This window comes from Anomaloglossus baeobatrachus, chromosome 4 (genome assembly GCF_048569485.1).
Source record: "Anomaloglossus baeobatrachus isolate aAnoBae1 chromosome 4, aAnoBae1.hap1, whole genome shotgun sequence".
NCBI lineage: Eukaryota > Metazoa > Chordata > Amphibia > Anura > Aromobatidae > Anomaloglossus > Anomaloglossus baeobatrachus.
Window position 1 is genome coordinate 145,894,418 of NC_134356.1, and position 72,089 is coordinate 145,966,506.

Sequence of the window (72,089 nt, forward strand, 5' to 3'; positions counted from 1 at the left end):
TTTAACATTAGAAAAAAAAAGGTAACATTAGAGTAAAGCATTTATTAACAGGTTCATCCAACACAGGGGAGGCACTTTTCTTAAACGTTACTAACTGGTAAGAGTTCATCGTCCAACGGTGGGACGCTACCGGTTTTACTGGTAACGGAGGCTTAACCTGCTCCGTTGCAGCCCCTTCCAGCGTCAGTCCAGACCCAATGTCCCGGACACAATAACCCGCCACCCAAACAACCTGACCCCCTGGAAACCTATCCACGGGTCCGTGACCAGGTTAAGGTCCCGGGTGTTGTCTTTAGATGACTCTAGCTGGCACAGGAGGTGCAACTATTTAAAATACAAAAGTTCGTGCAGGTCACGCCAGTCCTGTGACCATGGTCCATATTTACTTATATATACTTATAAAATATAATGTCCATGTACCGATTGTACACACTGAAAAAGAATTTGGTTGTTAATCAGGTAACTTCATCGTTCATTTTCAATTATTTACTCAAACTTTCATTTGCTGATATCTATATGGAAAACAACAAACTATGAAAAACAATAAACGAAAACACCGATACCTAACAGTTCTATGGCATCGTAAAACTACTGGCATTGTAACATTTTTCAACATTCTTGGTACCGCTCACTGGGAGGCAGGTAGTCGACCGCGGCAGCTGACACAACTTGCTCATTCACCATAGCGAGCAGTTTCACATCACGGGTGTACCAGCTCCGCTCGCTCCAGTATTTTTTTACCCTGTGACGACCTGATAGTCCAGGGCGTCACAAATATGTGGCTTGAAGGATAGAGCAGAGTCAAGGGTTACTTCAAGGCAACGAACTTGTGAGACTGGGGAAAGTGAGCAACCATAAAGTTTGATGGAAAGGATTGTTGGAGGAGTTGATTGAAGAGGAGGAAAGACAATTAATTTTGTTTTGTCCATGTTAAGCTTTAGGAATCGTGCAGAGAAGGATGAATAGCAGACAGACATTGTGTAATATTGGTTAGTAGAGAGGTAATGTCAAGTCCAGAGCAGTAGAATGTTATATTTTACATTTATAATTTTAGTTCACATGGGACTAAGGGGTACTTTGCACGCTGCAACATCGCTAGCCGATGCTTGCGATGCCGAGCGTGATAGCACCCGCCCCCGTCGCAGCAGCAATATCTTGTTATCGCTGCCGTAGCGAACATTATCGCTACGGCAGCTTCACATGCACTTACCTCCCCTGCGACGTCGCTCTGGCCGGTGACCCGCCTCCTTCCTAAGGGGGCGGGTCGTGCGATGTCACAGCGACGTCACACGGCAGGCGGCCAATAGAAGTGGAGGGGCGGAGATGAGCAGGACGTAAACATCCCGCCCACCTCCTTCCTTCCGCATAGCCGGCGTGAGCTGCGGTGACGCAGGTAGGAGCTGTTCCTCGCTCCTGTGGCTTCTCACACAGCGATGTGTGCTGCCGCAGAAACAAGGAACAACATCGTACCGTCGCAGCAGCTAAATTATAGAAATGTCGGACACTACACCGATGATACGATTACGACACTTTTGCGCTCGTTAATCGTATCATAAAGGATTTACACACTACGATATCGACAGTGACGCCGGATGTGCGTCACTTTCAATATGACCCCACCGACATCGCACCTGCGATATCATAGTGTGCAAAGTACCCCTAAGTCTGCAGCTGAAATTCAGTTGCATCAAAATCTGTTGCAAATATTCACTATTTTGTTATAGATTTTATGTTGCATTAGAAATGGTGAAATCCTCATTAACTATAAGCTGCACCAGTTAATTGTCTTTTGTAGACTGCACTTGTCTTATACGCATTGAGTTATGATTGTCTAGTGCTGGTTGTTGGCTATGTCATCATTCCACTGTTATCAAAGTTATAGAGTATTAGTGTGCACTCAGCTGAAGTAAGGTTTCAATAGAGGTGCTAGTGTGGCGTTGACGGCCAGATCCTGGGAAGGTGGCACACAGAAGGAAAATATACACCCCACCAAAACCTAAAAACTCTTGCTCCATATGAGAGAAGTCTGCAGGAGCCTCTATCAGATGGGGCTCATCTATATGTCCTCTTACAACTACCCAAACCTCTATGTGATCCACATGAATATATAAAGATAAAAGCTCGAAATCTATTTCATTGGAATACATGCACACTAATTCCTTCCAGCCAAATGAAATTTAACCTACTCTCAGACTTCACCTTCTGGAAACTCTTGTATTATAAATTATTCTTGGTGGTACTCCTTCCATCCTGCTCCATTATTTTCTTCAAATCTTCAGAAACAACCCTCTTGTGGAGCGACTGTACATGATAAAGGCCGTTGAGCCGAAACGTCCACCATCTTTTGTCGCCCTCAAATAAATAAAAAAAAATCACTTTTTTGCAAAGAAAAAACCTTTTGTCTTCATTTTAACAACAAGAGAGTGCAGTGTCCATTATATAAATCATTCCACTGTTGGTTTGCACTATCATATGGACCATGTTCATTTATTTATGTTTCCCCATAAAACCCTATAGAGAAAATAAACCACCAAAACTTTAGAGTTTAATAAACCAGTTAGAAACACTGTAGGCATAAATTTTCATGAAATCACATTCATTCCCATGGGCTATGCTTGGACAGGCAAATGCAGATGATTTTCGAAGCATACAAAATGGAGCATTTACACTATGCGTTAACATGCCTGATTGTCCAAGCTAAGTGGATGTGATTTCATGAAAATTCCAGCCTGTTCTTTGTCTAAATATGCCTATAATCTGTGTGCTTTTGATTACTTTTTTGCTGTTGGTTTCAAATGGGGAGCATGACAAAAATTGTTTTACATTTTTAAATGTAGAATCAAAGCTTTTCTGTAATAAAAAAGTATAAAAAAACACTGCTTCAAATCTAAACCATAATACATAAAATAAGGGGGAAATGCATAAAAAGGCAGCAAAAATGAAATAATAATGGAAGACTATTATTGCATATTGTGGTGTAAACACCTTCAGAAAACGTCAGTAAAAAGCTGAAGAAAAAATGCAGCCTTCACACTGTGTGAACACAGCCTCAGCATTACACTTTAATTATATTTCGGTGGCTTTATGGAGAAAAAAATAAAACACGCCATTATTTTACAGTTGTTTTACAGTTTTACTGCCACCTCAATAACATGAAAAATGTAATAGAAAATCTAAACACCATATCTACTACAAAATGATATCAATATAAACAATAGCTCTAGGAGAAAAGAAGACAAGGCCACACAAAGCACTATATCCCAAAAAATAAAAACATTATGACTGTCAGAAAATGTCTTCACAATCAAACAAAAATATAAATATGTTTCTATTTTTCATCATGTAAGTAAAACAAAAACTCTGCTAGGTTGTTATTGCTGTAATTGTGCTGACCTGCATAATCATATTGCCTGGTCATTGTTGCCATAAAATGAACAATTTCAATTTAAAAAAATTGTGCTTTTTTTTTTGCTATTTTGTAAAACTTGAAATTTCTTTCCCACTTTCCAGTATACCACATGATAAAATGGATGGTGTCATTCAAAAGTACAACTTATTGCACAAAAAGACAAGATCCAACATGCTATGTTGATGGAAAAATAAAAAAGTATGGCTATTGGAATAAGAGGAGAAAAAAAGAAAGGGCAAAAATGAAAAAAAAATTGCCCAATCCTTAAAGGTTTAAGGGCACTTTACACGCTGCTATCTCGCTAGCAAAATCGCTAGCGAGCGTACCCCCCGCCCGTCGGTTGTGCTCACAGGCAAATCGCTGATCGTGGCGCACAACATCGCTCGGACTCGCCACACTACTTACCTGCCTAGCAACGTCGCTGTGATCAGCGAACCGCCTCCTTTCACAGCGACGTCACTAAGCGGCCGCCCAACCGAAACGGAGGGGCGGAGATGAGCGGGATGAACATCCCGCCCACCTCCTTTCTTCCTCATTGCGGGTGGCTGCAGATAAGGTGAGGTTCCTCGTTCCTGCGGTGTCACACGTAGCGATGTGTGCTGATGCAGGAACGACGAATAACCTGTGTCCTGCAACAGCAACGATATTTGGGAAATGGACAGCGTGTCAACGATCAACGATAAGGTGAGCATTTTTGATCGTTAGCGGTCGCTCATTAGCGATGTCGTTGCGTGTAAAGCGGCCTTAAAACAGCATTCTGACTTTTGTAAGGGTCTGTAAAAATGTAATTACCTAATTTTACAGTTTATCCAGTGAATAATTTAAAACGTGAATCTTGCACTCAGATTTCTGTAGATTTCAGAGCTGAAATTTGTCAGACACCAACTCAATCTCTGTACAGATCTTTCTGTTCTGGTAATTTGTATAAAGTGAAATGAATGCTTTACAGAATGTCCACTCATCTGAAGAAGAAAAACAAACTTCTCTGCTGTATTTTAAGGGTATGCAGGGCTGTATTTTGCCTTCGTACTGCCCTAGGCACTTTAAGTGGTCGCGCCCCTTAGTGACAACGTAACACGACGAGTTTTCGAACACGACATCTTTTTAAGGCAGATCTACTTTGTAAAACACTTAAAAAAGTATCAATGAGAAACGAAGGGCACTAACCCCCCCCAATGGGGATCACCACAGGCACATAAAAACATAGCATGAGTATAAAATATTCCCACCACACCGTCCCCACTTATATACTGTGACTGTCACACTGCCCTTAATAAACTACACACTGCCCTCCCTTATAAATTATACCCACCACACCTTCTTCAATTATGAAATATGATCTGCACATTGACCTCACATCATGCTGCCCCCGCCTCACAATGTCCCATGCATGCTTCCCCCTCCTCACAATGTCCCATGCATGTTGCCCCCTCCTCACAATGTCCCATGCATGCTGCCCCCTCCTCACAATGTCCCATGCATGCTGCCCCCTCCTCACAATGTCCCATGAATACTGCCCCCTCCTCACAATGTCCCATGCATGCTGCCCCCTCCTCACAATGTCCCATGCATGCTTCCCCCTCCTCACAATGTCCCATGCATGCTGCCCCCTCCTCACAATGTCCCATGCATACTGCCCCCTCCTCACAATGTCCCATGCATACTGCCCCCTCCTTACAATGTCCCATGCATACTGCCCCCTCCTCACAATGTCCCATGCATGCTGCCCCCTCCTCCCAATGTCCTATGCATGCTGCCCCCTCCTCACAATGTCCCATGCATGCTGCCATCTCCATGAGCTCCTAATGCTGCCTTCCTCTTTTCCATAATGACACCTCCATGCTGCCCCATTCATCATACTAAGACCACCATACTAACTCTTATGCTGAGACACCCCCCCCACACACACACACTACCCCACTCTTGATATTGACTTCCCTACATTGCTCCACTCCATACTGAGCCCACACATGCTGCCCCTTCTCCATAATGAGCTCCCAATGCTGCCCCCCTCTCATTCTGAGTCCTTACACTCCCTCCATCGATTTTGTCATTGCACTTGTCCCTTGTCCTTTGTCTCTAGCATTGGCCCCTCTCTCCCATTCCCCCAGCAGCAGCCTCTCTCCCCCACCTTCAGCAGCAGCCTCTCCCCCAGCATCAGGCTCTCTTCCCCAGCCCCCCAGCATCAACCTCTCTCCCCCTTAGCGTCCCTAAGCATCAGCCTCTCTCCCCCAGCCTCCCCCAGTTTCAGCCTCTCTGCCCCAGCTTTCCCCAGCATGAGCCTCTCTCCCCCAGCTTCCCCCAGCATCAGCCTCTCTCCCCCAGCTTCCCCCAGCATCAGCCACTCTCCCCCAGCTTCCCCCAGCATCAGCCTCTCTCCACGAGCTTCCCCCAGCATCAGCCTCTCTCCCCCAGCTTCCTTCAGCATCAGCCTCTCTTCCCCAGCTTCCCCCAGCATCAGCCTCTCTCCCCTAGCTTCCCCCAGCATCAGCCTCTCTCCCCCAGCTTCCCCCCATCATCAGCCTCTCTCCCCCAGCTTCCCCCAGCATCAGCCTCTCTCCCCCAGCTTCCCCCAGCATCAGCCTCTCTCCCCCAGCTTCCCTCAGCATCAGCCTCTCTCCCCCAGCTTCCCCCAGCATCAGCCTCTCTCCCCCAGCTTCCCCCAGCATCAGCTTCTCTCCCCCAGCTTCCCCCAGCATCAGCCTCTCTCCACCAGCTTCCCCCAGCATCAGCCTCTCTCCCCCAGCTTCCCCCAGCATCAGCCTCTCTCCCCCAGCTTCCCCCAGCATCAGCCTCTCTCCCCCAGCTTCCCCCAGCATCAGACTCTCTCCCCCAGCTTCCCCCAGCATCAGCATCTCTCCCCCAGCTTCCCCCAGCATCAGCCTCTCTCCCCAGCTTCCCCCAGCATCAGCCTCTCTCCTCCAGCTTCCCCCCAGCATCAGCCTCTCTCCCCCAGCTTCCCCCAGCATCAGCCTCTCTCCCCCAGCTTCCCCCAGCATCAGCCTCTCTCCCCCAGCTTCCCCCAGCATCAGCCTCTCTCCCCCAGCTTCCCCCAGCATCAGCCTCTCTCCCCCAGCTTCCCCCAGCATCAGCCTCTCTCCCCCAGCTTCCCCCAGCATCAGCCTCTCTCCCCCAGCTTCCCCCAGCATCAACCTCTCTCCCCCAGCTTCCCCCAGCATCAGCCTCTCTCCCCCAGCTTCCCCCAGCATCAGCCTCTCTCCCCCAGCTTCCCCCAGCATCAGCCTCTCTGCCCCCAGCTTCCCCCAGCATCAGCCACTCTGCCTCCAGCTTCCCCCAGCATCAGCCTCTCTGCCTCCAGCATCATCCTCTCTGCACCCAGCATCAGCCTCTCTCCTCCCAGCCTCCCCCCTCCCAGCCTCCCTCAGCATCAGCCTCCCCCCTCCTAGCCTCCCCTAGCATCAGCCTCCCCCAGCATCAGCCTCTCTCCTCCCAGCCTCCCCCAGCATCAGCCTCTCTCCTCCCAGCCTCCCCCAGCATCAGCCTCAGCCTCCCTCCTCCCAGCCTCCCCCAGCATCAGCCTCAGCTTCCCTCCTCCCAGCCTCCCCCAGCATCAGCCTCCCCCCTCCTAGCCTCCCCCAGCATCAGCCTCCCCCCTCCTAGCCTACCCCAGCATCAGCCTCCCTCCTCGCAGCCTCCCCCAGCATCAGCCTTTCTCCTCCCAGCCTCCCCCAGCATCAGCCTCTCTCCTCCCAGCCTCCCCCAGCATCAGCCTCTCTCCTCCCAGCCTCCCCCAGCATCAGCCTCTCTCCTCCCAGCCTCTCTCCTCCCAGCCTCCCCAGCATCAGCCTCTCTCCTCCCAGCCTCCCCCAGCATCAGCCTCCCTTAGCATCAGCCTCCCTCCTCCCAGCCTCCCTCAGCATCAGCCTCTCTCCTCCCAGCCTCCCCCAGCATCAGCCTCTCTCCTCCCAGCCTCCCTCAGCATCAGCCTCTCTCCTCCCAGCCTCTCTCCTCCCAGCCTCCTCCAGCATCAGCCTCTCTCCTCCCAGCCTCCCCCAGCATCAGCCTCCCTCAGCATCAGCCTCCCCCAGCATCAGCCTCTCTCCTCCCAGCCTCCCCCAGCATCAGCCTCCGCCTCCCTCCTCCCAGCCTCCTCCAGCGTCAGCCTCCCCCAGCATCAGCCTCCCCCCTCCTAGCCTCCCCCAGCATCAGCCTCCCCCTCCCAGCCTCCCCCAGCATCAGCCTCCCCCTCCCAGCCTCCCCCAGCATCAGCCTCCCCCCTCCCAGCCTCCCCCAGCATCAGCCTCCCCCCTCCTAGCCTCCCCTAGCATCAGCCTCCCCCAGCATCAGCCTCTCTCCTCCCAGCCTCCCCCAGCATCAGCCTCTCTCCTTCCAGCCTCCCCCAGCATCAGCCTCAGCCTCCCTCCTCCCAGCCTCCCCCAGCATCAGCCTCCCTCCTCCCAGTCTCCCCCAGCATCAGCTCCCCCCCTCCTAGCCTCCCCTAGCATCAGCCTCCCCCCTCCTAGCCTCCCCCAGCATCAGCCTCCCCCAGCATCAGCCTCCCTCCTCGTAGCCTCCCCCAGCATCAGCCTCCCCCTCCCAGCCTCCCCCAGCATCAGCCTCCCCCCTCCTAGCCTCCCCCAGCATCAGCCTCCCCCAGCATCAGACTCTCTCCTCCCAGCCTCCCCCAGTATCAGCTTCTCTTCCCCCAAGTCTCCCCCAATATCAGCCTCTCTCCCCCCACCACATGCGCAGATCTCCAGTCTGCATTAGAGACACCCCCACGCTCCTTATGAATCTTCAGCTCTGCAAGCACTTACCTGCTCCAGGGCCCGCTGTCATCTTCCTGGCTCACGTGAGTATCCTCTTCTGACACCGGCTTCCATCGCGGCGTTCTCTGCGGCATCCTGCTGTGAGCTCTGCATGTGAAATCCACACAGCATTGGACGCAGCACCCGGAAGTGCAAGCGCCGGCAGTTCCGGGGTCAATCAGCTCTCTGTGCCCGGCCACCACAGTTTGTCTGCATTCACGTCTTAATTGCTGCGGATACAAATAAATGGAGGTGCGCCTCTCCCCCCTCCCCCCTCCGAAAATACAGCGGATTTAATGGATATGTGTAAAAAAAAATATTTTTTTTTTTTACTGCTAGAAGGTGCCGCCCCCCCCCGCATCCTGCCGCCCCAGGCACGGGTGCCTAATGGTAAATACGGCCCTGAGGGTATGTGCACAAGATCCGGTGACACTCCGTCCTAGACGCAGTGTCAGCTTTCCTGTGGGGCTGCGATTGTTCTCTACAGGAGACAGCAGCTGCCCGTGCCCATGATCAGGGTTTAGGCCACTGCGGACTTTCACTGTATTTTCCTCACAGAGTACACTTGTGTCTGTGCAGTATTAATTGACATGCTGCGGCTCAGGAAACCACCCCACATGTCAGTTTAGGCTGTGGGAAAACAAGCACAGTGTGTATGGGATGTCAAAAATCTCATCTACTGTACTTGTACTGTACAATGCAGCATTTTGGACACAGTTAAAACACATCACCTCCAAAATGCTGCAAACCCTGATTGTGTGCACATAGACTAAGGGGCACTTTGCACACTACGTCATCGCAAGCCGATGCTTGCGATGCCGAGCGCGATAGTCCCCGCCCCCGTCGCAGCTGATGCACTCACCTGCCCTGCGACGTCGCACGTAAACATCCCGCCCACCTCCGTCCTTCCGCATAGCCGGCGTGAGCCGCAGGACGCAGGTAGGGTGATGTTCCTCGCTCCTGCGGCTTCAGACACAGCAATGTGTGATGCCGCAGGAACGAGGAACAACATCGTAACATCGGTCCTTCCGAAATTAAGGAAATGACCGACGCTACACCGATGATACGATTTGGACGTTTTTGCGCTCCTTAATCGTACCAAAAAGGATTTACACACTACGATATCGAGAGCGATGCCGAATGTGCGTCACTTTCTATTTGACCCCACCGACATCGCAGCAGCGATGTCGTAGTGTGCAAAGTGCCCCTAAGAGGATTTGCTAAGCGGATAAAAATATCTCTTCTCACAAGGTTTTCGACTTTTACCAAAGATGACCAGCAGGATTGTAAATGCATTTTCTACGCTGTTTCAAAAGCTGTAGATCTGTACAGTGTGCAGTGTAATACAACAATACTTAGAAAGATACACAACTTTTTCAATAGATAAAACTTATATGTAACCAATAAAATGATGGATAGTCGCAGATCTATTAATCATTAAATGGGATCTGTCAGCAGGTGTTTATATCTAGGATTTTCTTACATCTGCATATATATATAAACATCGGTCATATTTTCATCCAGAAAAGTTGTACGAGTGAAATCCGTTTGGTATCTCATATGTCCTGCAAGTGCTAAGGGTTTTTTTCTTTCTTGCCTAGCATTTGTATGCTATCGTTATGCAATTAATTTTTTTACTCACCAACTATTACTCTACAATGATTTACAGAACCATTTACAGTGTTCTCTGCTACAAAATGGTGATATATCTGTAAAAATGGGCAGCACGAGGATGTCTGTGCAATGTATGTTTTTTTCCTCGCACCCATAGACCTGTATTAGCAGGTTTGATGTGATATATGCAACCATAAAATGCATGTCTCTATGTTTTCCAGTCTTTCAATACAGATGAGGAAAAACTCGCAGATCAACACTATCTCATTGCACTCAATGTATTTATATGCAGATGTCCCTGATTCCAGTGAAGTGTCACTCAGTAGATTGCTGTAGTTTCAATAGAATCAATGATTGATAACCAAGGGATAATCATTAGCGGACTAGGTGTCCTGTAGAAGACAAACCAGATAATCAGTGAAACTCCGTCCACACCACTGATTGGCAGCTTACTGATAATACACAATGTACAAAGCTGCCTATCAGTGTTGTGGGCAGTGGCAGATGTGCATTAAGAGTAACCAGTGCATTGGGCAATGTAAAAGGTGTGGGCCCCTCTCCCATCCCTCTAAATACCTTGTGACATATCACATGATTCCCTTGATAGATCATGTGATAGGTCACATGATTAACGCACAGGTACTCTACTGCACATAGTAGATGTAAAACAAGAGAGACAGTAATTTATTTCCCTTTTGTACAGCGCTATACATATTATAGTGCAATACATAACAAAACAGGAGTGGGCAATTAATTTTCTAAAGGGGCCACATGAGAGAACATAACTCTTGTTTCTGCAGAACCAATAGGCTGAAATTAATTCTACTCAATATTAAGAATAAAATTATTTTATACTAATAATATTAATCTTTATTTCTACAGTGCCAACATATTCCGCAGAACTTTACAATTCAAAGGTTTATATACAATCATAAGTAACAGTTATAGAATATACAATAATTAAAACAAAAACAATAACAACCGTGCTCGTAAGAGCTTACAATCTACAATGAGGTGGGGGTGACACTGTGACGCCCTGGGCAAGCCAGGGGTCACAGGTCATTACACCACCACACCCTACATCCCAGTTAGGCACATCAATGCTAACCAAAAATCCTTGTTGCCTTCCTCCAGAGGCTGATGTTCACACCAGGGGGTGGGCCAGGCGGTTGGCTCCGCCCACCGAGGAGGACACAGCTCTGGAGGCGGGAGGAAACCAGGCAGTCTAGTTAGGGGAGTGAAGGAGGAAACAACGGAGTTGAGCCCAGGCAGGGCTAGAGTGAAGTTCAGTTTAGGAGGAGGAAGTGGAAAGAGTAAACAAGAAGTTAAGCTAGAGAAGTGGAAGTGGTAAAGGAGAAGTTGAAGGAAGGTGAAAGGTGACAGAAAGAAAGCCTGAAGAAGTCCAGCTGTGTGCAGGACAGAGTCAGCAAGGTCAGCAACGGCGGTGACTGTCTGGAGGGGGACTGTTTGGAAGTCCTGGAAGGACCGCGGACGGGTAGTGGCCCGGCGGTCTGGAGCAGTGTACCAAAGGACAGTCAGCACCAGGGCAGGGGCCTCTCGGACCTCGGCAAGGCTAGGAGTCGCCATAATTTGCCAAATCCGTCAGTGAAGGGGACGTAGATCCCCCAACAACCAAGTCCCGATTGAAGGCAACAGTCCAACCATTTTAGGAGAAGCACCGCCACCGCCAGGGCACCAGTTTCTCAGGGCCAGCGCCTGCGGGCAAAGAGTAGAGCTCCTCCGGTCCAGCGTGAAGCCGGGGAGCGGGTTACCGGTGGGGACCCATCGCAACCAACATAGAAATAAAGGTGTAAGGAAAAGGGACATCACCTACTGGGAGAGCAAGTGCAGCCGTCCGTGGGAACCGTCTTTCCAGCCGTGTGGTTTACCGTAAAACTGTGTCAACGTCTCAGGCTGAGTGAGTACCACAGTGCCGCAAGGCACAGCGCTGCCCCCGCGTCCCTGCGCCCACCAGGCCCTGCAGCTCACATCTCATCACCGGGCCCCGGGATCACCAACCCCTACCCACGGAGGGGCAACACAACACCTGGCCGCTCCGCATCACCATCCCCGGGATCCCCATATTAAGCAGCGGTGGTGAAATCACCACAACCGTGGGTGGCGTCACGGACAATAAACAATTCCCACACCCAACAACCCCCTTTCACTCACGGGCGAGGAGTGCCGCTCGAGAAACCCCCGGGATCCGGCCCACAGCTCGAGCCACCACTGAGCAGCAACCGCCGGACCCGAGCAGAAGGGGTGAGCGTGGTGTGCTGACACCCTCCTCCCCGCCCGCGACAACTTGGCGTCACAAACAGGATCTTACCGCTCTGCCGTTTGGTAGAGGTGCGCCTTGTTACCGCCGGAGGTATCCGGCTGAAAAATTTCAGAAGTCGCCATCTTTGGCGCGAAAAGTTCCCGCTCGAGCGTCTTCTCGAGTAGCAGAGGCGCGAAGGCCAGAACCCCGCCCCGAGAGAGGAGGGGCCGGAAAGAGCTAAGGGGGACGCTATGGCGGCTGGCTGCAGGTAGCTGCAGCTATAAAAGCAGGGACGCCAGGACTCTGCGGACATACCGTTCCTGGAAGGAGAAGAAGAAGTCACCATGTGGATGCCGTCCCGCGACACCGTAGCCCCCGCGCCTGGAACCGCGGCGTGGGTGGAAATCCGGACCGCACAGCTCTACCAACAGCTGCAGGTGAAGATGCAACTCCTCATGGAGGAGTGGGAGGCCGACATGGCGGATGTTATAGCCACCGTGCGGAGACGCGAGGAGGAAGCGGAGAAAGGGAGGGTGAGTGACCCACGTCCCGATGCCCTGGAAGGGCCGGTCATCGCGGCTGTGGGACCCGGTCCAAGCCCTCTCCCCCCGTTGCCTCCCTCGGCACCCGTCTCGGGGGCCGTGACCCCGCCTTTAGGCCTGCTACCACCGCAACCGGTAGCAACACCCAGCGTCCCCGCCCAGGCGGGCCAACCTGTAGCCGGAGCCCGCAGTAAACTGGAGGTGTTACCGTGGAAGATTCCGAAGGTTGAACCGGAGGCATCCCCTAAAGAGTCCCCCGAGCCGGAGCCGATGACCCGCTCCGAGCCGAAGGCCCAGCAGCGGAAAGCCCCTATGCCCATCCCCCACACCTCGGCTGAGGTAGCGCCGGGTTGTTGCTGTAAGGCAGCGCCCAAGGCCAAGACACCGCGGGACATGCCGCCCAGATTCCTGACAGTGGGCAACGTCCAGAATGTCCCGCGGGGCCCGACCCGTGCGCCGGCGCTCGCAGCAGCGCCGAATTGGGATAGGGAGCCGGTACCGCTGGGCCTGGAGATCGCTGAGAGGGAACGGAAGAAGGCCGAGCTGGTGGCCCGAGCTATCCGAGAAAAAGAGAATCTCCGCCAGACCACGTTCCGTGTCCGGGGTCCGCTGTACGAGGGGCAGGTGAGGCGGTTTGATGTCCGCCGGGGCTACGGGTTTATCTATAAACCGGGCCTGGAGGCCGAAGTGTTTGTGGCCCGGCGGGATGGGAATGCCCACCTGCCTGAGGAGCATCCCGGCCGCAACCTAATGCCGGGAGACATCGTCCAGTATACCCGACACTGCAGAGAGAGGGGGTGGTTTGCCCTTGATGTGAAACTGCGGGGCAGCCAGGAGAGCAGAGTGAGCCCTGCACCCCGTCCCTCGGATGGAGCTGAAGGCCTGGAGTAGGGCAGCGAAGCACCGTTGTCCAGTCCCCGTTGGGACCAAAGTCTGTGTGAAGTGTTGTTTAAAAGTTTGAAAAAGGTTACAGCAAATGATAAGAAAATGATTACCGAGCACGTTACCTGATTGTCTGCTGTGATTTACAACCGGCCAGAGCCGGCACCGTTTAAAACGTTTTGCATGGGAACTATCCATGGACAAGCCCGTGAACTTGCAGGGCAACCACAAACGTTAAGTGTCTTGTAAATATGTTGTTTGCCGTTACCGTTTCCGCAATGCCGCCTCCGGAGAGGCAGGTTGGAGGGAGGGCCCTCAGCGGAGCAGGCTGGGGCCCAGCCACCAAAGGAACCGGTGGCTACCCTCTGGAGGGAAGGACAGATCCCGCTCGGGTACCGTGTGCTGGACTGTGGGTCAAGGGGTGCTGCCTGGGCTTTAGGGGCAGCATCAGGGCCAGGTTGCTTGGGTGGGAGAGAGCGGAAACCGTAACCGTAAACCGTTATGCAACGTTTAAGAAATGTGCCTCCCGTTATGGGAAGATTCATTAAAAATGTATATATGTTACCGTTACCATGTTATATCTTTTACAGAAAAATAAAACCGGTGTTGGACGGGCAGCCCGCGGACGGTCTGCATTTTGCTAAGGGGGAATGTGACGCCCTGGCAAGCCAGGGAACTTGTAGAGCTGTAGGGGGAAAAAGCGCAATAGGGTCTTACCCGGTATGAGGGTAGAGAGACAGAAAGAGGTACACTCACCTGGTAGGGTTGTGAAAGTCACAACTCCTTATGATCGCATGTGAGTGCCTTTTTGTGGTTTAGCAGCGGCCCCGGAATGCAGTATATAAAATATAGGTCAGGTAAAGAGAAAACCAGTTTAAATGCCGCGCTAAAAACCACTGATGTTGTAGATGAAAAAGATTTCCTTTATTTCATAATTCTACGCGTTTCAGAGACATCTCCGTCTCCTTCCTCAGGAAAATAAATCTTATAATAAATTTTTTTTTCCTGAGGAAGGAGACGGAGATGTCTCTGAAACGCGTAGAATTATGAAATAAAGGAAATCTTTTTCATCTACAACATCAGTGGTTTTTAGCGCGGCATTTAAACCGGTTTTCTCTTTACCTGGCAAGCCAGGGGTCACAGGTCATTACACCACCACACCCTACATCCCAGTTAGGCACATCAATGCTAACCAAAAATCCTTGTTGCCTTCCTCCAGAGGCTGATGTTCACACCAGGGGGTGGGCCAGGCGGTTGGCTCCGCCCACCGAGGAGGACACAGCTCTGGAGGCGGGAGGAAACCAGGCAGTCTAGTTAGGGGAGTGAAGGAGGAAACAACGGAGTTGAGCCCAGGCAGGGCTAGAGTGAAGTTCAGTTTAGGAGGAGGAAGTGGAAAGAGTAAACAAGAAGTTAAGCTAGAGAAGTGGAAGTGGTAAAGGAGAAGTTGAAGGAAGGTGAAAGGTGACAGAAAGAAAGCCTGAAGTAGTCCAGCTGTGTGCAGGACAGGGTCAGCAAGGTCAGCAACGGCGGTGACTGTCTGGAGGGGGACCGTTTGGAAGTTCCTGGAAGGACCGCGGACGGGTAGTGGCCCGGCGGTCTGGAGCAGTGTACCAAAGGACAGTCAGCACCAGGGCAGGGGCCTCTCGGACCCCAGCAAGGCTAGGAGTCGCCATAATTTGCCAAATCCGTCAGTGAAGGGGACGTAGATCCCCCAACAACCAAGTCCCGATTGAAGGCAACAGCCCAACCATTGTAGCAGAAACACCGCCACCGCCAAGGCACCAGTTTCTCAGGGCCAGCACCTGCGAGCAAAGAGTAGAGCTCCTCCGGTCCAGCTTGAAGCCGGGGAGCGGGTTACCGGTGGGAACCCATCGCTACCAACACAGAAACAAAGGTGCAAGGAAAAGGGACATCACCGTCACCTACTGGGAGAGCAAGTGCAGCCGTCCGTGGGAACCGTCTTTCCAGCCGTGTGGTTTACCGTAAAACTGTGTCAACGTCTCAGGCTGAGTGAGTACCACAGTGCCGCAAGGCACAGCGCTGCCCCCGCGTCCCTGCGCCCACCAGGCCCTGCATCTCCCATCTCATCACCGGGCCCCGGGATCACCAACCCCTACCCACGGAGGGGCAACACAACACCTGGCTGCTCCGCATCACCATCCCCGGGATCCCCATATTGAGCAGCGGTGGTGAAATCACCACAACCGTGGGTGGCGTCACGGACAATAAACAATCCCCACACCCAACAACCCCCTTTCACTCACGGGCGAGGAGTGCCGCTCGAGAAACCCCCGGGATCCGGCCCACAGCTCGAGCCACCACTGAGCAGCAACCGCCGGACCCGAGCAGAAGGGCTGAGCGTAGTGTGCTGACACCCTCCTCCCCGCCCGCGACAACACAAGTTACAGGTGCTTATTTACAACAATGGTCCAGTCATCTTGAAGAAATAGGAGATAGATGAAGGCTGTATGAGCCAGTCCGAAGACAATATTTGTAATACTTTTTGGTGCAGTGGAGTTTGATGGAGAATTATGTTCTGAGAAGTTTTAAAGGGGCTATATATAAACAGACATCAATTAGGGAAGGTGATAGGCCACCTAAAAATATGTGCTTTTACGGAGCGCCTGAAGGTGTGTAAGTTGTGGTTAGTCCTCATTTTTTTGGGTAGAACATTCTAGAAAATTGGTGCAGCTCACAAAAAGTCTTTATAGCCCGGAGTGGAAGATTTGGATTAGTGCAGATGTTAGTCAAAAGTGGTTTGCGTTGCGTTATGAACGAGTAAGGTGATAGACAGAAATGAGGGTGCAGATGTAGGGGGGGTGCCTCGCTGTGAAGAGCTTTGTGGGTGAGAACAAGCAATTTAAATTGGATACTATGATGTATGGGCAGCCAGTGTAATGACTGGTACACAGCGGAAGCGTCCAAGTAATGATTAGACAGATTGGTGACCGTGGCTGCTGCAATAAGAATGGACTAGAGGGGAGAAAGTCTAGTGAGGGGAAGGCCAATTAATAGAGAATTAGAATAATCAAGGTGGGAGTGGATTATAGCCACAGTGAGGGTTTTTCTGTTTCCAAATGTTCTTCAGGTGGAAGCGACAAGAGTGGGCTAAAGATTGTATATAGGAGGTAAAGGAAAGATCACTGTCAAACGTAACAACCAGGCAATGAGGCTGCTGCCTAGACATTATCGTTAGGCATGAATACCGTAATATTCGCTTCGATGGATATCAGACGATTAGGTCGCCGCTATTCGACTATTTGCGAATATTTGACGCCCAATGTAAGTCTATGAAAAACCAGAATAATTTCACGTTGGACCTAACGGTGACCTGTGATGACTGAGGAAAAGGCTGAAATGGATTGGAAAAGGCTGAAACAGTATGGGCACAGCCTATCAAAGGGGCCTAACAGCATTTTTGGTGTCTTGGAATAACGTGCTTAAAGCAGCACGCGGCGTTTACGTAATCGCCAGAACAGCTCTCAAACCAAAGTAAAAGAGGGGAAATTGTTAAGAAACAGTTTTTAGTGCATAATCACTGTAATAAAACATCAAATCAAGCCCCGACCTCCAAAAAACCACTTTAGCATATGTTCACAAGTTTCGTTTTTTTACATTTTTCCTTCTTTTTCGATTAGAAAGAGCAGTAACTTATACATTATATTGGTGTCTGTCTCACACCTCCTTTTTTGGGACATATTTGACAGCACATTAAGAGGTCAGCTACAATGTGCCCGTTGGGATGTTGGCCTTGCCATCATCCTCCTCCACCAACACCACCAGCTCCAGTGGCCCTCTATTCACATGTAGAAAGGTCCACTGGCTGTCCTCAAATCTCAGACTTCTTAGGGCCCTCAGGTGGGCCCTGTAACATACATTGTGGAGGGACAGCAGTTATTTATAGTTTTCTGCGTCCCCTATATCATTAGTGTGAAAGTTGGAATACATACTACATAACACTTTACAGTGCTATTGCCAATGTGGCCATTTGGGTGTTGTACTTGCCCTCCTCCTCCTCCACCAACACCACCGGCTCCAGTGGCCCTCTATTCAAATTCTATTAAAATTATTCAGTAAAGTATGTTTTATGGACAAATGAATGCCACGCTGGGACATCGAAACTGATGTTGTTGATGATGATTGCATGTGACCAAAAGCAGGTTGGGAGCAGGAGGCATCATCGCCTGCTTCCTAGACCGCAGTTTGTGAAGCATGCAGCATTGTAGAAGTGGCAGTTGTTTCACTCTGGAACTCAGACTTTATTCCACTAGCTAACACTGAGGATTTCAAAAAATTCAGTTTCCCCATGGGGGGAATGGTTCAAACACCATGTAGCACAGCATCAGAAGGTACTCCCAACAGCTCCCAACAGTTTTTTTTAAACATTGGTAGGATTTGAAACAGGGCATAACATGCCAAGGAGTTTAATAAATTCAATTTCCCCAGGGGATAATGGTTCAGACACCATAGAGCACAGCATCAGAACGTACTCCCAACAGCTCCCAACAGCTTTTTTTTCTTAAAAATTGGTAGGATAAACAACAGGGCATAACATGCCAAGGAGCTAAAAAAATTCTGATTCCGCAGGGGGCCATGTGTAACAAACCGTGGAGCACAGCATCATAAAAGAACACAAATAGAGACTGCCTGACCAATTATTCTAGACAGTGTAGCCTCGACAGTGGTTGTGCCAGTGCATAATGTACAAAGGCTTGAAAAATATTGCCCTGGGTGATTGGGCCAAACAATTACATCGCAGTAGCATAACAAGTTAGATTAGTCATGCGGTCTCATTAGATGATAGAAGACAAAATAATGAGAAACAATGGAACTTATTTGAACTTAAGAAATACAAATTTTGGGGCTACACTTATTATTGGGTCTTGCTAACAGGCGGCCTCAGATACTGTGGGGCAATCCATCTATGGTTCATTTTGATCATCGTCAAACTGTCTGCCCTTTCCGTGGATAGTCGTGTGCGAGTATCTGTTATTATTGACCCCGCTGAGCTGAATATACGCTCAGACAAGACACTTGCAGCAGGGCAAGCTAGCACTTCCAAAGTGTATAAGGCGAGGTCTGGCCAAGTGTTGAGCATGGAAACCCAATAGTTAAAGGGAATTGTAGATTGTGAAAGCAGACTCATATGCCCACCTACGTAGTCCCTCACCATCTTACTTAAGTGTTCCCTCCTTGTCATAGTTCCCCCAACCGGTATCTTATTCGAAGTTGACTGCACAAAATGGACCAGTTTTGGTACATTAGACCCCCGCCTGTGTTGCTCCTACTATGCATAGCCCTCTCTTGTAATACTGTTGCGTGAGATGACACGCTACCTCTGACGCCAGCATGATCTGAGTTAATCGTTTCATCAACTGCTTCACTACAGCCCTCTTGAATGTTTACATAGTACAATACTCATTTGCCTCGACAAGTAGCAAAGCGAATTTGTCTTTGTAGCGTGGGTCAAGGAAGGTACATAACCAATATTTGTTGTCTGCCAAAATATGGACTAGCCGACAGTCATGAGAAAGGCAGTGTGACATGAACTGTGCCATGTGTCCCAGACTCCAAACTGGAAACCTTTATGTGTCACTATTAAGAATACATTCTGTCTCCCTAAACCTCCTCTCCTCCTCAGTCTCTCTCCTCCTCCTGCTCCTCCTCAGGCCATCCATGCTGGACAGCCCTGAAGCTTGGGTTGTCAATCCCTTGGTTACCAACTTCAAAGCATTGCTGTTTTTCATCACCCTCCTCATCCTCATCCTCATGATGCTGAGCAAAGGTGGCCTGAGCCTGTTGGCAGAAGTTGTGCGGATTACTAGCAAACATTGTGAAGTCTGGATCCACAGACACCTTGGGTGCATTAACACTTTGGTCAGTCAGATCATCCAGAGAGCTTTTCAATAAACAAATCAGTGGAATGGTAATGCTGATAAGAGCATCATCACTGCTCACAATGCTGGTACAGTATTCAAAATTCTCTAGGACCTGACAAATGTCTGCAATCCACACCCACCCTGCACTACTTATGTCTGGCAGCTGCGTCTGATGGGCATGTTTAAGCTGGAATTGGAATACTGCCCTCTGCTGCTCGGAGTGGCTAGATAAACATCTCCAATTTTTGGCTAAAGCCTCTCCAAGTTTTGTTCAGGACAGCAAACATGTGCTTAATGGGTTAAATGGCATGGAGTGACAGGAGGGCAATTGTTGGTTAACGTGTGATGTATGCACATTATACACCTCCATCCCGCACTACCTGGCTATAATAGCATTAAAAACTCAAATGGAAAAATATTCTGATTTTTCACAGGAATTGCAGCAATACATATTGGACGTCACACTTTTTTTGTTAAAAATTAATTATTTCACTTTTTTGGGGGATTTTTAGTTACAGACACAGGGTTGTTCAATGGGTTCACGTTTTTCACCATCTCTGGCGAATATTTATATGTTTTGGTGGGAGGAGGAATTTATTTTTAATTTAAAAAATCCATTCAGCCCAGACATATTAATATTCCTCAGATTTCTTGATGATATTTTGATTATTTGGAAAAATAGAGCAAATAACATGGAAAATTTTATTTAATTTATTGATAACAATCCATATAATCTGGGATTCACATATCAGAGTGATTCACTGCAAATCCAATTTTTGGACATGGTACTGATGGGAAACATGGAGAAGGGTATTATTGATTGTAAATTATATCGCAAGCCCTCAGCAGGAAATTCAATCCTACATGCGACTAGTTGCCATCCAAGGTTTGTAGTGGAAAATATCCCTACTGGGGAATATGTAAGGGCTAAACGCTGCTGTACAAAGATGTCTGATTTGGAGCAAGAGTATAGGGAAATAGACATGGTTTGTTGCTAGGGGTTACTCCCAAAAAAATCTGGAAAGAACTAAAACAAAAGTGTGCTCCAAATCTAGAGAGCAGTACATTGAACAGAACAAAAAGGGAAATTCTCACAATCACAATGTGCAACCAGTTTTTTCAACTAAATTCAGTAAGAATTACTATGACATAGTGCACATTGTGAGAAAATTCTTACCGGTTTTGTCGGCTGATGAAACTTTAAACCGCATACTGGAGGGAGGTGTTAAATTTATTTAAAAAAAGAACGCTACATTGGGCGCATTATTGTCCCCCAGTGATCATATGAACGAATCCAAAAAAACAGATAAATTGAATTGATTGTCAGTAAGTGGTTCATATAAGTGCGGTGGAAAAACTTGCGGTTTGTGTAAATATGTTACTAACACAAAAAATGTTTCATCATATACTAATGGCAAGCAATATAGCATCAGAACAATGATAAACTGTAGTTCTATGAATGTCGTTTATGTGATTTCTTGCACTATGTGCCAACTGCAGTACATAGGTCACACCACTAGGACACTGAGAAAAGAATATCGGAACATGTGTACGATGTCCTAAATAATTCAACAAGGAGCCCTTCGGGAGCCTCCCAGCATTTTCTCAGTGTCCATGAAGGTGATTTGAGTAGCCTGCAGGTGAGCAGCATAGAGAAGGTTCTGCTACCTAGGAGGGGAGGAGACATAAAAAGAATGTTACAATATAAAGAGGTAAAATGGATTTTTGAGATGGAAACGAGGGTCCCATCCGGATAAAATATAAAAAATGATGTAATGTATTTCTATTGAAAATTTATTTGCACGTTTCCTTGCTTGGTTGCATGTGTACTGTTGAATTAATTTGTATATTTGTGTCGCGGGAGGAGGGGACGCGCTCGCCACGCTCGGGTCCGAGGCTTCTGCTGCTGCTGCTCGGTGGCTCGAGCGGTGGACCGGACCCAAGGACTCGAGCAGCGCTCCCCACCGGTGAGTAAAAATTGGGTGGTTTTGTTAGGGAGATTGTTCGTGACGCCACCCACGGGTCATGGTGATAATGGCACCACCGCTGCTGGTAACGGGGTTCCCGGGAGAGATGGTAGGGTGCAGCTCAGGTGTTGTCCCCTCCGTGGGTAGGGGGGTTTGACGTTCCCGGGGCCCGGTGGTGGTGACGGGGAGGCTGGATGGCTGGGGTGCAGGGACTGCACGGCGCGGTGCCGAACGGCACTGGTGTACTCACTCAGACAATCACTGACAGAGTCTCTGGTAAATCAAAATGGCCGGATGGACTGGTCCTGCAGCTGGCTGCAGTGTTGTTGTTGTGCTCTCCCCAGACGGCTGATGGTGGCTGTCTTTCCCTGCACCTCTTAGAATGTTCTGACTCCTGTGGTTGCCCACCGGTAGTCCGCTCCCCAGCATATAGGTGCTGTAGGAGCCCGTTTTGCCCGCAAGCGCTGGCCCTTGGATTTGTAGACTGTGGCGGTAGCTGTATATCCTCTCTGGGTGAACGGTTGCCTTCAATTGGGACTTGGTAGTTGGGAAACCCCTGGGGTTCCTGTCACATTCGGATTTGACTATTGACGGCGGCTCCAAGCCTGGTCGGGGTCCGATGGCCCTGCCTGTGTGCTTAGCTTCACTCCGTTCCCCGGTCCGGTACCGGCGGGCTGACGCACGACCCCGGTCCTTACGGCTCTGTGGAGTTCCACTAACTCCTGCAGACGGCCACCACCATCTGCCAACCTTGCTGTCAGTGTCTGGGCTTAAACTCAGACACCCAAGTGTTCACTCCTCTCACTTTCACCTCCAAGACTGAACTGCACTTTTCCCGTCTCCAGGCCTGTGAACTCCTCGGTGGGTGGGGCCAACCACCTGGCTCCGCCCCACCAGGTGTGGACATCACACTCTGGAGGGAGGCAACAAGGGTTTTGTGTTTGGCTGCTGTAACTGCCTAGGGTGGGGGTGTGTGTGTTGGTATGTCTGTGACGACCTGGCTAGTTCAGGGCGTCACATTTGCATATTCAAATTTTGTACTGATTGCTGACCTCATGTCCTGTACCATATGTTTTTAGTCTGCATTCATTGTGAAATGTGTTGAGACTGAGTAAGGACGGTTAGTCCGAAACGCGTCCTCACAGCATGGCATAATGGACTTTTAATGCTTTTCCAATAAAGGAGTTTTAATTTTATCTACTGGAACTGTGCTGGATCGACTTTTTTCATTTGAATTTTGCATCCCTATATATAGTATGAGCCCTCACATATTGCCCTGTATACAATATGAGCCCCACACATTCCAATTATGTACAGCATGAGTTCTCACATATCGCCCCTATATACAGTATAAGCTTTCACATAGCTCTCCTATACACTAACAGCCCCCACAAAGACCTCCAAGACTGAACTGCACTTTTCCCGTCTCCAGGCCTGTGAATTCCTCAGTGGGTGGGGCCAACCACCTGGCTCCGCCCCACCTTGTGTGGACATCAGACTCTGGAGGGAGGCAACAAGGGTTTTGTGTTTGGCTGCTGTAACTGCCTAGGGTGGGTGTGTGTGTGTTGGTATGTCTGTGACGACCTAGCTAGTCCAGGGCGTCACATTCCCCCTTGGTAAAATGCAGACCGTCCGCGGGCTGCCCGTCCATCACCGGTTTTATTTTTGTTCAAACTGTAAAAATATAAATAACAGGTAAAACGGTAAACATTTAAAACACAAGCATTTTTTTCAGGTCACTTCAAACGTTGCACATATAAACATTTTTAATACTGACGGACAGACAGATGTCTTCCGCTCTCCCACCCAAGCAACCTAGCCCTGATGCTGCCCCTAAGAAGTGGGCAGCACCCCTTGACCCCAGTCCAGGTTCAGGCTGCCTGAGCGGGAACGGGTATGGTGTCTCGCACCCGACTGTCACTTCAGGGGACTCCACGTCCAAGGGGGACCCCTGACCCCCGGAGGATGGCCACCGGTCCTGGTGGTGGCCGGGCCCCAGCCTGCTCTGCTGTGGGCCCTTCCTGCAATCTGCCTCTCCGGAGGCGGCAACGGTATCCATCCCACAACATTATTTAAAGGCTCACTAGTTCGTGGGTGGCCTGCCAGTTCTCGGCCATGTCCATGAGCAGTTCCTCATGCATACGGTTAACACATAGGGTCCCTCCGGGGACAACTTGCCGGCAACGGCTGGGATAATCACGTAGACAATCAGATGAAGCTGCGGTTGGATTATTTTTCATTCATTCAGCTATTTACACGTTTAACATACGGCACCCCTAAATGGTAGTTTCCCTGTACCTAAGTGGGGGCCGATCTAGGTTGGGGCGTGTGGACCTTCTGGGCCCAATGTCATCAGTGGAGGGCAATGGGACAGAGGATACAGTCAGTTCCTCTTCCCTTATGGCAGGTATGGCAAGTGGAGACCCAACGGGAGGAGGTATAGGTGCATCCCTGGGCGCTTGTTCGAACGGTTCACTGGTGGGCGTTTCCGTCTCTATTCCTTCCATGTGTTGTGGGAACATTATCACAGGAACAATCACCGCCCCGTTTTGCATAGGCCAGTCTGCTGGAAAATCTCCCATCACTGTGTGGATCACCTTCTTCTCCTCTTCTCCGCTCGGTGTAGGGACCGGAACTTCGTTTGTCACTCTTAAGGGGTGAGGACACTTCTTCAGATGGTCCCGGGAAACCGTAGTGGCAGTCTTCCCCTGGTCGCGAATGATTACATAAGCCTTCTCATTCTCCCACTCAGTGGGCTGTATGACATACGGGTGTTATGATCCGGAACCATGGAAGACCACCACAAATCATTGGCAAAAGGGGATAAGAGCATTGTCCACTAATCTGGCCGCCATCCCCTTACTAACCATCACAACTAGAAGTAGCCGAGGGGTGAACTAACATCCTGTGCACCGCGAACCCAACCGGAGAACTAACTATCCTAAAGGTAGGAAAGATGAATAACTCTCTGCCTCAGAAAATAGACAAGAATAGCTAGCCCCCCACATTCAAAGACTGCTGTGATAAGGAAAAACACAATACACAGGTAGATGGGAGGATTAGCAAAGGGTGAGGCCCCCGCTGACTAAAATAGGAAAGGACAGGAAAGGGACTGATGGTGGCCAGAGAAAAACCCTGCAAAATACCAACTTCCTGATAGTACAAAAAGGCCCTCAGATCGCACGATCTGAACTCCGTCCTATACCAGGTGCCCTTGTCATACCAATGAACAGAAAACAAGAATCATAACAAAGTCAACAAGCCACAAACACATGGACCCAAAGGAGCTATACTCCACAGAGAACTGCAGGGAGTTCCTCAACAATCCACTGAGGGGGAAAATCCCTGCAAGCAAATAAACTGAAACCAACCACAGCAAATGACAAACCCAGATAAACAAAAAATAACAGACAATAAATAAAGAGCAAGCACTTATCTGGGGAAGATGTGGTGTAGAGCAGGATTAAGCAGGCTGGAGATACAAAGAACAACTGACATCCAGCAACAGCCTGCAATCAGACCAGGATTTAAATAAGCAGAGAGTTAGCAAAGGAAACACCCACTGCACAACACACCTGGTCCAAGTCCAAACCATTCCTGGCCACCAGAGGGAGCCTCCCAGCAGCCAAAACATAACTAACTTTCACAACAGTACCCCCCCTTGAGGAGGGGTCACCGAATCTTCACCCACGCCACCGGGTCGCTCGGGATGAGCATGATGGAAGGCGCGAACCAACCTGTCCGCATGAATGTCAGAAGCCACAACCCAAGAGTTATCCTCCTGCCCATAACCCTTCCATTTCACAATGTACTGAAGCTGACGCCTACTGCGATGGGAATCCAGAATTTTTTCAACCTCATACTCCAGATCCCCTTGTACCAAAACAGGGTCAGGAGGTGCTGCTGCAGGAACTGCTGGCTCCACATGTTTCTTCAACAAGGACTTATGGAAGACATTGTGAATCTTAAATGACGCAAGCAGAGTCAAACGGAAAGATACAGGGTTAATAATCTCCAAAATCTTATAAGGTCCAATAAATCTGGACTTAAATTTAGGAGACGGAACTCTCATAGGAATATTTTTAGAGGACAACCACACCATGTCCCCTACTTTAAACCGGGGACAAACAGTCCGACGCCGGTTGGCAAACTTTTGGGCAGTTTCTTGGGACTGAAACAATTTATCCACTACCTGCCCCCAAATCTGCTGCATTCTGTTGACCACCGAATCCACCCCCGGACAGTCAGACGCCTCAAGCTGCCCTGAGAGGAACCTAGGGTGATACCCAAAATTGCAGAAAAAGGGGAACACCAACGTGGTAGAGCTAGCTCCATTGTTAAGGGCAAATTCAGCCAAAGGCAAAAACGAAACCCAGTCATCCTGATCCGCAGAAACAAAACACCGTAAATAGGTCTCCAGGGTCTGGTTAGCCCTTTCAGTCTGACCGTTGGTCTGAGGATGAAACGCCGAGGAGAAAGACAGCTGAACACCCAATTTGGAGCAAAAAATCCTCCAAAACCTGGATACAAACTGCACCCCTCTGTCAGAAACAATGTTTTCGGGAATACCATGCAAATGAACAACATGTTGGAAAAACAAAGGCACCAACTCTGATGAAGACGGCAACTTAGATAGGGGAACCAAGTGGACCATCTTGGAGAATCTGTCACAGATCACCCAAATCACAGTCATTTTCTGAGAGACGGGAAGCTCTGAAATAAAATCCATAGAGATGTGCGTCCAAGGTTTCTTAGGTACAGGCAAAGGCAATAATAGCCCACTAGAACAACAGGGCTTGGACCTAGAACAAACTCCACACGACTGCACAAAACGACGGACATCTCGGGACAGGGAAGGCCACCAAAAAGAGCGTCTCACAAGATCCCGAGTACCAAAAATGCCAGGATGACCCGCCAAAACAGAGCAATGAACCTCAGAGACAACTCGGTCTCTCCATTGGTCTGGGACAAACAGTTTCCCTTTAGGACATCTCTCAGGTTTATCCCCCTGAAATTCCGCCAGTGCCAACCGCAGATCAGGCGAAATAGCCGAGAAAACTACACCATCATTCAGGATAGTAGACGGTTCGACAACCTCCAAAGAGTCAGCGCAGAAACTCCTGGAAAGGGCATCAGCCTTAACATTCTTGGTGTCCGGCAAAAAAGAGACCACAAAATTAAACCGGGTAAAAAACAAAGCCCACCTGGCCTGCCGAGGATTCAACCTCTTGGCCGATTCCAGATAGATGAGATTCTTGTGGTCCGTAAGCACCACAACGTGATGCCTAGCCCCCTCCAACCAATGCCTCCACTCTTCAAATGCCCACTTCATAGCCAATAATTCCTGGTTCCCCACATCATAATTCCGTTCAGAAGGAGCAAACTTCCGAGAGAAAAAGGCACAGGGCTTAAGTTTACCCGAAGTAGCGTCTCGTTGAGACAGAACAGCATCTGCTCCGATCTCTGAGGCATCGATCTCTACTTAAAATGGGAGAGACACATCAGGTTGCTGAAGAACTGGGGCAGAAGTGAATCGCCTTTTAAGCTCCTGGAAGGCCACAATAGCCTCAGGGGTCCAATGCTCAGCATCAGCTCCCTTCTTTGTCAAATCTGTCAGAGGTTTGACAATGGCAGAAAAATTGGCTATAAATTTACAGTAAAAATTAGCAAACCCCAAAAACCACTGCAGGGATTTTAGAGAAGTCGGTTGCACCCAGTCGTAAATAGCCTGAACCTTAACCGGGTCCATTTCGATAGCGGAGGGAGACAGGATGAAGCCCAAAAAGGAAATCCTTTGCACCCCAAAGAGGCACTTTGACCCCTTAACGTACAGTGCATTATCCTTAAGTATCTGAAAAACATCCCGTACTTGCCCAACATGAGAGTCCCAATCATCAGAAAAAATCAAGATGTCTTCCAAATACACAATCAAAAATTTACCAATAAGGTCCCGAAAAATATCATTCATGAAGGCCTGGAAGATGGAGGGTGCATTAGTGAGCCCAAAAGGCATCACTAGGTACTCAAAATGCGCCTCAGGAGTATTAAAAGCCGTCTTCCATTCATCACCCTCCATAATACGGATGAGATTATACGCACCCTTGAGATCCAGTTTCGTAAACCATTTGGCACTCTTCACTCTAGAGAACAGATCAGACATCAGAGGCAAAGGGTACTGATATTTGACCGTAATTTTATTAAGAAGACGGTAATCAATACAAGGCCTCAATGAACCATCTTTCTTAGCAACAAAGAAGAAGCCGGCACCCAAAGGAGAAGATGAGGGCCGAATGTGCCCCTTCTCCAATGATTCCCTGATGTATGACCGCATGGCATCATGTTCGGGCATAGACAAGTTGAAAATCCGCCCCTTGGGAAATTTACAACCGGGCACCAACTCAATGGCACAGTCACAGTCCCGGTGTGGGGGCAGAGAATCAGATTCCTGGTCATTAAATACATCACGGAAATCAGACAAGAAAGCCGGAACATCAACTGCCTGAGCAGACGTGGATGACACGGAAAGGTCATGATGCACACCTTGACAACCCCAACTAGCTACCGACAAGGATCTCCAGTCAAGAACTGGATTATGGGTCTGCAACCACGAAAATCCCAGTACCAAGGTATCCTGTAGATTATGCAAGACTAAAAATGTACAAGTTTCCTGATGCGCTGGTGCAACTCTCATAGGCACCTGGGTCCAAAATTGGGGTTTATGTTCTGCCAAAGGGGTAGCATCAATGCCCCTTAAAGGAATAGGAGTTTGCAAAGGAACCATGGGGAAACCACAATCCCTTGCAAACCCAAAATCCATCAAATTGAGCGCTGCCCCTGAGTCCACAAAGGCAAATGCAGGAAAGGAAGACAATGAGCAAATCAATGTGACAGACAAAAGAAACTTTGGTTGCAAAGAACCCACAGTAACAGAAGTAGCCAATCTCCTTTCACAGTTAGGGCAGACAGAGATGTTATGAGAAGCGTCTCCACAATAGAAGCACAGTCTATTCTTCCGTCTGAACACCTGCCGACTAGCATTAGAAAGGACCCTATCACACTCCATAGGCTCTAAAGGCTGTTCCACAGGCACAAAACCAGCAGGTATCTTCCTGCGCTCACGTAAACGCCTATCAATCTGAATGGCCAAGGTCATAGAGGCATCAAGACCAGAAGGGACGGGAAATCCTACCATTACATCCTTCACAGCATCAGCAATACCCTTGCGAAAAAGAGCCGCAAGCGCATCATCATTCGATTTGGTAAGGACCGCCCACTTTCGAAATTTCTGACAAAACGTTTCTGCAGAATCCAAACCCTGAGTTAAGGACAAGACCTTTTCTGCTTGGTCCACAATATTGGGTTCATCATACAATAAACCCAAGGCCTGAAAAAAGGAGTCCACATCACTGAGAATCGGATCATCAGACGCTAAAGAGAAGGCCCAGTCCTGAGGGTCACCACGCAGCAAGGAGATGACAATCTTAACCTGCTGTACGGGATTCCCTGAGGACTTAGGGCGCAGGTCAAAAAATAATTTACAATTATTTTTGAAGCTCAAAAATCTCGACCTATCTCCCGAAAAAAATTCAGGAACAGGAATCTTAGGCTCTGCAAGGGGAGTCTGTGCAAGATAAAACTCTATACGACGAACCTTAGCATCAAGATGAGCAACACGCTCACCCAATTTATCCATGCTAGAAAAAGAAATCTTCCACAGAACCCAAAGAAGAAGAGGAAAAATACCAAAAAAAATGTTTTCTCAGCAGCTTTTTTTTTTTCCTTCTTAAGAGTACCCTTTAAATTTGTTGGGCCGGATGTACTGTTATGATCCGGAACCATGGAAGACCACCAAAAATCATTGGCAAAAGGGGACAAGAGCATTGGCAACTAATCTGGCCACCATCCCCTTACTAACCATCACAACTAGAAGTAGCCGAGGGGTGAACTAACATCCTGTGCACCGCAAACCCAACCGGAGAACTAACTATCCTAAAGGTAGGAAAGATGAAAACTCTCTGGCTCAGAAAATAGCTAGCCCCCCACATTCAAAGACTGCGGTGATATAGGAAAAACACAATACACAGGTAGATGACAGGATTAGCAAAAGGTGAGGCCCCCGCTGACTAAAATAGGAAAGGACAGGAAAGGGGCTGATGGTGGCCAGAGAAAAACCCTGCAAAAACCAACTTCCTGATAGTACAAAAAGGCCCTCAGATCGCACGATCTGAACTCCGTCCTATACCAGGTGCCCTTGTCATACCAATGAACAGAAAACAAGAATCATAACAAAGTCAACAAGCCACAAACACATAGACCCAAAGGAGCTATACTCCACACAGAACTGCAGGGAGTTCCTCAACAATCCACTGAGAGGGAAAATCACTGCAAGCAAATAAACTGAAACCAACCACAGCAAATGACAAACCCAGATGAACAAAAGAACCAGACAATAAATAAAGAGCAAGCACTTATCTGTGGAAGATGTGGTGTAGAGCAGGATTAAGCAGCCTGGAGATACAAAGAACAACTGACATCCGGCAACAGCCTGCAATCAGACCAGGATTTAAATAAGCAGAGAGTTAGCAAAGGAAACACCCACTGCACAACACACCTGGTCCAAGTCCAAACCATTCCTGGCCACCAGAGGGAGCCTCCCAGCAGCCAAAACATAACTAACATTCACAACATACGGGGTCCTTTCCCACTGGTCATCCAGCTTATGGGTCCTTCTCTTCCGTTTCAGCACGACATCTCCCGGCCCAAAGGGGACAGCTGACGCTCACTTATTGAAGCGTTGCGTTTGTTTCTCTCGGCTCTGACCAAGATTCTTCTCCACATACTCCTGGACTTGTTGGTATTGGATTTGCCGTCGAGTGTCCCAGCCAGCAGTCAAAGGAAGGGTCTCAGGAGCTTCCAAGCCCATTTTTAGGTCCACCGGCAGCCGGCCCGGTCGGGCTTTCATCAGATACGCCGGGGTGCATTTGGTAGAACTACTGGGGATGTTGTTGTACATGTCGACCAGGTCGTGCAACTTGTCTGGCCACAGGTTCCGCTCTTCCAACGGTATCACTTTGAGGAGGTCTAGGACCAGATGGTTCATCTTTTCGCACATCCCGTTAGTCTGGGCATGGTATGGCGTGGTCCAGATCTTCTTACAACCGTACAATTGGCAGAACTCTTGAAACACCTCTGCTTCAAAGGCTGAACCCTGGTCCGTGAGCACCCTCCCCGGGTATCCATGCAGTCGACGGAAGTAGGCCTGGAATGCCCTGGCTGTGGTACGGCCGGTCAAATCCTTGACTGGAACAACCACCATGAACCTGGAGTAGTGGTCCACGATGGTCAAGGCATAGGTATACCCATTCCGGCTAGGTGTAAGCTTGACGTGGTCCAAGGCAACCAACTCCAGCGGTTGGTGGGTGATGATCGGCTGTAGAGGGGCTCTTTGGCTGACTTCATCCTTTCTTCTCAGCGCACAGGGGCCGCACTGTCGGCACCAAGCCTCCACAGATTCTCGCATCCCACTCCAATAGAACCGCTCCTTCAACAACATCTCCAGCTTCTTCCAGCCGAAATGCCCAGCATCATCATGATATGCCTGGAGAACTTTGGGCACGCTGGCCTGAGGGACCACCAGCTGACTAACCTTTTCATGAGTCTTTGGGTTGATCAGCCCTCGATACAGCTTCCGCTCGTGCAGGTACAGGCGGGCTCGTTCCTTCCACAGCCGCTGGGCCTCAGGAGGCACTGCCGGATACATTCCAGAGGAGCCTTGCTCAATCATGGTCTTGACCAACTGGATGGCAGGCACTTGGTCTTGGGCTTCTCGCCACCCCTGGCTGAGTAGCGGGTCCAGGTTTGCCTGTTTGTTGTTTGACATGGAATTTTTCAACTGGTGGCCGATGAAAGGCGGGCAACTCAATTTCTTCGAGGTCATCGTTTTCTGACCCCCCCAGGTGGGGCATCCGAGACAACGCATCCGCGTTGGTGTTCTTGCGGCCGGCTCTGTATTTGATAGTGAAGTCATAATTAGATAGCCTGGCCAACCACCGCTGTTCCAGGGCACCCAGTTTGGCCGTGTCCAGGTGAGTTAATGGATTATTGTCCATGTAGGCTGTGAATTTTGCAGCTGCGAGATAATGTCGGAACCTCTCGGTGATTGCCCACACCAGGGCCAGGAGCTCAAGCTTGAAGGAGCTGTAATTTTTGGGGTTCCTTTCCGTGGGCCGGAGTTTTCTGCTGGCAGAGGCGATCACCTTTTCTCGCCCATCCTGGACCTGGGACAGGACCGCTCCCAAGCCCACGTTGCTGGCATCGGTGTAGAGGACGAATGGGAGGCTGTAATCAGGGTACGCCAGGATTTCCTCTCCCGTCAAGGCCGTTTTCAACTGGTGAAAGGACTCCTCATGCTTCTTCTCCCACACAAACAGAGTTCCAGGGGACCTGCCACCCTTGGTCTGTCCCACGAGGAGGTCTTGCATGGGGGTGGCCATCTTCGTGTACCCCTTGATGAAGCGACGGTAGTAGCCCACCAGGCCCAGGAACTGTCTCACCTCCCTCACTGTGGTCGGTCGCGGCCAGTCCTGGATAGCAGTGATCTTCTCGGGATCCGGGGCGACACCTTCTGCGCTCACCACGTGTCCGAGGTACTGTACCCTAGGCTTCAACAGGTGGCACTTGGAGGGCTTTAGTTTCATCTCATACTTGGCTAGGGACGCAAATACTTCAGCCAGATGTTCCAGGTGGGCCTCGTACGTCTGGGAGTATACGATCACATCGTCCAGGTACAGTAGGACCGTTTCGAAATTGAGATGTCCCAGGCAACACTCCATGAGCCGTTGGAAGGTTCCGGGGGCATTGCACAGCCCGAACAGCATACTGTTAAACTTACAGAGTCCCATGGGGGTTGCGAATGCAGTCTTCTCACGGTCCTCTGGTGCGACCGCTACCTGCCAGTACCCTCTGGTAAGGTGAAGGGTAGAGAAGAAGTTAGCAGTTCTCAGCGCAGCTAGCGACTCTTCAATACGGGGGAGAGGATAGGCATCTTTATGCGTGATCTGGTTGATCTTCCGGTAATCCACACACATTCTCATGGTGCTGTTCTTCTTCTTTACCAGCATCAGTGGGGCTGCCCAGGGACTACAACTATCCCGAATGACCCCTGCCTCCTTCATGTTCCTCAACATGTCTTTGGCGCATTGATAGTGTGCTGGCGGAATGGGCCTATACCTCTCTTTGATGGGTGGATGTAGGCCTGTAGGGATATGGGGATATGGTGTTGAACCCCCTTAATCCTCCCGAAATCTAATGGGTGTTTGCTGAAAACCTGTTCATACTCTTGTACCACCCTGTATACCCCCTCTTTATGATGCGTGGGTGTGGCGTCAGTGCCTACATGTAGTTCCTGGCACCACTCCTCTAACTGTTCTGGGGGTGTATGGTTACTGGCAGGGGATGCTGAAGTAGGAAGGACGGCTTCGTGAATGGTGTGAGGGTCTAGGGTGAGCAACTTGGCAAGGGTAGCGTAACGAGGGAGCCTGACTTCCTCCTCTCCACAATTCAGCACTCTCACAGGCACTCTCCCCTTTTTGACGTCAACCACCCCTCTGGCCGCCATCACCGTGGGCCAGTGTTCGGAAGGCATGGGCTCCACCATCACTGGGTAGTCGCGCCCCTGGGGGCCTACTGCTGCCCTGCATAAAATCATCATCTCACTTTGGGGTGGCACTACCAAGGGGGCCACATCCATCACCCTCACTCCACCAATCTCTCCACCAGTTGAGTTCACTTGCTGCCAATACAGAAGGGCCCGGATCTCACGCTGCACAGCCTTCTGTCAGCCTCCTTTTGCTGTGGCGGCTAACTGCTGCAACAGATTCAGCACTTCACTCATACAATGCTCCATCACATTGGTCCCTAAGATTACTTTCAGGGTAGGGTATGATCACTGGGTTCATTCATTACCACAATCATCCCTTGATTCTTTAACTCCGCACGTCCCACGGTCAGGGTCACTTGCTTGTATCCCACCTGGGTTAGCGGGAGTCCATTGACTGCGACAAGGGTCAGGCTATCATCAGAGGGGGAAAGTTCGTCAGTACCCCAATACTGCTGGTACAGTGTATATGGGATAGTGGTTACCTGTGATCCTGTGTCCAAGAGGGCCATGAGCGGGACGCTGTCCACTGCCAGGGGGATAATGGGGCGAGCTCCGACGTACCGGTCTCGCCAATCGGGGGGGCCGTTGGTGTCTACGCCTGAGGATTGGCCCTTGGCCCCAGGGGTTGCTCGTTTAATTGGCACCGCCTAGAGTAGTGGCCATGCTTGCTGCACCTGTAACAAATAGGAGGCCCATACCGTGGGTCATTGGTCCTTCTCCGCTGCATCTAGGGGACGTCCTCCGGGCTGTCGGCAAGCTCGATCCTCTCTGGGGGCTTGACTCTCGTCGGAAGCTGGAGTGCGGCGAGGATCTTGGCTAGGTCTCCATCCATGCGGCGGACCTTGGCAGCTAGCTCCTCCATCATCCCGACAGGCGCTGCAGGGGCCGGTAGAGCCGGGAGAGGAGGTGCCACCATAATGGGAGCGGTTTCAGCTGGCCATGGGGCCGCCTCAGGAGCGTCTGGCATTGGGGCCTGCAGGGCCTTGATGGCCCGCTCCTTCAGCACTGCAAAGTCCAGATTGGGGTGTTCTAGGGCCCATAGCCGTAGCTGCTTGCGGTCTTCCGCAGACCCCAGCCCTTGCAGGAATTGTTCCACTAGCATCTTATTACTGTCCGCATTGTTAATAGTGTCCACCCGCTTCAGTGTATGGAGGGCTGTTTGCAGGTGTGACGCCCTGGGCAAGCCAGGGGTCACAGGTCATCACACCACCACACCCTACACCCCAGTTAGGAACACCAAAGCTAACCCAAAATCCTTGTTGCCTTCCTCCAGGGGCTGATGTTCATACCAGGGGGTGGGCCAGGTGGTTGGCTCCGCCCACCGAGGAGTTCACAGCCCTGGAGGCGGGAAAACCAGGCAGTCAGCTCAGGGGGGAGCTTGAGTGAGGAAGGAGTAAACAGTGAAGTGAAAGTGAAGTAGTAGTGGAGCAAAGAAGAAAAGAGTAAAAGTGAGAGTAGAAAAGCCTGAAGTTGGTCCAGCTGTGTGCAGGACAGAGTCAGCAAGGTCAGCAACGGCAGTGATTGTCCGGAGGGGTGACCGTTTGGAAGTTCCTGGAAGGACCGCGGACGGGTAGTGGCCTGGCGGTCTGGAGCAGTGTACAAAGGACAGTCAGCACCAGGGCAGGGGCCTCTCGGACCCCGGCAAGGCTAGGAGTCGCCATAACTTGCCAAATCCATCAGTGAAGGGGACGTCGATCCCCCAACAACCAAGTCCCGATTGAAGGCAACAGCCCAACCATTACAGTAGAGACACCGCCACCGCCAGGGCACCAGTTTCTAAGGGCCAGCGCCTGCGGGCAAAGAGTAGAGCTCCTCCGGTCCAGCTTGAAGCCGGGGAGCGGGTTACCGGTGGGAACCCATCAAGACCATCAACAACATCAGGTGCAGGAAAAGGGACATCACCGTCACCTACTGGGGAAAGCAAGTGCAGCCGTCCGTGGGAACCGTCTTTCCAGCCGTGTGTTTTACCGAGAACTGTGTCAACGTCTCAGGCTGAGTGAGTACCACAGTGCCGCAAGGCATAGCGCTGCCCCCGCGTCCCTGCGCCCACCAAGCCCTGCATCTCCCACCTCATCATTGGGCCCCGGGATCACCACCCCTACCCACGGAGGGGCAACACAACAACTTGCTGCTTCACACCATCACTCCTGGGATCCCCACACCGAGCAGCGGTGGTGTTAACAAATCACCACAACCGTGGGTGGCGTCACGGACAATAGACAATATCCCAACAACCCAATCCCCTTTCACTCACAGGCGAGGAGCGCCGCTCGAGAACCCCCGGGATCCGGCCCACCGCTCGAGCCACCACTGAGCAGCCGGACCCAAGCAGAGGGGGGAGCGCAGTGCTGACACCCTCCTCCCCGCCCGCGACAACTTGGCGTCACGAACAGGATCTTACCACTCTGCCGTCTGGTAGAGGTGCGCCTTGTTACCGCCGGAGGTATCCGGCAGAAAAATTTCAGAAGCCGCCATCTTTGGCGCGAAAAGTTCCCGCTCGAGCGTCTTCTCGAGTAGTCGAGGCGCGAAGGCCAAAACCCCGCCCCGAGAGAGGAGGGGCCGGAAAGAGCTAAGGGGGACGCGATGGCGGCTGGATGCATGTGAGGTGGCTATAAAAGCAGGGATGCCAGGACCCTGTGGCCATCTTGTTGCTAGTTCCTGGAAAACACGACTGCCGAGATGTCCGCCCCAGCTAATAACAGCGAGACCCCCGCGCCCGGCACGGCGACGTGGTTGAGGGACCGGACCGTCCCGCTAAGTAATCGTCTGCAGGCCCATATGCAACTCCTCCTGGAGGAGTGGAAGACCGACATGGCGGATGTGATGGCTGCTATGTGGAGACGCGAGGTAGAAGAGGATTTGGAGGAGCGGGTAAGCGACCCACGCCCCTGTATTCCTGAAGGATCGGCTATTGGAGCTGAGGGGCCTGGCCGGCTTCCGCTCACCCTGCCTCTCTCCCCGCTACCCGTGATAGCTGCTGCCGCTTCGCCATTAGGCCCGCTACCTGCCCAACCGGTAGCGATACCCTGCCCAGCCGCTCCGGCGGACTGGCCGGCTGCAGACGTCCAGGACGGTCCTGAAGTGCATCAGGGGGAACCGCTAGGACCGCGGCCCCTTAACAGCATGGTGCCAGAAGTCCCGGCAGTGACTGTGCCAGACCCTGAGCCGTGAACCGTGGCCTGGATGAAGGCCTGGGTGATGCAATTCCACCAGCGTCAGCAGGATCAGATCTTCCGGATGATGGAGCAGTGGACTAACGAGGTGGAGGAGCTGATTACAACTGCCCCGATGTGCGGAGGGGAAATGGATGTAGCAGAGTCGACTGGTGACCCACGTCCCTATGTCCTACCAGGACCGGCTGCTGCGGCTGAGGGGCCCGGCCTAGTCTCGGCCTATGCATCACCCTTGCCGTTACTTATGGGGCGCCTTAGCGTAAGCTCGCCTAATCTGCTGCTCCGTGCTACCGCAGAAGGGGCTGAAGTGCTGGATGCTGGAGGCCAGGAGGCTGCGACAGCTGGCGGCAACCCGCCTTACGCAGGAACAAGAGATGACGACTCCTGCCCCAGCCCCGGGTCCGCTGTTGAGCTCGAAGAGGCAAGTGAGCGTTCCCGCTATGTAGGAGACCCCGTGGTTTTCCATACCCCGCGTACCGGTGGAAATGGGTACCGGGTACCCCTGCCACAGCAGGCATGTCAGTGCATGTTTGATATGCTGGTGGTGGAGGATGGGGCCGCCTCAGCAGAAGGATCGGAGTAAGGGCAGCGGATGCCCGCTGCAGCAGTCCCCGTTGGGACCATGTTTGTCTGAAGTTATGTGTGAAAGTTTTTGAAAATGATGAAAATGATTACCGAAGTTTAACCAGATTGTCTAACAGTGATTGAACCGGCCGGAGCCGACACCGTTGTCCCCGTGGGGACTGTTTAAGTTGTTTTGCATGAGGAACTGCTCATGGACAAGCCCGAGAACTTGCAGGGCACCCACAAACGTTAAGTGGCTTGTAAATAAGTTGTTTGCCGTTACCCTTTCCGCAGTTGCCGCCTCCGGAGAGGCAGGTTGGAGGGAGGGCCCTCAGCAGAGCACGCTGGGGCCCAGCCACCAAAGGAACCGGTGGCTACCCTCTGGAGGGGAAGGACAGATCCCGCTCGGGTAACGTGTGCTGGACTTGGGGACAAGGGATGCTGCCTGGGTTTTAGGGGCAGCATCAGGGCCAGGGTGCTTGGGTGGGAGAGAGCGGAAACCGTAACCGTAAACCGTTATGCAACGTTTAAGAAATGTGCCTCCCGTATGGGAAGAATTATTAAAAATGTAAATATGTTACCGTTTACCTTTTATGCATTTTCAGAAAAATAAAACCGGTGTTGGACGGGCAGCCCGCGGACAGTCTGCATTTTTGCTAAGGGGGAATGTGACGCCCTGGGCAAGCCAGGGGTCACAGGTCATCACACCACCACACCCTACACCCCAGTTAGGAACACCAAAGCTAACCCAAAATCCTTGTTGCCTTCCTCCAGGGGCTGATGTTCACACCAGGGGGTGGGCCAGGCGGTTGGCTCCGCCCACCGAGGAGTTCACAGCCCTGGAGGCGGGAAAACCAGGCAGTCAGCTCAGGGGGGAGCTTGAGTGAGGAAGGAGTAAACAGTGAAGTGAAAGTGAAGTAGTAGTGGAGCAAAGAAGAAAAGAGTAAAAGTGAGAGTAGAAAAGCCTGAAGTTGGTCCAGCTGTGTGCAGGACAGAGTCAGCAAGGTCAGCAACGGCGGTGATTGTCCGGAGGGGTGACCGTTTGGAAGTTCCTGGAAGGACCGCGGACGGGTAGTGGCCCGGCGGTCTGGAGCAGTGTACAAAGGACAGTCAGCACCAGGGCAGGGGCCTCTCGGACCCCGGCAAGGCTAGGAGTCGCCATAATTTGCCAAATCCATCAGTGAAGGGGACGTCGATCCCCCAACAACCAAGTCCCGATTGAAGGCAACAGCCCAACTATTACAGTAGAGACACCGCCACCGCCAGGGCACCAGTTTCTAAGGGCCAGCGCCTGCGGGCAAAGAGTAGAGCTCCTCCGGTCCAGCTTGAAGCCGGGGAGCGGGTTACCGGTGGGAACCCATCGAGACCATCAACAACATCAGGTGCAGGAAAAGGGACATCACCGTCACCTACTGGGGAAAGCAAGTGCAGCCGTCCGTGGGAACCGTCTTTCCAGCCGTGTGTTTTACCGAGAACTGTGTCAACGTCTCAGGCTGAGTAAGTACCACAGTGCCGCAAGGCACAGCGCTGCCCCCGCGTCCCTGCGCCCACCAAGCCCTGCATCTCCCACCTCATCATTGGGCCCCGGGATCACCACCCCTACCCACGGAGGGGCAACACAACAACTTGCTGCTTCACACCATCACTCCCGGGATCCCCACACCGAGCAGCGGTGGTGCTAACAAATCACCACAACCGTGGGTGGCGTCACGGACAATAGACAATATCCCAACAACCCAATCCCCTTTTACTCACGGGCGAGGAGCGCCGCTCCAGAACCCCCGGGATCCGGCCCACCGCTCGAGCCACTACTGAGCAGCCGGACCCGAGCAGAGGGGGGAGCGCAGTGCTGACACCCTCCTCCCCGCCCGCGACACAGGCGCAGGGCACAGTCTCTTATATTATCCGCAGGCCGCTGTCGACACTGATAGAACTGCATCCGCAATTCTGCTTCCGTGCGGGTCTCAAAAGCGATTTGGAGTTTCTCAAAAATGGTAGTCACTGAGGCCCGGTCTGCGTCGGTCCAGGTCTCCTGCTCAGCCGCGCCGGTTAGCTGCCTTAGCACTACCGCGGCCCGTTGCCTGTCAGTCAAGGGATATAAATCGAGGACCGGGCTAATCTTTTTCCGGAACACCTGCAAAGCATCAGGCTTCCCATCGTACTGCGGCAGCCAGGTAGCACCAGGCACATAGGGCAGAGAGAACGGCATTACCTGGGCGACTGCTGGACCCGCGGCCTCTCCCGCTCCTGCGGCCAGAGCAGGGCTATCCCGTTTCCATCTACGGGCGCTGCTGCGGCTGCGACTGCCGCTCCTCCAACGGCTACGCAGGGGGATAGCAGGGACTGCGCGGTGTGGTGCCGGACGGCACTGGTGTACTCACTCAGACAATCACTGACAGAGTCTCTGGTAAACCAAAACGGCCGGATGGACGGGTCCCGCAGCCGGCTGCAGTGTTGTTGTTGTGCTCTCCCCGGATGGCTGATGGTGGCTGTCTTTCCCTGCACCTTTTAGAATGTTCTGACTCCTGTGGTTGCCCACCGGTAGTCCGGTCCCCGGCATATAGGTGCCGTAGGAGCCCGTTTTGCCCGCAGGCGCTGGCTCTTGGATCTCTAGCCTGTGGCAGTGGCTGTGTATCCTCTCTGGGTGGACGGTTGCCTTCAATCGGGACTTGGTAGTTGGGAAACCCCTGGGGTTCCTGTCACATTCGGATTTGATTATTGACAGCGGCTCCAAGCCTGGTCGAGGTCCGATGGCCCTGCCTGTGTGCTTAGCTTCACTCCGTTTCCCGGTCCGGTACCGGCGGGCCGACGCCCGACCCCGGTTCTTACGGCTCAGCGGAGTTCCACTAACTCCTGCAGATGTCCACCACCGTCTGCCAACCTTGCTATCAATTAAACAATAGGATAAAGAGTTGCACACCAGTCACAATGTATAGGGGAATAATGAAAAGCATAACTGCTATATGAATACTAGACTGAAAAATACAATGGACTATCTGAAATAAATGAAAAACATGAAAATGGTATCTGCATAACTGCTATGAAAAATAGAAATGAGAGATATTTAGCCATTGTATTGATCAATGCAAAGGAGCCCCAAAACCAAACGCCAAGGTAATCTCTATTTTTGGGGTCCCTAACCTATGTGTAACCTCACCTGCAGTTAAAAAACTTGCTCTGTATGGGAAGCAAGGGACCAAGCTATATATGTGTGAAATAAGAGACATGGCTATGGGTGGGGCAGGGTTCTCAGACAAAAAGTGCATACTAACTAAAGAATGTATGTCTGGAACACCAATGGTGTGAACAGGGTGCAAGACTCAAAAATATACAACTAAACAATAGGATAAAGAGTTGCACACCAGTCACAATGTATAGGGGAATAATGAAAAGCATAACTGCTATATGAATACTAGACTGAAAAATACAATGGACTATCTGAAATAAATGAAAAACATGAAAATGGTATCTGCATAACTGCTATGAAAAATAGAAATGAGAGATATTTAGCCATTGTATTGATCAATGCAAAGGAGCCCCAAAACCAAACGCCAAGGTAATCTCTATTTTTGGGGTCCCTAACCTATGTGTAACCTCACCTGCAGTTAAAAAACTTGCTCTGTATGGGAAGCAAGAGACCAAGCTATATATGTGTGAAATAAGAGACATGGCTATGGGTGGGGCAGGGTTCTCAGACAAAAAGTGCATACTAACTAAAGAATGTATGTCTGGAACACCAATGGTGTGAACAGGGTGCAAGACTCAAAAATATACAACTAAACAATAGGATAAAGAGTTGCACACCAGTCACAATGTATAGGGGAATAATGAAAAGCATAACTGCTATATGAATACTAGACTGAAAAATACAATGGACTATCTGAAATAAATGAAAAACATGAAAATGGTATCTGCATAACTGCTATGAAAAATAGAAATGAGAGATATTTAGCCATTGTATTGATCAATGCAAAGGAGCCCCAAAACCAAACGCCAAGGTAATCTCTATTTTTGGGGTCCCTAACCTATGTGTAACCTCACCTGCAGTTAAAAAACTTGCTCTGTATGGGAAGCAAGGGACCAAGCTATATATGTGTGAAATAAGAGACATGGCTATGGGTGGGGCAGGGTTCTCAGACAAAAAGTGCATACTAACTAAAGAATGTATGTCTGGAACACCAATGGTGTGAACAGGGTGCAAGACTCAAAAATATACAACTAAACAATAGGATAAAGAGTTGCACACCAGTCACAATGTATAGGGGAATAATGAAAAGCATAACTGCTATATGAATACTAGACTGAAAAATACAATGGACTATCTGAAATAAATGAAAAACATGAAAATGGTATCTGCATAACTGCTATGAAAAATAGAAATGAGAGATATTTAGCCATTGTATTGATCAATGCAAAGGAGCCCCAAAACCAAACGCCAAGGTAATCTCTATTTTTGGGGTCCCTAACCTATGTGTAACCTCACCTGCAGTTAAAAAACTTGCTCTGTATGGGAAGCAAGGGACCAAGCTATATATGTGTGAAATAAGAGACATGGCTATGGGTGGGGCAGGGTTCTCAGACAAAAAGTGCATACTAACTAAAGAATGTATGTCTGGAACACCAATGGTGTGAACAGGGTGCAAGACTCAAAAATATACAACTAAACAATAGGATAAAGAGTTGCACACCAGTCACAATGTATAGGGGAATAATGAAAAGCATAACTGCTATATGAATACTAGACTGAAAAATACAATGGACTATCTGAAATAAATGAAAAACATGAAAATGGTATCTGCATAACTGCTATGAAAAATAGAAATGAGAGATATTTAGCCATTGTATTGATCAATGCAAAGGAGCCCCAAAACCAAACGCCAAGGTAATCTCTATTTTTGGGGTCCCTAACCTATGTGTAACCTCACCTGCAGTTAAAAAACTTGCTCTGTATGGGAAGCAAGGGACCAAGCTATATATGTGTGAAATAAGAGACATGGCTATGGGTGGGGCAGGGTTCTCAGACAAAAAGTGCATACTAACTAAAGAATGTATGTCTGGAACACCAATGGTGTGAACAGGGTGCAAGACTCAAAAATATACAACTAAACAATAGGATAAAGAGTTGCACACCAGTCACAATGTATAGGGGAATAATGAAAAGCATAACTGCTATATGAATACTAGACTGAAAAATACAATGGACTATCTGAAATAAATGAAAAACATGAAAATGGTATCTGCATAACTGCTATGAAAAATAGAAATGAGAGATATTTAGCCATTGTATTGATCAATGCAAAGGAGCCCCAAAACCAAACGCCAAGGTAATCTCTATTTTTGGGGTCCCTAACCTATGTGTAACCTCACCTGCAGTTAAAAAACTTGCTCTGTATGGGAAGCAAGGGACCAAGCTATATATGTGTGAAATAAGAGACATGGCTATGGGTGGGGCAGGGTTCTCAGACAAAAAGTGCATACTAACTAAAGAATGTATGTCTGGAACACCAATGGTGTGAACAGGGTGCAAGACTCAAAAATATACAACTAAACAATAGGATAAAGAGTTGCACACCAGTCACAATGTATAGGGGAATAATGAAAAGCATAACTGCTATATGAATACTAGACTGAAAAATACAATGGACTATCTGAAATAAATGAAAAACATGAAAATGGTATCTGCATAACTGCTATGAAAAATAGAAATGAGAGATATTTAGCCATTGTATTGATCAATGCAAAGGAGCCCCAAAACCAAACGCCAAGGTAATCTCTATTTTTGGGGTCCCTAACCTATGTGTAACCTCACCTGCAGTTAAAAAACTTGCTCTGTATGGGAAGCAAGGGACCAAGCTATATATGTGTGAAATAAGAGACATGGCTATGGGTGGGGCAGGGTTCTCAGACAAAAAGTGCATACTAACTAAAGAATGTATGTCTGGAACACCAATGGTGTGAACAGGGTGCAAGACTCAAAAATATACAACTAAACAATAGGATAAAGAGTTGCACACCAGTCACAATGTATAGGGGAATAATGAAAAGCATAACTGCTATATGAATACTAGACTGAAAAATACAATGGACTATCTGAAATAAATGAAAAACATGAAAATGGTATCTGCATAACTGCTATGAAAAATAGAAATGAGAGATATTTAGCCATTGTATTGATCAATGCAAAGGAGCCCCAAAACCAAACGCCAAGGTAATCTCTATTTTTGGGGTCCCTAACCTATGTGTAACCTCACCTGCAGTTAAAAAACTTGCTCTGTATGGGAAGCAAGGGACCAAGCTATATATGTGTGAAATAAGAGACATGGCTATGGGTGGGGCAGGGTTCTCAGACAAAAAGTGCATACTAACTAAAGAATGTATGTCTGGAACACCAATGGTGTGAACAGGGTGCAAGACTCAAAAATATACAACTAAACAATAGGATAAAGAGTTGCACACCAGTCACAATGTATAGGGGAATAATGAAAAGCATAACTGCTATATTAATACTAGACTGAAAAATACAATGGACTATCTGAAATAAATGAAAAACATGAAAATGGTATCTGCATAACTGCTATGAAAAATAGAAATGAGAGATATTTAGCCATTGTATTGATCAATGCAAAGGAGCCCCAAAACCAAACGCCAAGGTAATCTCTATTTTTGGGGTCCCTAACCTATGTGTAACCTCACCTGCAGTTAAAAAACTTGCTCTGTATGGGAAGCAAGGGACCAAGCTATATATGTGTGAAATAAGAGACATGGCTATGGGTGGGGCAGGGTTCTCAGCTTGGTCCCTTGCTTCCCATACAGAGCAAGTTTTTTAACTGCAGGTGAGGTTACACATAGGTTAGGGACCCCAAAAATAGAGATTACCTTGGCGTTTGGTTTTGGGGCTCCTTTGCATTGATCAATACAATGGCTAAATATCTCTCATTTCTATTTTTCATAGCAGTTATGCAGATACCATTTTCATGTTTTTCATTTATTTCAGATAGTCCATTGTATTTTTCAGTCTAGTATTCATATAGCAGTTATGCTTTTCATTATTCCCCTATACATTGTGACTGGTGTGCAACTCTTTATCCTATTGTTTAGTTGTATATTTTTGAGTCTTGCACCCTGTTCACACCATTGGTGTTCCAGACATACATTCTTTAGCTAGTATGCACTTTTTGTCTGAGAACCCTGCCCCACCCATAGCCATGTCTCTTATTTCACACATATATAGCTTGGTCCCTTGCTTCCCATACAGAGCAAGTTTTTTAACTGCAGGTGAGGTTACACATAGGTTAGGGACCCCAAAAATAGAGATTACCTTGGCGTTTGGTTTTGGGGCTCCTTTGCATTGATCAATACAATGGCTAAATATCTCTCATTTCTATTTTTCATAGCAGTTATGCAGATACCATTTTCATGTTTTTCATTTATTTCAGATAGTCCATTGTATTTTTCAGTCTAGTATTCATATAGCAGTTATGCTTTTCATTATTCCCCTATACATTGTGACTGGTGTGCAACTCTTTATCCTATTGTTTAGTTGTATATTTTTGAGTCTTGCACCCTGTTCACACCATTGGTGTTCCAGACATACATTCTTTAGTTAGTATGCACTTTTTGTCTGAGAACCCTGCCCCACCCATAGCCATGTCTCTTATTTCACACATATATAGCTTGGTCCCTTGCTTCCCATACAGAGCAAGTTTTTTAACTGCAGGTGAGGTTACACATAGGTTAGGGACCCCAAAAATAGAGATTACCTTGGCGTTTGGTTTTGGGGCTCCTTTGCATTGATCAATACAATGGCTAAATATCTCTCATTTCTATTTTTCATAGCAGTTATGCAGATACCATTTTCATGTTTTTCATTTATTTCAGATAGTCCATTGTATTTTTCAGTCTAGTATTCATATAGCAGTTATGCTTTTCATTATTCCCCTATACATTGTGACTGGTGTGCAACTCTTTATCCTATTGTTTAGTTGTATATTTTTGAGTCTTGCACCCTGTTCACACCATTGGTGTTCCAGACATACATTCTTTAGTTAGTATGCACTTTTTGTCTGAGAACCCTGCCCCACCCATAGCCATGTCTCTTATTTCACACATATATAGCTTGGTCCCTTGCTTCCCATACAGAGCAAGTTTTTTAACTGCAGGTGAGGTTACACATAGGTTAGGGACCCCAAAAATAGAGATTACCTTGGCGTTTGGTTTTGGGGCTCCTTTGCATTGATCAATACAATGGCTAAATATCTCTCATTTCTATTTTTCATAGCAGTTATGCAGATACCATTTTCATGTTTTTCATTTATTTCAGATAGTCCATTGTATTTTTCAGTCTAGTATTCATATAGCAGTTATGCTTTTCATTATTCCCCTATACATTGTGACTGGTGTGCAACTCTTTATCCTATTGTTTAGTTGTATATTTTTGAGTCTTGCACCCTGTTCACACCATTGGTGTTCCAGACATACATTCTTTAGTTAGTATGCACTTTTTGTCTGAGAACCCTGCCCCACCCATAGCCATGTCTCTTATTTCACACATATATAGCTTGGTCCCTTGCTTCCCATACAGAGCAAGTTTTTTAACTGCAGGTGAGGTTACACATAGGTTAGGGACCCCAAAAATAGAGATTACCTTGGCGTTTGGTTTTGGGGCTCCTTTGCATTGATCAATACAATGGCTAAATATCTCTCATTTCTATTTTTCATAGCAGTTATGCAGATACCATTTTCATGTTTTTCATTTATTTCAGATAGTCCATTGTATTTTTCAGTCTAGTATTCATATAGCAGTTATGCTTTTCATTATTCCCCTATACATTGTGACTGGTGTGCAACTCTTTATCCTATTGTTTAGTTGTATATTTTTGAGTCTTGCACCCTGTTCACACCATTGGTGTTCCAGACATACATTCTTTAGTTAACCTTGCTATCAATGTCTGGGCTCCAACCCAGACACCCAAGTGTTCACTCCTCTCACTTTCACCTCCAAGACTGAACTGCACTTTTCCCGTCTCCAGGCCTGTGAACTCCTCGGTGGGTGGGGCCAACCACCTGGCTCCGCCCCACCAGGTGTGGACATCACACTCTGGAGGGAGGCAACAAGGGTTTTGTGTTTGGCTGCTGTAACTGCCTAGGGTGGGGGTGTGTGTGTTGGTATGTCTGTGACGACCTGGCTAGTTCAGGGCGTCACATTTGCATATTCAAATTTTGTACTGATTGCTGACCTCATGTCCTGTACCATATGTTTTTAGTCTGCATTCATTGTGAAATGTGTTGAGACTGAGTAAGGACGGTTAGTCCGAAACGCGTCCTGACAGCATGGCATAATGGACTTTTAATGCTTTTCCAATAAAGGAGTTTTAATTTTATCTACTGGAACTGTGCTGGATCGACTTTTTTCATTTGAATTTTGCATCCCTATATATAGTATGAGCCCTCACATATTGCCCTGTATACAATATGAGCCCCACACATTCCAATTATGTACAGCATGAGTTCTCACATATCGCCCCTATATACAGTATAAGCTTTCACATAGCCCTCCTATACACTAACAGCCCCCACAAAGACCTACTATGTATAGTATATGCCCCACATAACCCCCAATAGTTTCAGACTCCACATTGCCTCCTTATACGCAGTATACCACGGGCGGACACAGACTGCAGGGGCCCCCGTCCAAGAAATCTTTCTGGGCTCCCCCGTCAAACCACAACAAAATGATGCAAGCATATAGATTGTACTGTTTATTACCAGTTTAGGACACAACTACCAACCTAAACAAAAATAATTTCCATATTTACCAACTAAATATAACACAAACCAATCCTGTCACCTTTTTATCTTGCTGTAGCTTCAATGCTGTCTTCAATACTTCTATTTACATTGGCTGGAGATGGCACAACCTGTATACTCTCTGTATTTTGCACCTTCTCCGTAGTATATGGCTCAAGAGTCTGAAGTCAGTGATTGCAGCTGTCACTTGGGGCACCTGGGCTGTGATGTCTGCAGCCATTGTAAACGGAATCATCAGAGAATGAAACACTAGGGCTGTCAGGTGGAAGAAAGATGAGGATTTTAGTTTAAAAGTTTAAAGGGATTGTCCAGACGAAGGTCATTACCTGGAGGCCAGATTCTGTAAAAATAACAAAATAAATTGTACTCCTCCTGGATCCAATGCATGCCATCCTGTGGCTTATGGCCGCATTAATTATGTCACTGTTCTATGGGACACAGGACCGCTGCAGCTTGTAATGCATGCAATTCAAGTCAACTGAGCGCTGCAGCCTATCACAAGCTGCAGCGGTCCTATGTCTGGCGGAACGGTGACATAATTAATGCTGCACAGACCAAATGACAGTTTGCGCTGGATTCAGGAGGGTGACTGTGTCGCGGGCGGAGGAGGGGACGCTGCGCTCTCCCACTGCTCGGGTCCGGCTGCTGCTGGTGCCGCTGCTCGGTGGTGGCTCGAGCGGTGGGCCGGATCCCGGGGACTCGAGCGGCGTTCCTCGCCCGTGAGTGAAAAGGGGATTTTGATTGTGGGGGTTTTGGTTATTGTCCGTGACGCCACCCACGATTGTGGTGATATTGGTGACACCACCGCTGCTCTAGACGGGGATCCCGGGAGCGGTGACAGGGAGCAGCTTGGTTGTTATTCCTCGCCTCTGTGGGTAGGGGGTTGGTTGTCCCGGGACCCGGTGATGGGGTAGGGATGGATGGCAGGCGGGTTACGGGGCCTGGTGAGCTGCAGGGTCACAGGGGCAGCGCTGTGCCGCATGGCACGGTGGTACTCACTCAGCCAATGATGAGGACACAGTTCTCGGTAAAAACACACGGCTGGATGGACGGGTCCCACAGGCAGCTGCGGTGTTGTTTCTCCCGGCAGGTTGGTGATGACTGCCTTTCCCTGCACCTATATACGGTAGATGGTTCCAATGGGTTCCCACCGGTAACCCGCTCCCCAGCTTGGATATGGGCTGGAGGAGCCCCTTTTGCCCGCAGGCGCTGGCCCTGAGAAATGGTTGTCTTGGCGGTGGCGGTGTCTCCCTCACTTGGTTGGACTGTTGCCTTCTGTTGGGACTTGGCTGTTGGGAAACCCAGGAGGTTCCCTTCACTAATGAATTTGGCAAATTCACGGCGACTCCTAGCCTTGCTGGGGTCCGTAAGCCCCTGCCAGATGGTGCTGGCTTCTCTTTGCGTACCGGTCCGGTACCGCCGGGCCACCGCCCGTCCACGGTCCTTACGGTAGACTCCAATCAGCCACTCCTGCAGACGGTCACCACCGTCTGCCAACTTTGCTGTCCCGCCCGGGCCACACACCCGGATACTGTCAGTTAGTTGCTCCACTACTACTTCTCCTCCTTCCACTTTCACCTCCAAAACTAAACTCTGTTTTCCCGCCTCCAGGACTGTAAACTCCTCGGTGGGCGGGACCAACCGCCTGGCCCACCCCCTGGTGTGGACATCAGCCCCTGGAGGAAGGCAACAAGGGTTTTGTGTCTGACTTCGGTGTGCCTGACCGGGAGTGTGGGGTGTGTGGGTGTTGTGCTCTGTGGCCCCTGGCTTGTCCAGGGCGCCTCATTCCCCCTTAGTTAAATGCAGACCGTCCGCGGACTGCCCGTCCATCACCGGTTTTATTTTCACAAACTGAAAAATAGAAAAACGGTAACACATTACAATTAAAATAACATCTTCCCACATCGGGAGGTACTCTTACTTAAACGTTACGGTTACGGCTTCCGCTCTCTCCCACCCAAGCAACCTGGCCCTGATGCTGCCCCTAAGCAAACAGGCAGCACCCCTTGACCCCAGTCCTGCACAAGTTGCCCGAGCGGGTTCTGTCCTTTTCAGGGGACCCACGTCCATGGGGAAACCCCCAGAGGATTGCCACCGGTTCCGGTGGTGGCTGGGCCCCAGCCTGCTCCACTGCGGGCCCTTCCTCCAATCTGCCTCTCCGGAGGCGGTAACGGTGAAAGCCACAACAACATTATTTACATGCCACTAGTTTGTGGTTGCCCTGCTAGTTCTCGGGCCTGTTCATAAGGAGTTCCTTATGCAAAATGGTGAAGGGGGGTCCCAACGGGGACCAGTTGCCGCCAACGACCGGTTTCAATCAAGCTGTAAATCAGGTGACTTTTCGGTAAATCATTCTTTTATCATTTTTCAAACTTTAAACACACTGGTGGTCCCAACGGGGACAAGGACAACGGTATTCCGCTGCCATCACTCTGAGTCCTCGGTATCACTTGGGGGAGGGAGCGCGGTGCACACACGGGCCTCCTGGCTGCCCCTCAACTTCGCATCCAGCGCAAACCACCCCCTCTCCCCACAGTGCCGGGTGTATTGCACCTGGTCCCCTGGCATCAAGTTGCGGCCTGGGTGCTCTTCTGGCAGGTGGGCGTTAATGTCCCGCCAGGCTATGAAGACCTCGGCCTCCAGGCCTGGCTCATATATGAAGCCATAGCCCCGGCGGACATCAAACCGCCTTACTTGCCCTTCATACAGGGGGCCCCGGACACGGAAGGTCACTTGTCTCAGGCTCTCCTTCTCCCGGATTGTACGGGCCACCATCTCTGCCTTCTTCTTCTTCCGTTATGCGATCTCCGGGCCCAACGGTACCGGCTCCCTATCCCAGTACGGTGCTGCTGCGAGCTCCGGCGCACGGGTTGGGCCCTGCGAGACCTTCTGGACACTGCCCACCACTGGCGATCTGGATGGAAGGTCCCGCGGTGACTTGGCCTGGGGTGCTGCTTTGCAGCTATGACCCGGTGCAACCTCAGCCGAGGTGTGGGGGATGGGCACAGGGGTTTTCTTTCGCTGGGCCTTCTGCACGGAGCGGCCTGTCGGCTCCGGCTCGGGGGAAGTCGCTGTAAATGCCTCCGGCTCAGGCTTCTGGGCTTTCCAAGGGAGCACCTCCGGTCGGCTACGGGCTCCGGCTACAGGTCGGTCTGCCTGGGCGGACATGCGGGGTATCGCTACCGGTTGCGGGGGGTAGCGGGCCTAGTGGCGGGATCACAACAGCTGGGACGGGTAGCGAAGGAGGCAGCAGGGCGAGTGGGTTCAGACCGGGTCCCGCAGCCGCGATGACCGACCCACTAGGGGTATCGGGGCGTGGGTCACTCACCCTCCCTTCCGTAACTTCCTCCTCGCGTCTCCGCACGGTCGCTATGACCTCCGTCATGTCGGTCTCCCATTCCTCCAAGAGGAGCTGCATTTTGACCTGCAGCCTTTGTTGGAGCTGCGCGGTCCGGATCTCCACCCACGCCACGGTTCCAGGCGCGGGGGCCACGGTGCTACGGGACGGCATGTACATCTTGCTGGCGGCCTCTCCCAGGAACAAGATGGCCGCAGTGTCCTGGCATCCCTGCCTCTATAGCCGCGCTCAAAAGCGACCAGCCGCCATTTCGTCCCCCCTAGTCTCTTTTCGGCTCCTCCTCTACAGGGGCGGGGTCTTGGCCTTCGCGCCTCCACTACTCGAGGAGACGCTCGAGCGGGAATTCTTCGCGCCCAAGATGGCGGCTGCTCAAATTTTCCGGCCAGACACCTCCGGCGGTAACAAGGCGCACCTCTACCAGACGGCAGAGCGGTAGGATCCTGTTCGTGACGCCAAGTTGTCGCGGGCGGAGGAGGGGACGCTGCACTCTCCCACTGCTCGGGTCTGGCTGCTGCTGGTGACGCTGCTCGGTGGTGGCTCGAGCGGTGGGCCGTATCCCGGGGACTCGAGCGGCGTTCCTCGCCCGTGAGTGAAAAGGGGATTTTGATTGTGGGGGTTTTGGTTATTGTCCGTGACGCTACCCACGGTTGTGGTGATATTGGTGACACCACCACTGCTCTAGACGGGGATCCCGGGAACGGTGACAGGGAGCAGCTTGGTTGTTATTCCTCCCCTCCGTGGGTAGGGGGTTGTTTTCCCTGGGCCCGGTGATGGGGTAGGGATGGATGGCAGGCGGGTTACAGGGCCTGGTGAGGTGCAGGGTCGCGGGGGCAGCGCTGTGCCGCACGGCACGGTGGTACTCACTCAGCCAATGATGAGGACACAGTTCTCGGTAAAACACACAGCTGGATGGACGGGTCCCACAGGCGGCTGCGGTGTTGTTTCTCCCGGCAGGTTGGTGATGACTGCCTTTCCCTGCACCTATATACGGTAGATGGTTCTAATGGGTTCCCACTGGTAACCCGCTCCCCAGCTTGGATATGGGCGGGAGGAGCCCCTTTTGCCCGCAGGCGCTGGCCCTGAGAAACGGTTGCCTTGGCGGTGGCGGTGTCTCCCTCACTTGGTTGGACTGTTACCTTCTGTCGGGACTTGGCTGTTGGGAAACCCAGGAGGTTCCCTTCACTAACGAATTTGGCAAATTCACGGCGACTCCTAGCCTTGCCGGGGTCCGTAAGCCCCTGCCAGATGGTGCTGGCTTCTCTTTGCGTACCGGTCCGGTACCGCCGGGCCACCGCCCGTCCACGGTCCTTACGGTAGACTCCAATCAGCCACTCCTGCAGCCGGTCACCACCGTCTGCCAACCTTGCTGTCCCGCCCGGACCACACACCCGGACGCTGTCAGTTAGTTGCTTCACTACTACGTCTCCTCCTTCCACTTTCACCTCCAAAACTAAACTGTCTGTTTTCCCGCCTCCAGGACTGTGAACTCCTCGGTGGGCGGGACCAACTGCCTGGCCCACCCCCTGGTGTGGACATCAGCCCCTGGAGGAAGGCAACAAGGGTTTTGTGTCTGACTTCGGTGTGCCTTACCGGGAGTGTGGGGTGTGTGGGTGTTGTGCTCTGTGGCCCCTGGCTTGTCCAGGGCGCCACAACTGTAGTTGTGAATAATTTATTTTTACAAAATTTTGCCCCCATTAGGTCCTTTTGCCAGACAATTTTGTTACAGTACATGTATTATTTCAGATATTTCCTTTAAAGGGAACCTGATAGCTTAGTCCCCTGAGCCGTGGCAGCCTGTATCAGGCAACGGCTGTATGATCATAGCCAGGTGTGTGTGACCCTAAAACGCTGCGTAGACTCAGAGAAAACATTAATAGATGTTGGGGACTGAGCCATATGAAATATTAGTCCGACATACAGTACATGATCTGGTGGCTTCTCCCCAATCGCTGCCAGTGACTGACAGGTGTAAAGTATTCCCTTGTGTGTGTGCAGAAAGAGACCTGTCAGTCACTGGCTGTGAGCAGGGAAAAGCCACCAGGGCACGGCTGTATGATTAGTATTTCATGCGGCTCAGTCCCCAACAGCTAAGGAAGTATGTTTTTCTCTGAATCTCCTCAGCGTTTGAGTCACACATGCCTGGCTGAGATGGTACAACCACTGCTGTAGAGGCTGCGCGATCTATGGGCAACATGGATTTATTGTTAGGTTTCTTGTAAGCAGCACTCTATACCACAGGGGGGTACAGAAGAGAAACATGAAATACAACAAAAAACAGGCGCATTAAAGTCATCATTAAAGAAGCCCCCACTAACTTTATTGATGGAATGTGTGTATGGAGTGTACTGTGATGTGATAATACACTGCCGCTCTCTCTGGTGTCCAGCGCTGTTCTGCTACTCATCTCAGTGATGTCACCGCCGCTCTCTCTGGTGTCCAGCGCTGTTCTGCTACTCATCTCAGTGATGTCACCGCCGCTCTCTCTGGTGTCCAGCGCTGTTCTGCTACTCATCTCAGTGATGTCACCGCCGCTCTCTCTGGTGTCCAGCGCTGTTCTGCTACTCATCTCAGTGATGTCACCGCCGCTCTCTCTGGTGTCCAGTGCTGTTCTGCTCCTCTTCTTAGTAACGTCACCACACTCCAGTATCTCCGGGTCACACTGCTCTGCAGAATTTCAGATTTGCTGTGCGCATGTTTGAGGTTTTTTTGCTGCATTTTTATGGTGACCACAAAACTATAGCATGTCAATTCTTTTTGTGTTTTTCACACATTGGTGATAAAAAAGTGCATAAAAAACGCATGCTTTTTTATGCAGTTTTTTTAGTCACAAGGGTGCATTTTTGTGGTTACCACAAGAATACGACATGCATCCGGATATAGCCTAAAAGAGTTTTCTGGCTCAAACAGAGAGTAGTGTGACCCAAAATACTGGAGAGCAGTGCCGTCACTGAGAAGAGTAGTAGACCAGCGGTAGGTGAGTATATAAATACATTCACACTATATTATATGCACATACACACGTCATCAATAAAAAAGTGAGTAGGAGGCTTCTTTATATGTATTCACCTATAGGTTCCCATGCACCAACACATCAGGCCTTTCTCACATTTGTAATGGAGCTGAAATATCACATATAAACATATAGGTGAGTACATGCAGGGCCGTATTTGCCACTAGGCACCCGTGGTCCCGTGCCTGGGGCGGCACGTTGCGGGGGGCGGCACTTTCTGGCAGCAAAAAGAAAGAAAAATAATATATATTTTTTTTTTACATCCCCGCCCCCCGCCCCTCCCTCCGTTACACTCCGCTGTGTTCTCGGGAGGGGAGGGGGGGATGAGAGGGAGGAAAGGCGCACTTCTGTCTCTTTAAATACACGGGGGGCGCCAGGCATAGTGAGCTGATTAACCCCGGAAGTTCCAGCGCCTGCACTTCCGGGTCAGAGGCGCGCGGGCGTGCCAATCAGCTCACTGCCCCATGCTGCAGCGTCCAATGGTGCAGACGACACACGCCGCGGAGGAGGACGCGACTGAAGCTGGAGCCAGCCAGAAGAGGATGATCAGCAGAGCAGGGCAGCGGGCACCGGAGCAAATATGCACTAAGGCAGAGCCTAGAATGTATGGGTACCTTACAGGTTAGTTGGTGATCGTTGCGATGCCTCTTTTTGTCCACTATAATCATGCAAGGGGAGGCTGGGGGGAGAGAGGCTGGGAAAAGAGAGAGGCTGGGGGGAGGCTGGGAAAAGAGAGAGGCTGGGGGGAGGCTGGGAAAAGAGAGAGGCTGGGGGGAGGCTGGGAAAAGAGAGAGGCTGAGGCTGGGAAGAGAGAGGCTGAGGCTGGAGGGAGGCTGGGAAGAGAGAGAGGCTAAGGCTGGGGGGGAGGCTGGGAAGAGAGAGAGGCTGAGGCTGGGGGGGAGGCTGGGAAGAGAGAGAGGCTGAGGCTGGGGGTAGAGAGGCTGAGGCTGGGGGGGAGGCTGGGGGGAGAGAGGCTGAGGCTGGGGGGGCTGGGAAGAGAGAGGCTGAGGCTGGGGGGGAGGCTGGGAAGAGAGAGGCTGAGGCTGGGGGGGAAGGTTGGGAAGAGAGAGGCTGAGGCTGGGGGGAGAGAGGCTGAGGCTGGGGGGGAGAGAGGCTGAGGCTGGGGGGGAGGCTGGGGGGAGAGAGGCTGAGGCTGGGGGGGAGGCTGGGGGAGAGAGAGAGGCTGAGGCTAGGGGGGAGGCTGGGGGGAGAGAGGATGAGGCTGGGGGGGAGGCTGGGGGAGAGAGAGAGGCTGAGGCTGGAGGGGGAGGCTGGGGGAGAGAGAGAGGCTGAGGCTGGGGGGGAGGCTGGGGGAGAGAGAGAGGCTGAGGCTGGGGGGGAGGCTGGGGGAGAGAGAGGCTGATGCTGGGGGAGGCTGGCGGAGAGAGAGGCTGATGCTGGGGCAGAGAGAGGCTGATGCTGGGGGAGGCTGGGGGAGAGAGAGGCTGATGGTGGGGGAGGCTGGGGGAGAGAGAGGCTGATGCTGGGGGAGGCTGGGGGGAGAGAGGCTGATGCTGGGGGAGGCTGGGGGGAGAGAGGCTGAGGCTGGGGGGAGAGAGGCTGAGGCTGGGGGAGAGAGAGGCTGATGCTGGGGGAGGCTAGGGGAGAGAGAGGCTGATGCTGGGGGAGGCTGGGGGAGAGAGAGGCTGATGCTGGGGGAGAGAAAGGCTGATGCTGGGGGAGGCTGGGGGAGAGAGAGGCTGATGCTGGGGAGAGAGAGGCTGATGCTGGGGGAGAGAGAGGCTGATGCTGGCTGATGCTGGGGGAAAGAGAGGCTGATGCTGGGGGAGAGAGAGGCTGATGCTGGCTGATGCTGGGGGAGAGAGAGGCTGATGCTGGGGGAGAGAGAGGCTGATGCTGGGAGAGTGGGAGAGAGGGGCCAATGCTAGAGACAGAGGACAAGGGTTTAGGGATAGTGCAATGACAAAAACGATGGGGGGGAGTGTAAGGACTCAGAATGAGAGAGGGGCAGCATTGGGAGCTCATTATGGAGAAGGGGCAGCATGTGTGGGCTCAGTATGGAGTGGAGCAATTTAGGGGAGTCAATATCAAGAGTGGGGTAGTGTGTGTGGGGGGGTGTCAACATAAGCGCTAGTATGGTGGTCTTAGTATGATGATTGGGGCAGCATGGAGGTGTCATTATGGAAAAGAGTAAGGCAGCATTAGGAGCTCATGCAGAGGGGCAGCATGCATGGGACATTGTGAGGAGGGGGCAGCATGCATGTGACACTGTGAGGAGGAGGCAGAATGCATGTGACACTGTGAGGAGGGGGCAGCATGCATGTGACCCTGTGAGGAGGGGGCAGTATGCATGGGACATTGTGAGGAGGGGGCAGTATGCATGGGACACTGTGAGGATGGAGCAGCATGCATGGGACACTGTGAAGAGGGGGCAGTATGCATGGGACCCTGTGAGGAGGGAGCAGCATGCATGGGACATTGTGAGGAGGGATCAGCATGCATGGGACACTGTGAGGATGGAGCAGCATGCATGGGACACTGTGAGGATGGAGCAGCATGCATGGGACACTGTGATGAGGGATCAGCATGCATGGGACACTGTGAGGAGGGATCAGCATGCATGGGACACTGTGAGGAGGGATCAGCATGCATGAGACACTGTGAGGAGGGATCAGCATGCATGGGACACTGTGAGGAGGGAGCAGCATGCATGGGACACTGTGAGGAGGGAGCAGCATGCATGGGACACTGTGAGGAGGGAGCGGCATGCATGGGACACTGTGAGGAGGGGGCAGCATGCATGAGACACTGTGAGGAGGGGGCAGCATGCATGGGACACTGTGAGGAGGGGGCAGCATGCATGGAACACTGTGAGGACGGGGCAGCATGCATGGGACACTGTGAGGAGGGGGCAGCATGCATGGGACACTGTGAGGAGGGGGCAGCATGCATGGGACACTGTGAGGAGGGGGCAGCATGCATGGGACACTGTGAGGAGGGGGCAGCATGCATGGGACACTGTGAGGAGGGGGCAGCATGCATGGGACACTGTGAGGATGGAGCAGCATGCATGGGACACTGTGAGGATGGGGCAGCATGCATGGGACACTGTGAGGAGGGATCAGCATGCATGGGACACTGTGAGGATGGAGCAGCATGCATGGGACACTGTGAGGATGGGGCAGCATGCATGGGACACTGTGAGGAGGGATCGGCATGCATGGGACACTGTGAGGAGGGATCGGCATGCATGGGACACTGTGAGGAGGGATCGGCATGCATGGGACACTGTGAGGAGGGAGCGGCATGCATGGGACACTGTGAGGAGGGAGCGGCATGCATGGGACACTGTGAGGAGGGAGCGGCATGCATGGGACACTGTGAGGAGGGAGCGGCATGCATGGGACACTGTGAGGAGGGATCAGCATGCATGGGACACTGTGAGGAGGGATCAGCATGCATGGGACACTGTGAGGAGGGGGCTGCATGCATGGGACACTGTGAGGAGGGATCAGCATGCATGGGACACTGTGAGGAGGGATCAGAATGCATGGGACACTGTGAGGAGGGGCAGCATGCATGAGACACTGTGAGGAGGGGGCAGCATGCATGAGACACTGTGAGGAGGGGGAAGCATGCATGGGACACTGTAAGGAGGGGGCAGCATGCATGGGACACTGTGAGGAGGGGGCAGCATGCATGGGACACTGTGAGGAGGGGGAAGCATGCATGGGACACTGTGAGGAGGGGGCAGCATGATGTGAGGACAGTACAGATCATATTTCATAATTGAGGAAGGTGTGGTGGGTGTAATTTATAAGGGAGGGCAGTGTGTAGTTTATTAGGGGCAGTGTGACAGTCGCAGTATATAACTGGGGACGGTGTGGTGGGAATATTTTATACTCATGCTATGTTTTGATATGCCTTTGGTGATCCCCATTGGGGGGTTAGTACCCTTCATTTCTCATTTATACTTTTTAAAGTGTTTTACAGAGTAGATCTGCCTTAAACAGATGTCGTGTGCGAAAACTCAGTTTTACGTTGTCACTAAGGGGCGCGACCACTTAAAGTGCCTAGGGCAGCACGAAGGCAAAATACAGCCCTGAGTACATGGATGTACACACAGATAGATACACATGCATCACATACACATATGTACACAAATACATAGACATGACACATATACAAACATATTAGACATACAGATAGACAGACAGACAGATGGACACACATTACACATGGACTCACCCTCTCTGCAGATGATTGCATATGGTGCCCATGACAATAGGTTCTTCTCTGGAGCCTGTACTTCCATATTTTCTGTGGTACAGCCTCCCCTCCTCCTGGGGCCTGACTGCTGTGTTCTTCTGTTGTAATTTCAGTGCAGGTGGGGGACAGTGGCTCACGGATAAGGGGGGCAGGGAGCCATGTCTGCTATACAGAGGCCTCTCTGCTTGAGACGGAGCTGTGGGAGGAGCCTCCTTTCTGACTCTGACACAGTCTTACTCTGCACGCGGGCTGGCAGCTTTTGCAGAGGTGATGATGAATTCTCCAGACTACAGGCCCCTAACAGGTGAGGAAAGGGGCCCGTGTCAGCTCAGCTTAATCGTATGCATTCAGCTGATTGGGCCCCTGCTTCTCCTTTTAGCATTGAAGCTGCCGCTGGCATAGGAAATTCCCACATGTTTTCAGGCTCTCGGGGCCCTCTACTGCTCAGGGCCCCTGTGCGGTTGCACCGGCAGTATGTCCGCCAGTGCAGTATACTCAATACATACTTAACTCCCTCCATTTTCCTCGATGCCCTGCGCCATTCCCCGAGAATCCACTTCTTTTGTGGCCAGCATGTACATGTTGGCAGAAAAATGACAGGAGCTCCCCTGGAGCTGCGCTGCCATTTTGCCTTTTGATGTACAAACCATTATAATGAAGGCAATCTGGCCATGCCCCCCTGGATCTATGGGTCCTGGGTTGTAGCCCAGATAGCATACATTATAATCTGCCAATGGGCAGGGTTATACAAACATCAACATTCTGACCACTGCTACATCTAAAGCAAGGAAAACAGAGATAAAAATTACACAATCAGTCGAGTAAGTGATACGTCACTAGAATCTGGGTCTCATCTCATATATCATGCAGCTCCTAGACTCCATAGCAAAAACCTACTGACAAACTCCATTTAATGGCCACTATATATTGTTTTTTGTGCCATCAGGAAGACCTTCCCAGTCTGAGAATACCAGTTCTCAGCTGTCTGCTTTATCTGAGCTGATTATTACAAATAGGACAGCACATTTCTTCATTTTTTTTATTGCACCTGTCAATCACAGTAATGTCAGTAGCAAGGTTGGCATGACTGTGATTGGCAGGCAATCCCCGCAAAATTAATGGCTAAAAATCAGGAGCCAAATATGTGGGAAGGCTGTCAAGCTAGGTATGGGGAAGTACCACACATACGGCGGTAGGGAAGGGAATGAAAACTCTGTGTCTAGGGAAGGGGGAGATGGTGACCCATGCCAAAACCACCTATGCACTGAGCAAGATACCTGGCTTTGGCTGACCCTGAACTGGGCCCTAGGTCAAGAACGGATGGGATGAGTGCTTACTCAACCATACTAAGCTCTACAGAAGACACAGGGAACACAAAGAGGAGGAAGTGGACAAAACTTATCTCCAAGAAGACTCAGGGAGAGTAAAGGCCCCGTCACACTAAGCAACATCGCTAGCAACATCGCTGCTAACGAATAACTTTTGTGACGTTGCTAGCGATGTTGCTGTGTGTGACATCGCCGGACAGGTAAGTATGTGTGACGGCTCTGAGCGATGTTGTGCGGGCACGGGCAGCAATTTGCCCGTGTTGCGCAACAGATGGGGGCGGGTACCCACACTAGCGATATCGGGACCGATATCGCAGTGTGTAAAGTAGCCTTTAGTGTACCAGACCCACAGTTCCAATATGTGTAAGGGCTGTTCCAAAAATGATTACATAGTCTTTGTAGGGTATTGTATATTTAACAAATCAGAGTATTTCGCCCACTTAAGGCCCCGTCACACTAAGCAACATCGCTAGCAACATCGCTGTTAACGAACAACTTTTGTGACGTTGCTAGCGATGTTGCTGTGTGTGACATCCAGCAACAACCTGGCCCCTGCTGTGAGGTCGTTGGTTGTTGCTGAATGTCCTGGGCCATTTTTTAGTTGTTGCTGTCCCGCTGTGAAGCACAGATCGCTGTGTGTGACAGCGACAGAGCAACAACTAAATGTGCAGGCAGCAGGAGCCGGCTTCTGCGGAGGCTGGTAACCACAGTAAACATCGGGTAACCAAGAAGCCCTGTCCTTGGTTACCCGATATTTACCTTTGTTACCTGCCTCCACCGCTCTCACTGTCAGTGCCGGCTCCTGCTCTGTGCACATGTAGCTGCAGGACACATCGGGTTAATTAACCCGATGTGTGCTGTAACTAGGAGAGCAGGGAGCCAGCGCTAAGCATTGTGCGCTGCTCCCTGCTCTGTGCACACGTAGCTGCAGGACACATCGGGTTAATTAACCCGATGTGTGCTGTAACTAGAAGAGCAGGGAGCCAGCGCTCAGTGTGCGCTGCTCCCTGCTCTCTGCACGTGTAGCTGCGTGCGCTGGTAACCAAGGTAAATATCGGGTTGGTTACCCGATATTTACCTTAGTTACCAAGCGCAGCATCTTCCACACGGCGCTGGGGGCTGGTCACTGGTTGCTGGTGAGCTCACCAGCAACTCGTGTAGCGACGCTCCAGCGATCCCTGCCAGGTCAGGTTGCTGGTGGGATCGCTGGAGCGTCGCAGTGTGACATCTCACCAGCAACCTCCTAGCAACTTACCAGCGATCCCTATCGTTGTTGGGATCGCTGGTAAGTTGCTTAGTGGGACTGGACCTTAACAGCAACAAACAACAATATTTCTTCAGACAAATACAAGCCGACTCCTTCCATCCAAGGTCTGTTTAGGAATATAACTCTATCACTAGCAAACAGCAAGGGGAAATATGGGTACACAAGGGGACGTGATGATGATTAACAGCTGAAAGGTGAGGATATCCGCATAGTCCTAAAAGGAAAGGGAATAACCACAAGCATAGAAGATACATTGGATATCGTTTACACCACATCTGGAAGAATAGAATGGCTAGAATAGGGTGGCAGTTTTTGCAGCCAAACATGGTGACCTTCTACAGCCATAAACCACAGGACTGTCTGTCAACCGAGACACACCCACAGCAGTATTTCCCCTTCTAAGAGTTAAACATCAAATTCGGAACTGGAGGAAAAACAGGACTTTCCCTGAAGAAGGAGGCAGTTGGGGTCTCCGAAACGCGTAGGAATGAAATAAAAGAATTGTTTGTTTGACACTGATGTTCGTGGACTTCAAGCGCGGCGCAAAAACCTGTTTTTCCTCCAGTTCCGAATTTGATGTTCCACTTGTACAACAGGGCTGCTGCTGGACCGCCTAGGCACTCACTTATGCCATTAAAGGAGTTGTGACTGGCACAACCCGACCAGGTGAGTGCACCACTTCTTTATGTTTTTCACCCAGTAAATCGAGTAAGACTTTATTGCGCCTTTTCTCTCCTGATTTTATTCCCTTCTAGTTGTCTCTTGACATTCAACATCAGGCTTATCTAAATGGAAAGCATGAAATGAACAAACCAACCTTGTGGCATTCACATCCAATGCTGGGACCCACATCCTTTCATTTGGACTGTGATCCCTCCAGCGCACCAAGTATTGATGGGAACAACGCTGAAAACGAGAATCAACAATCTTTGCTATTTAAAACTCTAAATTAGCATTAAACATGATTGGCGCCGGCGGCAAGGGGGAAGTTTCCAATGGTACCACATACTTCTTGAGCAGAGACCTGTGGAATACATTGTGTATCCTAAAAGCCTGAGGTAACTCCAGATGAAACACTACTGAGTTAATGATAATGATTATATTTTACAGGGATCAATAAACTTATGTCCCAGTTTCCAAGAAGGAACCTGCAACTTAATATTCCTGGTAGACAACTACACATAGTCATTCACACTTACCGTATTTTTCGCTTTATAAGACGCACCGGATTATAAGACGCACCCCAAATTTAGACATAAAAAAGGTTAAAAAAAAAAAAAATGGGGTCCGTCTTATACTCCTGTGTTCTCTTACCGGAGAGGGGCAGCAGTGGTGGTGAAGCAGTGGCGTCTGTGGTTGCAGGTGCGGTGGTGGCAGGCACGGTGGCGTCCAGGGTGGCAGGAGCCGCGGGACACCATGGTGGCAGGAGCCGCGGGTTCCGTGGTGGTGGCGGCAGCGGTAGCAGCGGCGGCAGGTGAGTCGCGCAGTGTCCCAGTGTCCGCGGTCCCGGTTCAAATAATGGCGCCTGGAGCGGCGCATGCGCAGATGAAGCTCTCATCCAAGGGCTCCATCTGTGCACACGCTGACTCCCGGAGCAGCATGTGCGTAGATGGAGCTCTCATCCAAGAGCTCCATCTGCGCACGCGCTCGCTCCTGGCGCCATCATTTGAAACTGGGACCGCGGATTAACTGGGTAACTTGCTGCACAGCCGCCCGCCCCGCACGCACAGAGTGGCAGCCAGCAGGCTGCCCGCCCACCCTGCGTGCAAGTGGCCGGGTACCTGTGCTTGCGTGCGGGTGCCTATGCAGCTGCCGCCCGCACACAGCACCCGGCTGCCGCCCCCACACACAGCACCCGGCTGCCGTCTGCACACAGCACCCGGCTGCCGCCCGCACACAGCACCTGGCTGCCGCCCGCACACAGCACCCGGCTGCCGCCCGCACACAGGAACCGGCTGACACCCGCATGGGCATCCGACTGCCGCCCGCACACAGCACCGGCTGCCGCCCGCACACAGCACCCGGCTGCCACCCGCACGCAGCTCCCGGCTGCCGCCCGCACGCAGCACCCGGCTGCCGCCCCCACGCAGCACCTGACTGCCGCCCGCACGCAGCACCCGGCTGCCGCCCACACACAGGACTCGGCTGACACCCGCACGGGCACCCGACTGCCAGCTACACACAGCACCCGGCCGCCACCCGCACACAGCACCTGGCTGCCGCCCACACACAGCACTCGGTTGCTGCCCGCATGCAGCTACGGGTACCCGGCTGCCACCGCATGCAAGCACAGGTACCCGGCCGCTTGCACGCAGCCACAGGCACCCGGCCACCCGATCGCCACACAGACAGGACACCCAGGTACCGCTATATTCGGATTATACGACACATCCCCCATTTTCCTCCCAAATTTTTGGGAGGAAAAGTGCGTCTTATAAAGTGAAAAATACGGTAGGTCTGGATTTGGCGATCATTTCATTTAAACCATACATTTGTATCTGTCTCCCATCAGCTTCAAATTACTCTGAACCCCTTGCCATACAGAAGAGAGTCATGAGGCAATACTCTCTTCCTCAGGAACTCCAGAGCCTCCTGAGCCTCCAACAGTTCCCCCTCCAGTTCTCGGCATAAGGCGGTGATGACCACCTTTTTCTGAAAAATAGGTACAGGGTTTATATGATCACTACCATTAAGGAAGCTCTGGGATAAAGCATCTGGCTTGAAGTTTTTAACCTCTGGTCGGTAAGTGACAGTAAAATTAAACCTTGCATAAAAAAACAGACCATCCAGCCTGCCTAGGATTGGCAGACTCGAAATATGACTTTATGTTCTATGATTACAGTAATGGGATGGACTTCTCCCTCCAACCAATGACGCCATTCCTTGAAAGCTCAGGAAAAAACTGTGGAAGAAACAAGCGCAGAAATAGGGTCTTATCTGGTAGACAAAGGTATGCACAAGTAAAGACAGGTACTCACCTGCTTCAGTTGTGACTGGCACAACTCCAATATAAGCATATAGGCTGATAATGCAGCAGTGGTCAGCAGCAGCCCCGATACAGAATTTGCAGATAACAGGATGGCTGGGAGAAAAACGGGTTAAATGCTGCGCTAGAAAACCACGATTCTGATGGATAGAATAAATCCTTTCCTTTAATGGCACAAGTCAACGCGTTTCGAAAGCATATCCGCTTTCTTCATCAGGACAAGACAGTACAAAAAATACTGTTCTCTTTTTTTGTACTGTCTTGTCCTGATGAAGAAAGCGGATATGCTTTCGAAACGCGTTGACTTGTGCCATTAAAGGAAAGGATTTATTCTATCCATCAGAATCGTGGTTTTCTAGCGCAGCATTTAACCCGTTTTTCTCCCAGCCATCCTATTCCTTGAAAGCTAGCTTAGCAGCCTAGAATTCTCTATGGCCAACATCATATTGTCTCTCAGGCAACAGAAAATAGAAAGAGCATGAATGCCTTTTACCAGGAGATGGATCTTGTGAGTAAACAGACCCTTCCTCAACCTCAGACACATAAACCTCTATGATAAAAGACTGAAACATCAGGTTGAATGAGTATAGGTGCTGATGAAAAACATCTCTTTAAAGAGAATAAAGTCTTCTGGGCAGAGTTACATAGTTACATAGTTACATCAGTTGAAAATAGACCTAGATCCATCTAGTTCAACCTTCCTCCACCAACTTTACATTTTGTCATTAAGTCAGTTATAACCAACAATGTTTTGTGTACTGAGGAAATCATCCAGCCCTTTTTAAAAGCTTTTATGGTATCTGCCATTACTACCTCTTGTGGTAGGGCATTCCACAGTCTGGCTGTTCTAACTGTAAAGAACCCTTTCCTATTTAGCTGCCATACAGGGTAATATTGTGGTACCGTGTTAGCCAGAAAAATAAATTGAAATAATATGTCCCAAGAATGACAAAAGTATTTTAGGATTGACACCTTTATAGGCTAAAAAGGAAAATTATATTAGCAAGCTTTCAGAGCACAGAGGCTCCTTCTTCAGTTAAATTACAAATTAATTACTGAGACCAAATCACAACATTTAAATGAATGTTACAACAGGAATCTCTTTTCAACCACTCACAGTGAGTGCCCCCTTGTCCTTAGTATTGTCTTTGGAAGGAATTAGTCATGTGCCAGTCCTTTGTATTTATACATATAAATGAGATCTCCTCTGAGACGTCTTTTTTCTAGGCTAAATATATCTAACATTTTCAGCCTATCATCATATGGGAGTCCTTCCATTCCTTGTAATAATCTAGTTACCCACCTTTGAACTGACTCTAACTTCTGAATGTAATTTTTAAAATGTAGAGCCCAAAACTGAATTCTAGATGTGGCCTTAAAAGTGATTTATAGAGGGGTAACAATATGTTGGGATCACGGGATCTAGTCTCTCTTTTAATACACCCTAAAATCTTGTTTTCTTTTGCAGTTGCTGCTTGACATTGAGTGCTGCTGCTCAGCTTATCTGTAATCAGGATCAGTCCTTCTCCTGTTCTGTAGTCCCGAGAAAAAGGGTTACATATAGTGATGGGTGGACTTGCAGATAACCGGGACTAGCGGACCTAACTAGATTTAAAAAAAATCTTATTCCAGCCAGGAATTGAACCCGGTTATCTGTCCAGATGCTGTTATCCATTTAAGTCTATTGGTACCAGAATCCGGTGATTAAAAATAGTGATAAAATGGATAGGGGGGTAGCAGCAAGCGAGCTGTACTTACCAAGGCTCTGGTTTGGCTGTAACTGCTCCCGCAGCCACTCATTCAATTCTAGCGCTGCTCATTACCTTCATTGCATATGCACTGATTTCCCTGCCCACCGGAGTCTGTGATTGGTTGCAGTCAGATGTGTCTCCACTCTGAATGACAGCGTGTCAGACTGCTTCCAATCACAGATGCTATATGTGTCTCTCGTGGTACAAAACTAAATAGATAAATGAAATATTTGGCTTAAGGTCCTCCTGTATTATGATACTAACACAAATAAAGGATATGGCTACAGGCTGTAGTCCCCAGCCATGCACTTATCTTGGCTGTATCAAAATAAGAGGAACCACATGTGGCTTTTTTATTTTAATTATTTAAATAAATAATTTAAAAAATCTGCATGCGCACCCCCCTCCAACAATTTTGATACTCAGCCATGATAAAGTTGACAGCTTGAGGCTGCCATTCTCAGGCTTGGGAGACCCATGGTTATTGGGCCCCCAGCCTAAAAATAGCAATCTGCAGCCACCAGGAACTGCCGCATCCATTAGATGTGTCAGTCCCAGCACTTTACCAGGCTCTTCTTGATTGCCCTGGTGCGGTAGCAACAGGGGTAATAAGGGGTTAATAACTCCTTTTTAGGCTGGGGACAATAAGCATTGGTCTCTCCAGCCTGAGAATACCAGCCCCCAGCTGTCAGCTTTATCATGGCTGGGTATTAAATTGGAGGGGACCGAATGCCGTTTTTTAAATTATTTATTTAAATAATTACAAAAAAAACCTGCATGTGGTTCCTCTTATTTTAATACACAGCCAAGATAAGTGCACAGCTGGGGGCTTCAGCCTGTGCTGGGTATCATAATATAGGGAGACGCTATGCTAATTTTTTTATTTATTTATTCTTACTGAACAATAGATGCACACAATATCTGTGATTGGAAGTGTCACACACTGTCACTTATGCTGGGGCACATCTAACTGCAACCAATCACAGACGCCGGTGGGCGGGGAAAACTGTGCATATGAAAAGAAGGATAATGAGCAGCCTCATAAATGAATGAGCCAATTAAGGGATTTGCAGAGGGGAGAAGTGGAAGAGTAGTGAGAAGAGAGGTGGATTAATCAGACAGCAGAGTTAAGGATAGATTGGCGAGGTACAAAAGTGTTAGCAGGAAGGCCACAGAAGAGGATATTGCAGTAGTCAATGCAAAAGATGACGAGGGCATGCACTAGCATTTTTGTAGATCGAATGTTGAGGAAAGGATGGGTTCTGGAAATATTTTTGAGTTGGAGATGGCCAGAGGTGATGAAAACTTGGATGTGTGGTTTGAAGGATAAAGCAGAGTTGAAGGTTACTCTGAGGCAGCAAACTTCAGGTACAAGCGAAAGCATGATGTCATTTTTTGTGATTTATATATATAGATCAGGTAAGGAAGATAGGTGAGATGGAGGAAAGATGATGAGTTCAGTGTAGTCTACGTTGAGCTTCAGGAAACAAGAGAAGAAAGAAGATATGGCTTATAGATAAACCAGGATTCTGGACAGCAGAAAGGTGATGTCTGGGTCAGATAGGTAGATCCAATCTGAGTGTCACCAGCATATAGATGGTACTGGAAGCCATGGCACTTTATGAGTTGCCCCAGGCCAAAGATTAAGATAAAGATTAGGGGTCCCAAGACAGAGACTTGTGGGAAAAAACAAATATGGGATGAGGAGGTAGTATGGAAGTGGGCGACAGTAAATATGCGGTTAAAGAGGTATGAAAAGATCAAGGAGAGGGTAAGGTCTATGATATTGAAGAAGGGAGCCGTGTGATTGCCAGCCTTACTTCCCCTGACTTCTTTATATGAGAATGTGTACAGATGCGTCGTTACCTTTGAGAGTGACCCCATTTGTCCCTGCAGGACTCCTCGTCATAGACGGGGAGGAGATGGCAATAACCACATGACAGTCAATAAAATAAATGGAACTTCTTCATTCTGGCTTTATTCTGGCATGTTCAGTATCTGTACTTCTGGTCCATAGGACCCCCGTGCTGTGTTCTTCGTCCTTGGGGAAAAACTCTGCTCACTTGCCCTAGGTAACTTCCTCCAGCGGCTAAGTCCCATATACTTTATCTTCCTCCGGTATCCGTTCCTTTGCAGCTGCCGTGTCTCACTCTTTCCCGCGTCACAGACCCACAGCCTCTCCTGGCAACAGAGCGAGGTCCCGCTGAAGTCTCCAAGCCTCAGAATCAGACCAGTCAAGGGTCGATCTGCTGCCCATCAGCCGCGTGAGATCTTGACACCTATGAAGGGATTCCCTCCAGCTCAGGCAGACTCTACCACGAGTCCTGCCTAGCATGATTCCTTCTGCTCAACTAACTGGATTCTTTCTGCACACATGCTGTAACCCTCTGCTTGCTCCTCCCACCTAATCTCTGTCTCCTTGGCAATTATCTTCCTGTACTTTATGCTCCTACTAAACACTACTGGCAGGAACTCTTATGGCTAACTACTCCCATCCTCCACCACCTGCTCTGCTTGTTTAACTAGTTCCCACTATTCCTACCTTATCCTATTACTAATACTGTACCTAATCCTACACCTATACCTGGCCCTGTACTATACCCTCTACAGAACAAAGCACGAGGGACCAGTACATATTATACACAGCATTTACAATATAAAAGACTACAGCAGCGGTGACTGCCAGGGAGAGGCAAACGACGCTCCTGTTCGGCTCTGCTACATCTTATCTTTACTGTTATATATACCATACATATTTACACCACCTTTGTAGGAGAGGGTGCTATTCGCCGTCCTCCTACAATATCAAGGGAAGAAAAGATCTGTAGTAGTAGAGATTACCTTGGCGTTGGCTTTGAGGCTCTTTTGCATTGATGAATACAATGGCTAAACATCTCTTATATTCCTATTATTCATAGCAGTTATGCATATTCCATTTTTCCTGTTTTTTCACTTTTTCAGATAGTTCATTGTATTTTTCAGTCTAGTATTCCCATAGTAGTTTTGCTTTTCATCATTTCATTATACATTGTGACTTGTGTGCAACTCTTTATCCTATTGTATAGTTATGTTTTTTGAGTCTTGCACCTTGTTCACACCATTGGTATTTCAGACATACATTCTTTAGTTACTATAAAAATATAAATATGAAAAATGGTAAAGCAATACAGCTATTGGGATACTATGAACAATGAAAAATACATTTATCTATCTGGAAAAAGCAGCTCTGGGCCAAGCCCCAACTTTAACCCCTTAACGACCCATGACGTACTGGGTACGTCATGGATCGTGTGCAGTTAATCCCCGCCCCCTGCCGTTGGCAGGCGGTGGCGATCCGCGCACATAGCTGTTTTCAACAGCTGACATGAGTGCCTGCTAGTCGCGGGTGGAATCGCTTCCACCCGCGGCCATTAACCCCTTACATCTCGCTGCCAAAATCTGGCAGCGAGATGTATATGCGCGCCGCCATGACAGTGACTTACCCCGCCCCCATCGGAAGTCACGTGACATGATCACATGACTTTCGGTGGTTGCCATGGTAGCACAGGATCATGATGATGCCTGTAGCTAACATGAGTCACTTCCTCTCAATGCTGGAATACAGCCGGCATTGAAATTAAAGCACCAAATCTGCAGTTCTCAGCTCTGTAGTTGTCATCTGCAGATAGGGCAGAGCGTTCGGATTGCTGATCGCTATAGCCCCCTAGGGGGACTAGCAAAATAAAAAAAAATTAAAAAAAAAGTTTTAAAAAATTTAAAAAAAAATAAAAAAACCTGAAAGTTCAAATCACCCCCCTTTCACCCCATTGAAAATTAAAGGGTTAAAAAAAATAAAAAATATTACATATTTGGTATCGCCGCGTTCAGAAATGCCCGATCTATCAAAATATAAAATCAGTTAATCTGATCAGTAAACGGCGTAGCGACAAAAAAATTCCAAACGCCAAAATTACGTTTTTTGGTTGCCACAAATTTTGCGCAAAATGCAATAACAGGCGATCAAAACATAGAATCTGCGCAAATATGGTACCGTTAAAAACGTCAGGTCGAGACGCAAAAAATAAGCCATCACTGAGCCATAGATCCCGAAAAATTAGAACGCTATGGGTTTTGGAAAATGGCGCAAAACATGCGCCAATTTTTTTGGACAAGCTTGTGAATTTTTTTTAACCCCTTAAATACAAGTAAACCTATTCATGTTTGGTGTCTACAAACTCGCACTGACCTGAGGCATCACATAGTTACATATAGTTACATAGTTACTTAGGTTGAAAAAAGACCTAGGTCCATCTAGTTCAACCTTCCTCCACCAATTCTACATTTGGTCACTAAGTCATTTATAACCAACAATGTTGTGTGTACTGAGGAAATCATCCAGCCCTTTTTTAAAAGCTGTTATAGTATTACTACCTCTTGTGGTAGGGCATTCCACAGTCTGACTGCTCTAACTGTAAAGAACCCTTTCATATTTAGCTGTCGGAATCGCTTTTCTTCCACTCGCAGTGAGTGTCCCCTGGTCCTTAGTATTGTCTTTGGAAGAAATAAGTCATGTGCCAGTCCTTTATATTGACCACACATGTATTTATACATATAAATGACATCTCCTCTGGGATGTCTTTTTTCTAAGCTAAACATATCTAACTTTTTCAGTCTGTCATCATATGGGAGGCCTTCCATTCCTTGTAGTAGTCTAGTTGCCTGCCTTTGAACTGACTCTAACTTCTGAATGTCCTTTTTAAAATGTGGAGCCCAAAACTGGATCCTATATTCCAGATGTGGTCTTACAAGTGATTTATAGAGGGGTAACAATACGTTGGGATCATGGGATCTAATCTCTCTTTTATACAACCTAGACTCTTGTTTGCTTTTGCAGCTGCTGCTTGACATTGAGTGCTGCTGCTCAGCTTATTTGTAATGAGAATACCCAAGTCCTTCTCCTGTTCTGTAGTCCCGAGTTTACTTCCATTTAATGTATACTCAGTTATAGGATTACTCCATCCTAGGTGCATTACTTTACATTTATCAACATTAAATCTTATTTGCCAAGTATCTGCCCATTCTGACATCTTATCCAGATTTTTTTGTAATATTGTACTATCAAGGTCAGTTTTTAATTTCCTACATAGTTTGATGTCATCAGCAAAGACTGACACTTTACTATCAATCCCATCCACAAGGTCATTAATAAAGAGATTAAAAAGAATTGGTCCTAGCACAGATCCCTGCAGCACCCCACTGCTGACTACAGCCCATTTAGAGAATGTACCATTTATGACTACTCTTTGTGTCCTATCTTTTAGCCAATTCCTTACCCAGTTACATATAGTTTCCCATAGTCCTTGCTTCTGAAGCTTTAGTATAAGGTTATTATGTGGTACAGTATCAAATGCCTTTGCAAAGTCCAAATAAATCACATCAGCTGCATTACCAATACCCAGGTTTGCACTTACCCCCTCATAGACCCCAACAGGTTGGTTAGACACGACTTATCTTTCATGAATCCATGCTGTCTGTAAGTTATTATATTATTTTCTACAATATATTTTTGCATGTCATCCCTTAAAATGCCCTCAAAAACTTTGCATACTACTGATGTCAGGCTTACTGGACGGTAGTTGCCTGGATCTATCCTCTTACCTTTCTTAAATATCGGTACCAAATCATTAATCCTCCAATCCTGAGGCACCAACCCTGTTACAAGCGAGTCTAAAAAGATGAGATACAGCGGTCTGTCGATTATAGAGCTCAATTCCGTCAATATTTGTGGATGAATGCCATCTGGCCCTGGGGATTTGTCAATGTTTAATTTACTCAGATGTAGGCTGACTTCTTCTTGTGTTAAATTAATTTTATTGGGTGTTGAACTTTGATTTTTCACTTGTTGAATGATCCCTAGTACAGTCAGTTCCTTGGTGAACACAGATGAGAAATGCCTATTTAATATCTCAGTCTTTTGTTTATCCTCTATAACTAACTTGTTATTATATTTTAAGGGGCCAATACTATCCTCTGTTTTCCTTTTGGCATTAATGTATTTATAAAAGACTAGCTGTACTACCCGGCTTCGCCAGGGTTAATAACTGCTGTTAACAAAATAGAATGTATTAACAAAAATGTATTCTGCACACAAAAACCACAAAACAAATAGATATAAATGTAATTATAATGTCTGTCTCCCACTCTGTATATATCTCGCTGTCTCTCTCTCTATCTCTTTGTCTGTCTGTCTCTTTCCCTGTCTATCTCTGACTGTCTCTGCCTCTTCCTCCGTCTGTCTCAATCTCTTTCTCTGTCTGTCTATCTATCTCTTTCCCTGTCTGTCTATCTATCTCTGTCACTTTCCCTGTCTGTCTTGTTCCATGTCTGTCTCTTTCCCTCTGTCTCTTTCCCTGTGTCTGTTTCTTTGTCTGTCTCTTTACCTGTCTTTGTCTGACTCTTACCCTGTCTGTCTCTTTCTCTCTCCTTCCCTGTCTGTCTGTTTACCGGTGTCTGTCTCTGTCTCTTTGTCTGTGTCTGTCTCTTTACCTGTCTGTGTCTGTCTCTTAGCCTGTCTCTCTCTTTCCCTCTCTTTCCCTGTCTGTCTCTTTCCCTGTCAGTATGTCTCTTTGTCTATCTCTTTGTGTCTGCCTCTTACTCTGTCTGTGTCTGTCTCTTTCCCTGGCTGCATCTGTCTCTTTCCCTGGCTGTATTGTGACACGCCAACATTCCATATAAGGGCGTGACTGCGCATTCTTCTGAAGATCTGGCTGCACTGTGGCTCCCAGATCCATTCGCTTTCATGGAGGCAGGTTTTTTGGCAAATAACTGTAAAGCGCGGAGTTAAAATTTCCCCTCAAAACATAGCCTATGACGCTCTCGGGGTCCAGAAGTGTGAGTGTGCAAACTTTTGTGGCTGTACCTGCGACGGTGCAGATGCCAATCCCGGACATACACACATACATACATACATACACCCACACATACCCACATTCAGCTTTATATATTAGATTTTGGGATTTATTTTAATGTCCTTGGCGATTTTTGTTTTAGTAACTAGTTTTGCTTGTTTGATTTCTTTTTTCATCAAAAACCATAAAGAAAAACCCCTAAAGATACAATTTTAATAGTTTCAATTTAAAACAGAAAATCCCCACATAACAAAACACACATAAAGGACAGTAGATCCCCAAAAGTTTCTCACTTGGCCACTAACAAGGGTTCTTCTGAAAAAAATCCACCAGTTAAATGATAATTTGGGAAGAAGAAATAACCTATGTGGCCATGTAAGGCGATCAAATGTCCAAATACAATAAACAATTAACATTACTGCCCATCATCAATATTTGGTGAAGGTTAGAGATGAGCGAACCAGCCGCGGTTCGGCTCGAGTTCGGTTCGTCGAACGGAGGTCTCGTTCGAGTTCAGTTCGGCGAACGTTCGACGAACCGAACTCGAACCGCATAGGAAACAATGGCAGGCAATCACAAACACATAAAAACACCTAGAAAACACCCTCAAAGGTGTCCAAAAGGTGACAAACAACTCACAACACAACACAAACACATGGGAAAGTGACAAGGACATATACTCATGCGAAAACAAAAGAGCTGGACAAGGAAAAAGAGGAGGAGACACAGATATAGGCATGGGACGCC